The following is a 72,089-nucleotide window of genomic DNA, read 5'->3' on the forward strand; positions in this document are numbered from 1 at the left end:
CCTCCTGGCTGAGCTTGCACAGAGTGGAAGAGGCAGTGGGGCACAGCCAACTTGGGCCCACTCTACAGTCTTTTTTTCAAAAGTCTCTGGAGGAAATCCAGGCAACTTCAGGGGGTGACAAAGTAGCTGATAGGTGGACATCTACCTCAGAGAGCCTTGGACCTTTTATTGATCTGTCCCCATCTCAGGGCTGCAGGAAGTCGAACCTTATACACAGCTTGGTGGCCCCTCCCATGCACACCAAGCCCAGTAGACACAGCCATAATCAGTGAATAACGTGGTAGCTCCAGACAGGTAGCCCAAGGTCATTTACACAACATCTGACACCAACCTGCACCAGAATCCCATCGAAGTGGGCCCAGAATTAACACAACCAATGGTGGGCTTCAAACCTCACCAAAGCTTGACCCAACTAGCCACAAAACCAGCACGCCCAAAGGGGACTCCAGCAAGTACTAGAACTTGCTAGGAACAACTCCATCTCAGGGGGCAGCCCCTAAACAGTGACTCATACACAGTGAACAAGGTCTGTCCTTATAGTCAGCCAGCCTGAGGATTAACTCCACCCATGAATGGGCCAAAGCATTCAAGACTCAACTACAACAAGAAGGGGCACATAACCCATACAAGAAAAATTTCTGGAGTACCTAGATAAGGTGATCTAGAAGGCTGCACCTCTGAGACCCACAAGGTACCTTCATTAGAAAGCCCTCATAACAAACTTGGAAGTCACAGCAGATCTATCTAATACGCAGAGTTAAACATAAAAAGGCAGACAAAATTGGGAGACAAAGAAATATGCTCCAAATGAAAGAAAAAGAGAAATCCCCAAAACAATGGTTATAAAGGATGCTCAAGGACATTAGGGGAAGAATGGGTGATCTCATTAACAATAAAAGGAAAAATAATCTATCTTTAGGTTTATTATCATAGTTGCAGCAAAGTTTCACTGGTGCCTATTTAAGTCAAAACTTACCAAATTGTAACTTTAAATATGTGTGGTTTATTGTATGTCAATTAAATCTCAAGTTGTTTAATAAAACAGCCTATTATAGGACCACACATACTTGGCAGCCCAACACAGATTTGAAGTTTTCTTATATATTATTTCAACTGATGAGGAAGGGAATTTATTACAATTTTTTTGTTGTTGTTGCAAGTGGCAGAATCTCAATTCTTTCTGGATTAAAAAACAAAAATGAAGAGAGGATTATTGCCTGGTCTGGTATGAATATTACCTTACTTATAAGCTAGTAAGTTAGCCTGTTACTATTTCATGAATGCTGGCAGAGAACACAAAATTCCTGGATCTACTTATGGCATTACAAGCAGCATGAGTACCAGCATATTTACCTAGGTTCCCTTAACCCTGAGCCCTTCAGAGGTGACACAGTATGACTTAGATGAATGCCCTGCACACAGTAGGTTTTAATCACAGTTGAGGAACACTGAGCTTGGGAAATCCATCGGTTTTCTGGCAAGCAGTAAGAAAACCTTCTCTTTATCCTGTAGGCAGACATCACCTCATCCTTCAAGATTGTTTGCTATGAACGTAACTATGAGAAATGGCCCAATAAAAGTGGTCAGGGCCTTGTGTTCTTAGTACACTCAACATGATGTATACAAGTAAGAGGGACGAAGGAAGGACTGTCTCCCTCAACAATTATTAGGTAATTTAAATGATAAATTCCAGAGATAACTCCATAGCTTTAGGCACATCTGGATCAAATAGCTCACATGATGCGTTTATGCTTCTTTCCATCTCTCAGCAGTTTTTCCCATTGTGTTAGCATTACTGTCAGACAGAATTTTATGTGGTACAACTACCTCCTATCAGCCTAGCTTGGGTAACTTCCCTTTCCCTGATCTGGGACAAGAGGGTAGTCTGCTTTTAATTGGCCCAGCTCAGAGCACCTTTGCACAGCTGGGCAGGTTAGGTAGTATACAAAGTACCACATGTAAGGGAGCACCATTCATTCCAGATATCACACATCTGTATATGAACTACAACAATTTCTAATAGGTGGAAGTAAAGTGTCCTGAGGAAGGTGCTGTATGGGTAGCCCTGGCCAGGGATATGTGTCCATCCCCATGCTGGGAGGTGGAATCAATCCTACCCAAGCCACCCAGAGTGTTCCGCCACCCAGAGTGGTCCACCACTCCCATGACACTGAGAAGCATTTATTAGGAATGGGAATGGATGCTGGACAGACAAAACAACAGATACCTACTATAGGCCAGTACTGTTATCCCTACTTTCTAGTTGAGGACCCTGAGGTTCTGCAGTTAAGGAACCTTCCCAAGTCCCATAAAACACAGGAAGGGACAGACTCAAATCAAGGAGTACCTGATTCTAGAACACACCCAGTTTCCATTCAGTCATCCCAATTCCTGATCTTTAATGAAGCGAGTCTAAGCTTATTTATTTGGTATTCAAATCCCTCCAATAAATGCTTCCACTCTACCCACCTAAAAGGCCAGAGCACAAGAGCTCGACAATCTTTACTGCCCTCATTCATTCCTGTTAGGAACCTATGCTCCTTCAAATATTCTCATTTGAAATTACCATTCTCCAAAAAACTCAAAGCTGTATGCTTCCCTAAACTCCAAGCCCTGTCCACAAAACAAAGATTTTACATTGGTTTGAAATAACTCCAACTCAGCACTCAATTTTCCCAATGGGGCTTAACTGCTGAGAAGACAAAGATTATGTCTTTCCTTATAAGACACAGTAGACAACTTCTGTAGCATCTGGCCAGCCCCAAACTCATCTTCTCAAAGCTCTTTCCATGCCCAACAAGTGAGGGAGGAGCCCTAGAAGCCAGATTGAGTTGAGTGAGCCACCTGCCTGCACTTACCTGATTGGACTGGGAATGATCAGCTGACCTAAGCTGGCCCAATCAGATTTTTTCTCCGCAGATGTAGGCTTGAAGCTGGTCTGGCCACAGCCTCCTCATCATAGTGTGGGTTGGCTACATTGTCCCTGGGCTATGGGCAGCAATGAGAGCCAGTCTGCAGAAAGGAAGCAAATAAAAACTCTTTATGAGAAAGAACTGGAGAGTACAATTGGCCTCTTCCTGGAAGCTTTGTGGCCTCTTCCTGACTTCAATGTCAGGGCCTGCTAGCACTGCCTACCCTTGTTTTCCATGTGAACCCTCTGGACTAGTGTGAAGTAAGTCTGTCTTGTGCAAGCCAAAGAGCCAGGCTAACCTATCCGAGGCGGGTCTCACAGTAAGTAAGCATTTACTTTATTTTACACATGGTGGATACAACAATAAGGGAAGTGGTTTACATGCCATTACTCATTCCAGGGCATCCAGCCACTCCAGTTGCCAGGGTTATTTATGTTTGTACTTTAGAGATGGCAAAAGAGGTACTGGAGGAGGAAGGCCGGTGACAGGGTGGCAGGCGGCAGAGTCCCGTGATTTATGCTGACCTCAGGAAAGGCAGAGCAGCAGGATGGCAGAGGAGCAGGTTGTGGAAGCTGAGACAGATCTAAACTGAGCCAGTGGGAAGGGAAGTGAGAATTGCTCCCTGAGTCCTAGCCAGGCACACAGGGGCAATGATGAGGCCACTCACCAAGTCCAAGAAAAATGAAGGGGAAGGAGGAGATCTGGGGAGAAAGATAACTGCACAGGCTTGTCTCCCTTTCCTGGATTTCTGTAGCATAGACAGCCATAGAGACAAATTTTTAAAATCACCTGCTTTCCATCAGGGAGTCAGATTCTCCCTTTTATTACACCATCTCTTTTCTCAGACTCGATGACAGCCTGCCATTGGACTTTTAATCTGACAAAACTGATACTGAAGGAGAGGAATGTATTATTTGAGGCCTCAAGGTTATGTCAATCTTGCTGGTTCTCAGTAGCCCACATTCTGTGTTGGGCTCTGCATGGGTGAGGCCATCTGGTGAATCTGGACCAAGCCTAGGGATGTAGGGACTCTTTCTCTCCCCTATGGTTTTCTTCGTTTTTCCACTAAGGATTAAATATTGTTTTACTCACCAAGGTAGACATCTCAGAATAAAAAGTCCTGGGAGAACTGTATGACAGATCTATAACTGTATGTCACTAGCTAATTCAGAAAGGGGGATAGCAGGGGTCTGTTTTGGGGTGGTACAAAAAGGAAAGAGAACAGAAGACTCCGAGGGTAAATAGAAGGTTTAAGAGCTCTATGCCTTCATGAATACTGTTCCCTGTCTCTCATTCTCTAACCCCCCTCCTTTGCTTTCACATTCCTACTCTTGCTTCAAGACCCAACGCAAACAATGTCCCTTTTTTCTTGATATCTCCTTCATACTTATCCAGGAGCACAAGTTTCACCCTCCCTTTTCCAAACACTATTATGGCATTTATCAAAAGGGTTTCTGGCAGGACAACCAAGTTGTTAAGCACACAAATACTGGAATTAAAATCACCTGGGCCCAAATCCTGGTTTGGCCCCGTATCAGCTGTGTGACCAAGATCCTTACTTTCTTCATCTATAAAATAGGATAATACTACATGCCTCATAGGGTTTTGAGGATTTAATGTAATGTGCTTAAAAGGGTGTCAGGTGTCTAGTAAGCACTGTGTAAGGGTGAGTTATCATTAATATTATTCCCGTTTCTGGGCTACTGTCACCCCAACACGTGAAGCCTGGGTTGATTTTATCCTTGGCCTCCAAATGTGACACTGTTAACTGAATAAATCTTTGCACTTGATCAGTTGACTGATAGCCCCAATTACCTCTGCCCCAGGACTGAATTTCTGCTTGTCTCAGGAAGCCTCCCTTAAAGCACCAGGTCCCCAGCCTGTCTAATTCCTGCTGTCCAGGGTCTCCAAGTTCTACTCACGCCCTGCCTTGCAGTTACTCTTACTAAATTTCCAATTTCAGCCCAACCTCCCAGACCCAGGCCTGACTGAAGCTCCCATGCCTGTCTGTCAAGGACCACCTCTTCTGGCTGGCTGATCTTTTATGTGTCGCTCATTTTGGCACCAACCCTACAGCTAATAAATCCTACTCTAAAATAACCCCAGGAAGGCAAGGACAACACTTTCTTTTTAATTACACAAGAAACACGTGGAATAAATTCTTATTTCCCCCCTCCCCCACAAAAAAAGAAAAAAGAGAAGACAAAAACAAAACACAACCCTATAAAGATACAGAAAATACAAAGCAAAAGCTCCCCACATTCATTCATACTCCTCTCCCCAGAAACCAACATTGTCATCAGTTCACTGTCTCCTTTCAGACCTTCCTATACCCTTTAAGCATGTAAAGAAATTGTCACTTTATTTTGGTTCTTTTTCTATAAGTGGGATTGTTTAGGGGCTTCTTGGTTGCAGCTTGTTTTTTTCATATAGCAGTTAATCTCCCAAGCCGAAGAAGATTTTGTGGGATGGCTTACATAGTTCATTTTCCTGTTGAAGGACATTGACATTGTTTCCAAACTAGATAATGATTTCATTTTAGTACAGCTTCCATTATATGACATTATCATTTTTTTAAAAAATATATATTTTATTGATTTTTTACAGAGAGGAAGGGAAAGGGAGACAGATAGAGAGTTAGAAACATCGATGAGAGAGAAACATCAATCAGCAGCCTCCTGCACACTCCCTACTGGGATGTGCCCGCAACCAAGGTACATGCCCTTGACCGGAATTGAATCGGGGACCCTTCAGTCTGCAGGCCAATGCTCTATCCACTGAGCCAAACCGGTCAGAGCAATGACATTATCATTTTAAAAAGTATAAATTTAAATCAGAATAAGTAATAAAAAAACATTATTCTGGGTATTTATGAAATTTGGTATTCCAATTTTTTATTTTTATAGCTGTATACAACAATAATCATAAAAACTGCATTCCTAGATTTGTTTCTATATACTTAAGTAGCATTATAATAAAAATAATTTAAGAGAGGAAAAATGTACAGGATCTATCTATAATCTGCAATTCTTAATAGAGACAAGCTTTTTAACCTTGAACAAGTGTATTAGTTATATTGCTGTGTAATAAATTACCCCCAAGCCTAGTGGCTTAAAACAACAAACATTGCCATGGCCAGTGTTGCTCAGTGATTAGATTGTCAGCCCTCGCACTGAAGAGTCACAGTTTCAATTCCAGTTGCAGGTAGATCACAGGCCTGGGTCAAGCAAGTTCAGAAGGCAACCAATTGATGTGTCTGATATCAATGTTTCTCTGTTTCTCTCTCTCTCTCCCCCTCCTCCTTCCCTTCCACTCTGTATAAAAAATCAATGAAAAAAAATATCCTTGGGTGAGGATTAACAAAAAGAAATTTTTTAACACATTTATTATCACAGTTTCTATATCAGCTCAGCTCTGTTGTCACTGGGTCCTCTGGTTCAGGGTCACACAAGTGCAATCCAATTGTCAGCTAGGCCTGGGGTCTCTGCTGGCTATTGGCCAGAGGCATTAATTCCTTGTGGTGTTGGCCTTTATAGGGCTACCCCCATTGTGGTAGCTTACTTCACCCACACAGAAGACTCAGAGACAGACAGAAATACAGAAGTCTTAGTCTTTTTGTAACCTAATCTTGGAAATGACGTTCCATCACTTTGGCCATATTCTGTTCATTTAAAGTGAGTCAGTAGGTCCAGCTTTCACCTGAAGGAAGGGGAGCACACCGGGAAGAACAGCAGGAGGAGGTTTCATTGCAGCCATCCTAAATATACTTATTATAGTTCACTTGGCCTCTCTGTACTTCAGTTCTACTGTCTGTAAACATGTACAGACAATAGAACATATATTAAAAGAATTAAAATATGTAAAGTGCTTAGCACAGTATCTGGCAGAAGGTGAGCACTAAAGAAATATTAGCTAAGTATGGATACAAAAATAATGTAAATGTATATCATGGTCATTGTTCATGAAATACTAGCATTAAAAGACCCATAATTATTCAAAAAAAGTTAGAGCATGTGGAAATTACCCCAGAAACAAAAGTACTTTACAAAGATGAAAGTTCCTACCATAATTATCAGGGGGCTTCACAGCCACCTTCAAATTTCCCACAAGCTTTCCCCACATTAGAAATTCCCAAGTAGCAAGCTCCAATGACATCCTGAGTCATCTCTAAACCTAAACAGAAAAAGCCAACCACACTTTGCTCTGAAAATGCATACCATTAGCCTGATTGCAGAAGTTGCCCAATTTGTAAAAGCACACAATTTATAAGTTACAGAAAGAAGGGCAAGAGCTTATCTGCCTAGCTGGAGCCTTCCTCATTGTGCTCAGCAGTCTAGGTGAGATTTGGGGATCACCTGTGAGGGGTTTTAAAAAAACAATATTCACTAATATTTTAAGGAAAGAAAGGTTATCCAGTACACCCATAGTCTTTAAAGGGTTGTACAGAGTGGGAGACGGGTTAAGGAGAGGTGTCCTGCTTTGCACATGTCCTTTTTATGCAATTTGGGATGCAGTGGGTGGGGGAAGAAGGCCAACCTGTCATGCAACAGATGTGATAAATGAGTCACAAATCAGGAGCTAACAAAAGTCTGGACTCCCCCTCCCCCTTTCATTTCCTCGAGGCCTCAGAATCACCCATTAAACACAGCCCAGCAACTTTCCAGGGCAGATAAACCTCACAATAGTATGCATGGCCTCCTGATAGAGAGTGCTCTAGCTCACAGTGTCCAATGTGCAAAGGCCATCTTTCCCTGTATCAAAAGTTCCAAGGAAGGAGGAAGGAAGGACTGGAAAGGCCAGCCTGGCAGCCTGGAGGGGTCACTAATGTGGGTCAACCAGCAGCCTGTTCACTCCCATCCCACGTACCTTCAACAACTGCCAAAGGAGTGCAATATCATGAAGGAGGAAGCAAGAAGAAATTTCTCCATACCATGGGAGGCACCTGTCAGGGTAAGAGTGGATGGGTTAATTGTATTTTTGGAAAAATAAACCAAATCTCTCTGCAGATAATTGCTTTTCCTGTTCTTTGTTTCAACACCTCTGGAACCAAATTGCCTTTTGAACAACTAGTTCCTCACTGACTGGAACACTGAACGCTCATGTCAACATGAAAAGGTGGGGATCCCACTTCTCCAATGAGAGCTAGTGAGCCCTGGGCATGGAGGACACCTGCACTGAAAGGCCAGAGGTGGAAGGAAAGGGAAGGAATCTTGGTAATAAATTCCACTGGCTTGGGTGTTAAATTAAGAGTGGAAAATATTATATTTTCTCCAATAAAAGTGAAACTGTGGCTGATTCTTTTTTCTGTTGTCACTATTATGTTCTTTATGATATAAAAAGGCACAAATGGAATAAATAGAATATGATTTAATTTTTTCCTCTGAAGACCAGCTAAGGAAAGAATTTATGTAAAGTGTGCCCACAAAATTCAGTGCTTTATTTCAGGCTGTGCAACTGTTTTCTGACTGTGTTGAGTGTGCTAATCTTAACTCCTTAACTAGACTATAAGTAGGAGTCGGACATAACTGACAGGGGTATAGTCTAGTTAAGTAGTTAAGAAAAAGGACTCTGGAGCTTTTCCCAAATATTATCAGCTGTGTGATCCTGAACAAATTAATCTCCCTGTGTCTGAGTTTCAACTATAATAATGAAGATGAGAACAATAGTACCCATCATGTAGAGTTGTTGCAAAATCCTGGTATGTAGTGGGCACTCAGTAAATATTAGTTATTATTATTCCCCCTTCAAAATTCTGACTCACCATGTTATAGTGCTGTTCAAAAACCTACAGTGGTTACCCCTTGTTACTGAGGTACAGGTCTTATCAGATCAATTGAGACTCCATGCACCATCCCCAACGCCCAAGCTCAATGCTCTCCTAAATGCATTACCTCCCTGTGCTTTAGCTCCTGCTACAATGTCTTCACCCCCACCCCACCTATTTATCTGAAATCCTCTCCCATGAGTGGGTGGCTATCCTCATTGCTCCCTTACTAGAAGGTAAACTGAATGAGAACCATTCTCAGAGCCCAAACAAGGACTGTACATAACAAATACTCAGGAATCATTTACTGAATGATTGAATAACATCATATCTATTTTTTTTCAAGACTCAGATCATATTCACCAATCCCATGCATGTAGTCCTTCTAAGAAATTAAGATTAAAATTAATTTTTTCTCGAATATATACATATATATATATATATATATATATATATATATATATATAATGTTTTTAGGGATTTCAGAGAGGAAGGGAGAGGGAGAGAGGGACAGAAACATCAATGATGAGAATCATTGATCAGCTGCCTCTTGCAAGCCCCCCACTGGGATCGAGCCCTGACATTGAATGGAACCAAGACCTCGAATGGAACCAAGACCTCCTAGTTCATGCCACACAGGCCGGACACCTAACAGCATATTTCTTAAACTGATTTTATTCACTGATAATATTAATATTAAACACTAACAATATTTTTAAATAACTAACATTTAAGCAATGTTTATGATTAGCATATATCAAACTCTTAATTCTCACTATCCCACCTATGAGATAGGTACTTTTTTCATTCCACTTTTACAGATGAGGAAATTGAGGCACAGAAAATTAAAGAAATCAAGAGTCACAGAGATGGTAAGCAGAAAGCACCATTTTTCACCCAGTCTGTCTCTTGCTCCTTATCACTCACTGTCTCTTCTACAAAGAATATCTGAATCCCGTCCAGGTAGCCTCTTCCTCCAATTCTGGTGTCAGTGGCTCAAAGTATGAAAAGCAATTTAACCCGGAGCACCTTAAATTAACGTGTGGTTCACTCGGCAAGGTGCGTGCCTACACCTCGCATCAAAGCCTTTAACTTCAGCGGGAATCTCGGATGAGGACGCAGCGCGCTAAACTGGAGGGTCACCCATTGTCTTCCTGGGGCCTCACTACCCAACCCGTATTTCTGGCATTTCTAGGGGGTCTCGAAATCTCATTTAAGAGACTAGGAGCCCAGCGGGCCGCGCCACACGCCTTCCCCAGGCACCGGTGACTCAACCCGGGGAAGAGAACCCGCACGGTTTTTTCAGACCCGTCCAGGTCCCGCCCCGCCAGCACCCGCCCACGCCCCCTTGAAGTTGCCCTTCTGGTTGAGCCCTGACGCGTCGGCCCGGCTCCCCCGGGGGTGGCCCCACGGAGTGTGGCCTGACGACTTGGGCGACGCCTTCCCGAAGGGCGGATCCGCCCCAACCCGGAAAAGCTGCCCCCGCGCCGCGCGGAGCCGGGCGCGCTCAGGTCGAGGGCCGGGCTGCAGTCGGAGCGGGAAGCGCCCGCGCTAGGCGGTCCCCGCGCGGCCAGCTGGCGTCGGGAGGGGCCGGCCTCCGTCGCAGGGTGGCTCTGCCAGTCCCCGCGCGCCGGGCCGCCACACACGTGTCCAGGCGTCACGTCCGCGCGCGCCCCCGGGGCTTACGTCAGCGGCTGCTCGGAGCTGGGGCGCCGGGTTCTGCGCCGCGCTCGGGTTCGGGGCCCGCGACGCCGCCGGGAGGAGGGGCCTGGGGGCGCGGAGGGGTGTTCGGAACGCCCGGGGCCGCGGAGGTCGTCAGCGCGGTCCGGCTCCCGCCTGCCCAGCGCTCGCCGTCTCCGTTGCCGGGTCCCGGGCGGGCGCGGTGGCGTTGCTCCGGAGCCCACCTCCCGGGCGGCGCGCACCGCCTTGACCCCAGCGGCCCCGCGGTCGGCAGACACCCGCAGTTCCATGGTTGGTTCGGAGCGCGATGAGCCGCCCGTCCTCCACCGGCCCCAGCGCTAACAAACCCTGCAGCAAACAGCCGCCGCCGCCGCCCCAGCACGCTCCGTCCCCGGCTGCGCCCCCGGCTGCCGCCACCATCTCGGCAGCGGGCCCCGGCTCGTCCGCGGTGCCCGCCGCGGCGGCGGTGATCTCGGGCCCCGGCGGCGGCGGCGGCGCGGCTGGCCCGGTGTCCCCACAGCACCACGAGCTGACCTCGCTCTTCGAGTGCCCGGTCTGTTTTGACTATGTCCTGCCCCCCATCCTGCAGTGCCAGGCCGGGCACCTGGTGTGTAACCAATGCCGCCAGAAGTTGAGCTGCTGCCCGACGTGCAGGGGCGCCCTGACGCCCAGCATCAGGAACCTTGCTATGGAGAAGGTGGCCTCGGCAGTCCTGTTTCCCTGCAAGGTAAGGCCGGGTGCTACCTGCGCACCTCTGCCTGGCGATCTCCCAGAACTCCTGTGTCCTCCATCCCACTCGCCGGCGCTGAGAGGCAGGTGTCACCTCATTTATTTAAAATAAATGTTTACACTTTGTCCTCCTTTCTCCATACCCTACCTGCCCACTTTGGGAGTAGCTCTGGGCTGACGGTTGCTCGAGCACTGACCCTAGGCGAATTGGCACGCGATTGTTGTTAGAACACATCACAGCTCTCCCCATGCAGAGCCTGTGTGTTCTGCAGATGTGTACGGGTGGGCCGCACAGATAAAACTTGGATGGAGAAGCAGACTATCTGTGAAGGTTTGAAATGGGAGGAAGTGGGCGAACTACACGCACCCTTTACCAGCACTCAGTTTGGCAGGATTGGCACCGGATTTCTCCTGCACCCCGCACCTGCCATCTGGCTGCCCCTGACACGTGGGAACCCTCAGGAATATAGCTAAAAAGGGGGAGGGGACGACTACAGCCTGTTCTCTTTCATTCAGCAACAAAAAAATCCGTGCAAGCCAAGCCTTTCCCTTGTGTAGCCTCAGTACTGGAGAGTTTTGTGTGTTTTTGCTAAGTGGGGTGAAAACAAAAGTTAATCAGAAATTTAACAGGAAAGGCACACAGGAGCTGTCGTTACAGTTCTTTAAGTATAAATACACTCATGCAGTTGAATTTAGAATCGGAAATGTCAGTGTGTGTCAAGAAGGTTATATATACATACATGTAGGCATGTTTGCTTTTGTTTTCCAAAAATGGCTTCTGCAGCTAGCTGTTTTAAATTCATATTCTCACAGATTTTTCTATGGCTGAAACATAGTTCTCCCTTGCTGTATTTTAAGTGGCTATGTAGTATTGCGTTGTGTGGTCATATTATAACATCTATTTACCTACATCTGTCACTTAAAAATCATAAGGTGTAATTTCAGAGATATACCTGTCTGTATTACTTCATTACAACCTAGAGCTATACCATAAAGTTCTTTTTCTAAACTTAGAAATGGAAATAATGTCATTAATACTTTTGAGTTTTTGTGTAAAAGTAACTGCTCTGCCTCTAGAGCCAGTTAGGATGTCTTGCATTTCTCCTTGGTGCTGCTTATTTTTATAGGGCAAGAGCTTATTTTTAAATTAAAAATAATCCACCCGAGAATTGAAGCTTGGGACTCAAGTCAGTAAATGAGTGATTTAATTTGGTCTGTGCCCTACCACAGATAAGTTTAAAATAGCATATTCAAATAAGGGTTTGAATTCATGTTTGGACTGTGGTTTCTCTTTCAACCTTAACAAGTTACTCTATTTTCAACCACTCCTCATAATGCTTACAAATTTACCCAGTCTAATCAATAGTTGTTTCTCTTAATATATAGACAAACTATTTCTGTAATTTTCTTAGGATCACGAAGAAGGTGGTAGCCTAATGATCAAGAGAAGATTTGGTGATAGTGACACAAGAGTGGACATTTGATGTTGGAGATATATTGTGGGGGCTGGGTTACAGGGGGTGTGTGCCACAGGATTTCTGGGGAGTCATCTTCGCAGCCCTTCACTTCCCCCCAAACCTTCAGTGGGCAGAAGAAATGGCTTTAGGTTACTTACAGTTCACAAATGAGTATTTTATATCAGTCAATATTCCATAATTTATTTTCAAAAAGCAATCTTCTAAGAGAATTGTTTTGTTCCCAAGAGAAAGTGAAGGAAATAGTTATAACATGCTATCTGAACTGTGATGTTTCACTTTCGGGATCTAGGATTCTGGTTCCTATTGACACATATGTTCTTTCCAACATCTAACATGCTAGTGAAGTCTTTTTTGAAGAGTAGTTCTCTTGGGAATCAGTTACTCACCTTTCTCTACACATCATTGATTTTCCACATCCCTATTCTGTAAGAATGCAGTTGGGCAAAGCCAGCACTTTGCAAGCTGAAATTTAACAGGGTCAACCATTTCCCTACAGACCAGGAACCAAGCTTAGAGAGTAATAAAAGTGTCGTGTGTGTGTGTGTGTGTGTGTGTGTGGTGTGCGTGTTTGTGTGTGTGTGTGTGTGTGTGAGAGAGAGAGAGAGAGAGAGAGAGAGAGAGAGAGAGAGAGAGAGAGAGATATTAGAGAGATTTTATAATGCTGGAGTATCATGTCTTACCTTTGGTTGATCAGTAACCCAAGCTATTGACAGGGGAGTTCAGCCACTTAGTTTGACAAACGAAACCTGAATGTATAGAGTCCCAGCAAGCAACTAAGATATGTTAGTTGGGGAGGATGAGAGCAGGAAGGAGTAGTAAGGTCTATGTCAACTTCAACTGAATAGATCTGTGTACCTAGCCCTGTGGCTTGCACTTGCTGCTGGAAAACAAAGGGACTGCCTTGTCACTATCCCTATCTGCTCTTAGAATCTCTCATGGGGTGGCTTATGCGGTGGCTTATGCGAGAAAACCAACTTCGGGTGAAATACCAGAGCCCAGGTCTCAAGAGTTGCTGGAGTTGCCATTGTTTGAGAGCATTTCTGGGTCCTTAATTTCTTCTTGTGTTTATGAGGGGGTGGGACTGCTCAACTTCTAAGGCCCCATAGCGTCCAACATTCTGTGAAGTGAAGGGAGATTATGTGGAATGCTTATTGGGTTCCTTCTGTGTGCCAGCTACTTAGTTTGTGTGGGTCAGCTTTTATTAGTTTGCCTTTCTTCTTTTTCAGATGAGAAAACTCATGCCTATAGAGAGGTTAAGAGTTAGGTGACTTGTCAAGATCGCACAGCTAATAAGTGGACCAGCCCTTGAACCTTCATCCCAAAGGCACACATCCTTTGTACTACTCACTATGTAGGGATTTTGAATCTGAGCTTATCTCCAAGGCTCCAAATCATAACTCAAGGTTGACACCAGTAACAAAACCATCTGGTTGGATAAATGCACCAAGTGGGCCTCTGCTGGGAACATCTCCAAAAGACAACAGACATGCTCACTACAAAATTCATTGGCAAGAATTTTGTAGGGCATGGAGTAGGAATGTTGGAGGCAAAATAATCTACAAGCCTAATATTTGGGGGCATTTCATTACATTTCTGCACTGTTCATGCTTCAGTTGGCCCCAAAATGGATGTGTTGCCAAATAGCTTCCTTACATAGGTTTGGGGCCACTTAATTAAAGGCTAGAATGTTGCCAGTACCCTTGATAGAGAGCACCACATGCATTTCTAGCTCAGGTCTCCTTTTTAAAAAAGGATCTCTATCAGAGTATGTCTCTTTTCCACATGTGGTATTTTTAGTCCATTCTATGTCTTGTTCCATGCCTGAGAAGTTTGACATCCTGTTCCGCTATCTCAGACCCACCACCTCAGTGGAGCATGGGTGTAGGAGAAGTGAAGGTGACACCTTTGTGCCCCCACTCAACTTTTTTTTTTAAATATCCGCCAAGTATTTCTCTCCACACCTGTGGAAAATGCTAAAACTACTGCAGCCCACTTACACCATGATACATTTTCTTTCCATTTTTCCTTTTTCTTCTCTAAGAATTTCTAGTAGCATGTCTTTAAATAATTATTGAACTGGAAAGCCTCGGTCAGCAAATCTTTCCTGCACTCGGATTGTGAGGTGGTGTTTTTGTTACTTAAAAAAAAAGTAAAGTTAGATAACCCAGTTGAAAGTTAAACGCTCCAGTATGGACTCATCCAGTTCAATGGAGACAAGTTCTAAATACCAGGAGAGCATCATCAGGCCCATAGCCTTGGAGTTGGGAGACCTCGGACAGTGGAGCCGCTGGGGAGCTGGGGAGCACATGTCTCTCCGAAGGCCAACTTCTGCTCTGCGCTGGGTGATTGGCAGGGTTGGCAAAGTGTTTGCAGCCATGCCCGACCTTTGTTTTTTGTTTTTTTTTAAGAAAAGACAAAAATCTGCATCTTTTAGTGATAAAAATCGCACTTCTTTTTTTAACATTGACCAAACTCAAATTTAAGGATGGCACTTTCAGGCCAAACCAACCATGTCTGCAGACCAAATTCCAACTGCCAGTGGGCAGCTTCCTATCTGGTTCTCTTTTAGAGAGTGTTCATTGAACCTTATCGTCATGAACTTTGGAACTCGGATAGGTTTCCAACTAATGTGATTTTATAGTGCTTTTTTAAATCTTTATTTTGACAAGCGAATATTCCATTCTGGCCATTGGGAGACCTGCACTGTTGTGCTAGTGACTATGTTTGATTTTGTACCAGCCAGTTTATTTCTTTGCCCCTGAGTGTCTTCCTCTCAAAGAGAAGGGGTTGGCCTAAATGATTATATCAAGGATCTTTTTTCAGAACCCAGTAAGCTACCAGGGAAGAGAGCACTACCAGGAGATAGAAGTGGGTTCCCCTCCTGGCTTCGTATGACCTTGGTTCAGTCATGTACTTCGCTGTGCCTGTTTGTTCATTCATTATAAAGAATGAAGATAACCCCTAGCAGGTGGGTGCACTGAAATCAGATTAGAAGTGGTACAGAGGGCTTTTGCTTCACCATATCAAATAGAAGAGGACTGGTACTAGGGGTGTTGCTAGATGAGATTGATGATCATCTAGAAGTCTGAAGGGAGAAGCCAATTTGCAAAACCGTTTCAGAGATCTCCTCTTAACCTCAGAAATCCCCCTAAGACAAAATAATCTCTTTGGAAACTGCCCCTGCGGTCCTCTCTACCAGCTGCCGTTGACTGTGCTAGCAGTCCTGGAGCCCACATAGAGTCAGAGTGAGGCTCCAGATTGTAAAGCACGATGTTGAAAATACAGCTTTTAAGTGTAAAATTAAGATCAGAAGCACTAGAATGCAATGTAGGAGTACTGAAGTTTAATGCTGATTCCACACATAGTTGGCCAAAGATTTTTCCTAGGTTACCATAACTGGAACTGGAGTAAATCATTATGACTTGAAGTTAGTTTTTAGTACAACCAGAGTGGAGGCCAATCCACAGCAGGTCTGGCCTATGATGTCCCCAGCCCAAGTTGAATTAGATTATCCCAGTCTGAAGCCCCATGTATTGTGAAATGTCTTAAGAGCCAGACATGTACATCTGACAAAACTTGTAAACAGTGGCATTTCTCAATCACATCCTAAAGGTCCTCTTGCCCTGAAAGTGGCACATAGTGGGTACACATTTGCTAAAGTGAGTGGCAGCAGTCAGGCTGTTGGGTGAGTCGTGAGGGTGCAGTCAGATAAGGCATTAGAATGTGATTGCACTGTAGACATCCTGAAACGGAGACGAAGAAAGCTAAACACTTTTCCTGATCAGATGTGTCTTTATATTACACCTTGTAGTGTCTGTTCTAAGACTTCTGAGAGATGCTGAAGACTCTGCAACAGAATTTCATCAGCTTTGCCCCAGATGCTCATCTCCGTTCACTTCTTAAAAATTGTGAAACTGTTGTCCTCATTTCCATTTGGGTAAAGATTATATGTAATGATTTTTAGACTCTATAGTGTCTATGAGATAAGTTTTCATCCACAGACTTAATAGAAGGCACCCTTGGTGTTAAATGTGTGGGCCTGGGCCCTATTTTAAAACTTTGAGTCAACAAAGGCAGTGTCTTTGGGTCACTCCTCCCCCTAGGCTGCCTCTTACTCAGGTGGTTTTGAGATCAGGCCCTACCTACATGAGCCTCCTGGTCCAGATCCCACTGTGATGGATTGGTGACCCCTCAAGCCTCATTGACTTATTGGTAAAAGGGGGTGAGGATCAAACTCGGTAATAATTCGCACACAGTGCCCAGCACAGCCGCAGCACAGAGTAAACCCTTAGAGACATGCATAGTTAGAAGCTAATAGAAAGTGGCCAGTGTATGAGGTCAGGCGGAGGCATAAACTTTAAAAAGTAAAAAAGGAATCTTTTTTATTTTCTCCCATAGATTCTACCAAGCTTCTCTTCCCTACTCCTAATCATATAGGGTTTCCCTAGAGCTGAGTAAGTTGGCCTCAGCATTGGCTTTTTAGTGATGAATCTTTTTTTCATTTATTTAATGCTTTTAGAAGGAAAAGCCTGGTTAGATGAAGCAATGTTTTTTAATGTGTATATTTTTTTACACATAATAAAATACATTGTTAAAAGTTATTATTTTAAAATATAGAACATAGGAAGTAATCCTTATATAATAAAAGGCTAATATGCAAATTGTCCCCTGGGGAGTTTGACTGACAGGGAGTTCAACCGCTCACTATGACATGTACTGACCACCAGGGGCGGCTCGTAAGGAAGGAAGGCCCCGATCGGCCCTGATTGCTGGCCAGGCCTAGGGACCCTACCCTACCTGTGCATGAATTTTGTGCATTGGGCCTCTAGTATAAATTATAATCCCCTATACTACTCCCTGCCTAGAAATAACCACTATTATCATTTTGCATATGTCTTTGCCACTTTACATCAATGGAGTTTTTATTTAAAAAAAAAAAACAGGTAAGATGGAGAATCCACACACTATTTTATAACCTATTTTACATCTAACACATTGTGGCTTCTTCTCCACATTGATATTAAAGGTTGTGTCTAATGGCTGCGTCGCAGTGCAGTTTTATAGCAGTACCAGAGTTACTTAATCTCTTGTTTGTTATCGTATAAGTCATTGTTTTCTTACTGTGGTTTTTAAAAAAGCACTGCTATTACTGAATCTTTGTGTATAAGAAAATAATAATTTCCTAATTATATATTCCTAGAAGTTGAGGGGTAGGCCAAAGGGTATGTACAGAAATGAAAAACTTTGCTAGCAGAGCCAGATTGCCTTCTCACTCTCAATCATTGACCATGGCCCATTTTTCTCCAGCATCACCAACGTTGGGTATTAGCCTTTGGTTTTCTTAATGCAGCTGCCTGCTTTTTCTCTCTGATATAACCTAGGCCAGAGATGGCTCCTCCAGATTATCCATAATTTATCATCGTACCAACCCTTGCAACTCCCTGCAGACCCAAGCCCTCCCCTTCTTACAGCCTGTCTGCCTAGCCAGCTATCCCTCTCCTGCTAGGTCCTTATGAAACTGAGTCTAACAGAGCAGCAGGGCCCTTCTGAAGTGGTAGGAGTGCAGGAGTCTGGAGACTCCCTGCAGGAGGTGGTGTCAGGCCTGCATTTTTGCAGGATGAGCGGCAATCTGCCCACAAAGAAGGGAAGGATGGAAGATCTGATGAGGTTACTGGTAGTACGGCACAGAGCCTTTAACTGCAGCTCTTACCTGAAGGTGCTTTTGTTTTCTTGAACATAGACTCTGAAGGGACCTTACAGAACTGGTTCTCCAAGACAGTGTGTGGTTGCCTGCTAACTCTGGCTATGGTCAGATGAGAAGCATTCTTGGTCAAAAGTCAACTTTTGTTTAAAGTGTCTAAGATTAAAAATAGACCCCTGCCAGCCCAGGGTGTCTTTGTAAGGTTAAATGCACTCCCCCATTTCCCCAAAAGCAGGATGTTCTCAGATTACTGCAATAACATTACCTCAAAGTCTTCCACCAAGATACCTTTAGTGAGAAGGCTGTCTGCAGCATAGGGTTTGTTAACTTTCTCAGGCAAAAGAAGGACTTTTTAACACAATATGTTAATGAGAATTGCCTTCTCCAGAAAATAGTTTGTAAAGTTAAGTATCTTAGTCTCCTCACTGTTTGACAGTTCTGGTCCTTAGTGGTACTGTCTTCTGTTATTATCTGTGAAACCGTCACTGTGCTATTGGTTAGTAATTATCTTTTTGCACTATCTCATAGTGGAGGTGAGGAATTTACCATTCGATTTAAGTGAAAATTTGGTAAGACTCTTTACAGGAAGGATGCTAGACAGATGCAGGTTGAGTGTTATAATTAATTCACAAGAAGAGATTTCACTTTCTCCTACTGCCCAGGTCTGACCTCCTTCACTGTTAATAGTCAATAGATGAGTCATAGACATTTTTGTGGATGCACTCAGAGGTGACATGGTAGGCTTAATTCAAGGTCACACAGGACATTGGGTACTCAAGTTCTAATTATAATGACTCAACCAATAGTTGTAAACACCTTTTGAACAGGAGGAACATACAGCCATCAAAATTATGACAGCACCTTTTTTCTCAATCTATGTAAGATTACAAAAAATCATAAACACCCCCACTCTGAGTAGCTTATGTAAATAGAAAATGCCTTTATCAAAAATTACAAAACAAATATTTTCCCTACAGATCTCAAGTCTACTGAAATTTTGTTTTAATTCTTCCCACAGTAAAGATTTTAAAGTGAATTAACATGGTGGGAGAACAATTATCTTCTTAGAGATAAACCTAATATTAATTTTGTTCATTGATTTATTGATTTATTGCTTTCTACTCACCCATTATTTGTTGCCAACAAATTATGGGTGAGTAGAAAGCAATAAATCAATAAATCAATGAACAAAATTAATAGGCCCATAAATTAACTAGAAAGCCACCTGTGATCATATATTGGGGGCAGTAAACATTTTTAGTCACAGAGGAGCTAGCTTGAATTGCTAGACATTTTTTTAAAAAGTGGTAACATTTAAGTTTAACTGCTGGTTAAATTGTAAGTTTTACCTTGATTTGAGTCTATACTAGGTTCTGCTACAACTCTCATTTCACTAAGTCCAAAGAATGTTGAGAAGCGAGAGACCACAGCCAGTAAGTAGTCCCCTAGTTATCTGCTTATCACACATAAGTTACACTGCCAGGAATTCATCCTTTCAGTGGAATTCAGATAACTCTCATTCCATTTCTGAGTTCACCTCCCTAGTACTAAAAGGGGTTTAAAAAAGGGAGGTTAGGGTGAGGGTACGTTTCATTCCTGGAGCTCCTTTTTCTGATGTAGTGGGGAATAAAAAACCTTGGACCTTGGACCACTGCGGGTGTAGCTGGGAACTGCATGCCAGGGCAACAGACTTGTGCCCACAAACCTTCAGAAGGGCCAAAGGAGGAAGGAGAAGGCGTTGGCTTCTACGGGGGTCAAAGAAGTATTGTTTATTATAACCATTGATGCCTTCATTGCAAAATTTTATTGGTTCATTCAGATGAGTCCCAAAGAGCCTCTAGTAAAAGAAAAACTAAGTTGCATTTACACATAGATATGTAGTTTAAAATAGTTTTCTTTAAAAACTGCTATTATGATAAAACTTAATTCATTTGAGCAATTCTGCAAAAGGAATTTCTATCCATAAAGCAGTGGTTCTCAACCTTCCTAATGCCACAACCCTTTAATACAGTTCCTCATGTTGTGGTGACCCCCAATTTCATTGTTACAAATTGAACATAATTAAAGCATAGTGATTAATCACAAAACCAATATGTAATTATATATGTGTTTTCCGATGGTCTTAGGCGACCCCTGTGAAAGGGTCATTCGACCCCCAAAGGGGTCGCGACCCACAGGTTGAGAACCGCTGCTATAAAGGATTAATATGCTAACTCTGTCCCAGATTCTTTAACATTTGTTTATTCTTATGTGATTTCAAACTTATTATCAGTTGCAATAATAATGCCAAAAAAAAAAATTCCATATACCCTTTTTCCAGAATTACCAATTGTTTCCTTTTTGCCCCATTTGCTTTTTCATTTGTGCTCACTCTGTTCAAACATATATATTTTTTAACTACTCAAATGTAAATTGTAGGCATCCTGCCCCTTTGCCCCTAAATACCTCAGTGCATTTCTCCTAAAACATTTTCTTATATAAGTAAGGTAGTTACCAAAATCAGGAAATTTGACATATAGTGGATACTATTATCTAATCCACTGTATTCAAATTTCAGTTGTTGCTCCAACTCTGCCCTTTTGGGCAATTTTGTTTCCCCACTTCCATTGCATTTAGCTGTCACTGTGCATTTTGTGATCATTACAGCATACTTAGATTGAAGAAAAGCGGTTGGCTTTTGCTAACTCCAAGACAAGGTCATTTCTTGGATTTAATTCAGAAGTTTAAGAGCACGAACAACAAAATACCGATTGTGCTTTGTTTTCCTTGAGACATTCTTATTTGAGGTGTTGGCAGATGTTTTGCTAATAAAGTTTACTGTTTCCTAGGAGGGAAGTAGGTGGAGGCAGGGCGGTTGCCTCACAGTCCCCATGGAGGGGCATGCTTCCGCCCAAGCTCATGGCGTCACTCACCCCTGTAAAAGACGTGGATTGTTGGAGTTCAGCAAATTGTTCTTGAATTGCATGGACTCACATTTAATTAAATAGGTTAAATGTCCTAAACCAGTCACAGGATTCATGACCTTCACCAAGCACCTGGCTAAGAAGGGTTATTGTGTTTATATACTCATTTCATAAGCAAATATAACACAGCTGTGTCTATTAGATAAATAATAGGTGTCTAGTGTTTGACTGTGTTTCTGATGGATCTGGTCCTATCTTTATATACCTGGTATAAAAGCCTAAGTGACTGAACAACCAGTCGACCAGTTGTTATTATGTGCACTGACCACCAGGGTGCATATGCTCAATGCAGGAGCTGCCTCCTGGTGGTGAGTGAGCTCCCACAGCCAATCTCCCACAGTCTCTCCCCCTGGCCAGCCAGCTGCCCCCCACTCCCATCCCATAGGCTCCCATCGCCAGCCAAGGCCAAGGGACCCCACCCATGCATGAATTCGTGCACTGGTCCTCTAGTTTCTATGCCAAAACCCTGCCTAGATTCATTTAAATACACCCTTCAAACCCATGCTGAGAAAAAGAATTAGTTCTGTTTACTGCTTTCTGGAAAGACTTAAAAATGAGGCACCATGCCTTAACTGGTTTGGTTCAGTGGATAGAGCATTGGCCTGCAGACTAAAGGGTCCCAGGTTCAATTCCAGTCAAGGGCATGTACCTTGGTTGCAGGCACATCCCCAGTAGGGGGTGTGCAGGAGGCAACTGATCGATGTTTCTCTCTCATCGATGTTTCTAACTCTCGGTTCCTCTCTGTAAAAAATCAATAAAATATTAAAAAAAAAAAAAAAAAAAGAGGCACCAGCCCTATCTGGTCTGACTCAGCAGATAGAGCATTGGCCTGCAGACTGAAAGGTCCCGGGTTTGATTCCAGTCAAAGGGCACATGCCTGGGTTGTGGGCTCGATCCCTAGTTGGGGCATACAGGAGGCAGCTGATCAATGATTCTCATTGTTGATGATATATATATATATATATATATATATATATATATATATTTTTTTTTTTTTTTTTTTTTTTTTTTTAATGAGGTACCAAGCCACATATTGCCTTTTCTGACAGGACACATTTGCACAAGACTTTTGAGCCATGGTAATGCAAAAAGTTTCTAAAGAGAAATCAGAAATTATATTTCAACATTTGTTTCTTATTCTGCTGGGCCATCCTCCCCCGCCTTGCATTCTTCTTTGCTTTGAGCTTCTGTGTGTGGTTGTGCCTCCCTGCCCCACCCCCAAGAGGTTTACTTAAGCATATTCCCACCTCACCAGCAGCTATTTCCCTGTGGAGAAATCTTGTTTATGGCTGAGAACAAGTCCCAGGACCCACAGGCAGCCCTCTACAAACCAGCCCAGGTGCTTCTTGGGAACCAGAGAGTGCATCCAAGACAAAGGCGTCTGAAGGAAAGCAGGCCTCCTTTGAACCCACCCCAGTTGGTGGGGCAAGCTCTAGCCAGAGTGGGAAAAGTAAAACCTCGTGAAAGATGCCAGAGAAGGCTGGGCGGGCCTAATTACTGGTTCCTTATTTGTAGGTGTGCTGCCCCTTCCTTAGGGAGAGGCCTTTCGGGGCTCTTTTTCTGCTTTGCAAACCAAAGAAGTTAATTTTAGAACCTGCTTCTAAAAGCAGTGGATCTCTCCACTCTGGTTTTGCGCTTGTAGATTTGGGTGCTGAGGAATCAAGGCAAATGTAAATTAGTTTCTTTTTCTCATAGTCTTTGTTTGACTCCTAAGCTCAGGATGGAAGTGACCACAAATGACTACACAGCCTTGAGAGTCAGTCTGTAACACAGGTGGAACCAGCTCCCTGGCCTACCTCCACGCTTTGCAAACAATCAAGACCTACTTATGTATGGGGCTGGCATACCTGAGCTGTCCTGAGTGGTGCCTGTGGGCGGGGTAGTGACCAGCCTGACCTGCCTACCTGTGTGGGCCCCCCTCACAGCTCTGATTGTGGCTGCCCCGCCAGGTTTTGTCATTCATTTAAATCAGTGCCTCTCAACTGGGGCCATTTTGCCCCCCAGGAGACATTTGGCCATGCCTGGTGACAGTTCTGGTTGTCATAACTGATGGGGGCTGGGGGACAGTTGCTATTGGCATGTAGTGTGCAGAAGCCAGAGATACTGCTAAAACCCCACAAGGCGCAGAACAGCCCCGTCACAAAGAAGTATCGGTCTAAAAAGTTGATCGTGCTGCTATAGAAAAAACAAAAATAAACTGAGTAATCAGTCAAGTCCCTGCTTCTCATTTAGGTTTTATCCCCACTGTTTGCTCCACCATGCTGTGCTGGAACCACTCCATCCACAGTCCCTTTGTCTACTTACCACCTCCTCATCCTGTCCTCACATTTAGAGTTGCCCCTGGTCTTCCTCTGCACTGTTGTCTGTATTTCTGCTGTGTTGAGCTGTTTATTGTTGCAGGGGATGGCCCCTCTCCACAGGAAACATCCCAGGGCAGGATGGGCTCCAGGATAGAACCCTGGGAGCTTATCAGGAAAGCACAGCCCAGGGGCCAGTGCAGTTTGGGTTTGCTTCTCAGAGCACCCAGACAGTTTTCCACGCAGTTTCCAGAATTCACAGACCCCGAAGCCCTCCCTCTTATCCCTGGATTCGAGCCCCTAGTGTAGGTAGCAATAACACAGTAGTGTTTTCCAAAACAATGCTGAGAATGTTATAAGCATGAAATGTGACAGTGGAGTGTGTGTGTGTGTGTGTGTGTGTGTGTGTGTGTGTGTATGAGTGTTTAAAGTTTTTTAAAAAAATTTTATTTATTGATTGATTTGAGAGAGAGAGGATAAGAGGGGGTGGGGAGGAAAGGAGGAAGAGAGAGAACAACACTGATTTGTTGTTCCATTTATTTATGCATTCATTGGTTGATTATTTTATGTGCCCTAACCAGGCATCAAACCTGAAACCTTAGCGTATAGGGACAACACTCTAACCAACTGAGCTGTTATAGGCCACCTCTCATCAACACCAGAGAGGTGTTCTTAGGACAACCCCCTGAATCAGTGGGAGAGGGCTGACCCCAACTTCCATCCTTGTCTTTTCATATAAATGAATTTATACAAGAGATCTTGACTGTGTTGTGAAAGGCCAGTTTATTAAAGCATGCACCTTTTTTGAAAAAGCAGAGCAAGCAAACATACATCTGGCTTATGGAGCACAGATGGGCTCTCAGCTTATCTAAAGAGCAAGTTGAAGGTGTTATATACCTTCCTGTCAATAGGCTTCAAATTCCTCTGCTGAATATTTTGGTACAGATTAATTCTCAAGGTCCCTTTTTTACTTTGTTGTGGCCTTCCCAGAATTCAGGAAAAGTACCTGGCAACTTTACCTTAAGTCTTGAGACAGCTGGCTTCTCTGTTTGGGGAGTAAAACTGCCTTTTTTTCCTTTCCCCTTCCTCCTCCCTTTCTGCATTCTCTCATGAGGGAGGGTTTTAACCATTTGCCCTGTGTCCTTGGTTGGGGGAGATCATAGTTTGTTAGTTACAAGCTGGCTGTAAATTGCCCGCACTGTTTGGACTTGTTTTAACTTTCCTGTCTCAGTTTCCCTATTGCTCCTGCCCTGGAATCCTGTAACAGAGCTACCTGGCCAGGGCTCAAGTTTAGATTTTTTTTTTTTAGAATAATTTCTAATCCAAACATCATAAAAGTGGTACTAGGGATCATGAAGACGCCCCTCACCTGTGATGGAAAAGAGAAGGAAGAGTTTAGCATTGAAGTTTAGCTTGTTTAGAAAAAGCATGGAGTAAACACCTAACACTTTAAAAATTCTTAAGATGAACAGAATAAACTGGTGAATGTAATAGAATCAAGGGTATGGAAAGGGAGCGGACTTACATTCTCCGGGGGGAAGGGGGTATGGGGGCTGCGGGAAGAGACTGGACAAAAATCTTACACCTATGGACGAGGACAGTGAGGGGGCGAGGGCATGAGTGGGGGTGGGAACCGGGTGGAGGGGAGCTATGGGGGGAAAAAGGAACATCTGTAATAGTCTGAACAATAAAGATTTTTTTAAAAAAACTTAAGTTAATGGAAGGCAAGACCTTTCTTCATAAGGTCTTTGCACAAATGCTGAGTAAATGCCTTTTCTATTTGCATAATTTGGGGAGGTTCCCTGTTCTCTATATTTGGGTTGAAGGATAGTGTGTGACTTGTAAGGCAAACCAAATAATTCAGAATATAAATATTTCTACTTGAGTTACACAAGAAAAAGTTCTAAAATGACTGCTATGTGATGAATATTTGCTGCGCATTGAGTGGGTGGATGTGGAGTGGTTTGGGGCTTTTAGTTGAGGAAGATGTACAGATGGCATTTTTCTGTACACTCTGCCAAAGTTCTTCTGGCTCCTGGAATTAGTACTGGGCAGCTGTGGTAAACAGCCCATTCTGAAATGCTTTCAGATTCAAATATTTCAACCAGAGAATCTGCTAGGCTCTGGGTTAATTCTTATTATTTTTATTGTGCGTATGTGTTTTACACTCTGGGCAGAAATGCCTCACCCATCACTCACAGAACATCAGAAGATTCTCTATTCCTAGCTGCACCCTAGATTTAAAACACAGTTAATACGACTTGCTTATTAGGGCCTTATATTTGTTAGGAACACAAAATATTAACATATATGGGTAAGTAAACTTGTTTTTCTCCTCTGATTAAGTTTTTTACACCCATGCTTTTGAGATTAGTCCATGTGAAAAATATGAATAAGCAGTTCCTATGGGCAAAGTAAATAACAGTGAAATTTCTGACAATTTCTATTGAAGATTATCATCATCCACTTTAGGTCTGGGAGGAACGAGCTGCATTTCTTTCTCTAAGCCACTCTCTTTAATAGGGGCATGCGGCATGGCTTCATTGCTTCTGTATCCTCAGTGACTATAGCTTGGGGTCTTGTATGGAGAAGGTGCTAATGCCTGTTTGTTGCTAATGATAAATTCAGCTGTAAAATTTCAAAGTTGACCTACTTAAAGTTTATAAGGGGTTGAATCCCTAAGGCAGGGTAGGGAGAAGCAAAAACAGCTATGGGATTTTGTTTTGTTTTTTTAGCAGTTGGACACAGCATCTTGGAAAATGGCCTTGACCCTGCCCTCATTTGGTGTCTTGTTTCAAAAGGGGTTGGGGGATTCTTACCTGCCACTGCTGCTCGAGAGTGCTGAGACATACGTCTAGCTTCACCCAAAAAGTTATTCAGGCTTCCTCATCCTTTACAAGACAATTGCATAGTACTCTGGGCAAGTGTCTACTTGTGGGCTGGCTCCATCCGTTAGCTAGGAATGAACATTGTCATTTTTGTGAAGATTGGGAACAAATATCTGATTCCTTTCCATGTTGTCTTTTCCTGTGATAGGTGTGATTTATCCATCAGGAATGTCATCCTGACCTCAAGGGAGAAAAAGGTTTTGTTTGTACACTATTAAGGCAGTAGTTTAAGGGGTGGACTGACAAAGTCAGAAAACTCCTCTAGGACAACACCCACTCCAGGACCCACTTTAGTTCACCTTTCTCCTGGGCCTGTCGAGGACCTGACATACCTGGTCATAGGAGACGTGCAATTGAACTTGAGGAAGTGGTCTCAGGAAAGCTCAGAGGGCTTTGAGAGGAGTGTGGAGCCCTTCTCATTTTAACCTCCACTGGCTGGAACCAAACCGTCCAGCAGTCTCCCAAGTTAGTTAAGCAGCTGTCAGAAGTGATTTCCTCTCACCCAAGAGGTGTATTCAGAGCCCCTCAGGGGAAGATTTAAAAGATAAAGAAGGTGAGGTATTATTTTTATCAGGTGAGTGGTCTCTGGCCTTCTTCTGCCCCAGACTGATCACACCAGCAGGCAAAAGCATGGAGCCAAAGGGCAGTCTTCCCCACACCCTGCCTTCCAGTCACCAGTTTGATCCAGGATGAAGTGGAGACCAAAAAAATAGAGTAGTAGTATTTTCTAAATTGTTTAGGTGAAAACCAGTCTGGAGATAACATATTCCTTGTCCAACCCTACCCCTAAGCAATTTAAAATTCTTTTAAAATGTCTTGACATTCACAGAAAATAAGGTTTCCTAGGACTGCCTCAGCAATTTTGTTGGTGTTTATACTAAGAGTAGTTGAGCTCTAAGTTTTTGATGTTAGAGGGGGGTTGGAATGCAGCTCATTCCTGCTGCAGGATCTGCCCTGGTTTTGTGCAGGGTAGTACTGACAGTGAATAGGAACTGAGACTTTTACTCAAGTCTTCAACTCATTTCCAGCAAAAATAGTTGAAATAAGACTACAGGTTAATCCCCGGAAACCTGAGTGGGTACTCTTAGAGGCTTAAGCCGGTAGAATTTGTTTTTAATCTTTACTGTTGAAAGTACTACATATGTCCCCCGGTTCCCCCAATGGCCTCTCCCATCCTACCCCGCTTCCCGACCCAAGGCCTTCACCACCCTATTGCCTAATTCCATGGGTTATGCATATACCCATAAGAGTTCATTGGTTGATCTCTTCACCCTCCTCCCCCACCCTCCACTGTCCTCCCTCTTAGGTTTGATAGTCTGTTTGATGGTTCTGTGTCTCTGTATCTATTTTTGTTCATTAGTTTATATTGTTCATTATATTCCACAAATGAGTGAGATCATGTGATTCTTACATTTCTCTGACTGGCTGATTTTGCTTAGCATAATGCTCTCCAGGTCCATCAATGCTGTTGCAAATGGTAAGAGTTCTTTCTTTTGTACAGCTGTGTAGTATTCCATTGTGTAGCTCTAACACTGTTTTTTAATCCACATAGTCTGTTTCCAAATCTTAGCTATTGTAAATTGCACTGCTATCAACATAGGGGTGTATATATTCTTTCTGATGAGTGTTTCTATTTTCTTGGGATATATTCCTACAAGTGGGATCACTGGGTCAAATGGGAGTTCCATTTTTAATTTTTTGAGGAAACTACATAATGTTTTCCACAGAGGCTACACCAGTCTACATTCCCATCAGCAGTGTACCAGGGTTCCCTTTTCTCCACATCCTTGCCAACATTTGTCGTTTCTTGATTTGTTGATTATAGCCATTCTGACAAGTGTGAGGTGGTACTTCATTGTCATTTTTATTTGCATCTCTTGGATGATTAGTGACCTTGGGCATTTTTTCATATGTCTCTTGGCTTCCTGTATGTCCACTTTGGAAAAGTGTCTATATAGATCCTTTGCCCATTTTTTAATTGGATTGTTTATCTTTTTTTTGTTGAATTGTATGAGTTCCCTATAAATTTTGGAGATTAACCCCTTATCGGATGTATCATTGGCAAATATGTTCTCCCATGCAGTGGGCTTTCTTGTTTTTATGTTGATGGTTTCTTTTGCTGTGCAGAAGCTTTTTATTCTGATGTAGTCCCATTTATTTTCTCCTTAGTTTCCATTGTCCTAGGACAGTGGTCGGCAAACCACGGCTTGCGAGCCACATGCGGCTCTTTGGCCCCTTGAGTGTGGCTCTTCCACAAAATACCTCGTACAGGCGCGCACATACAGTGCAATTGAAACTTCGTGGCCCATGCGCAGAAGTCGGTTTTTGGCCTGGGTGAATCTATTTGAAAAAGTGGCGTGTCAGGCAACGCGGCGCAGTGGGGCCGTGGGATACGCAGCGCGAGGGAGGCGCACGCGATTCATGCAGGAATTGAGTGAGCCAGTCGGTCAGCAGTCTCATTGTGCAGTGGTTAGTGCTAGTCGCATCCGCAAATCGAGTGCGGGTAACAAAAGTACCTACACGAAGCATAAAGTTACCTGTATTTGTCCAACCAGCTGCAAATCCTACAGGTATTTTTGTCATCAATTTAAGAGTTGTAATTATTTTGTGTTGGTGGCTTTATTATTATAAAATGAAACATTTTTTTAGGTGCCCTGTTTGACATGGCTACAAAGAAGAAGCAAAGAAAAACGGAAGACAAAAACCGTGAATTTAAAGTTGAATGGACTGAGACTTTCACGTTTATTCAAAATTTAAATGGCCTTCCGACCTGTCTTATTTGTCGAAAAATTGGCGCATAACAAGAAATCAAATTTGGAGAGACACTTTACAACTAAACATGTGTCATTTAGTACTAAATATCCTGTCGGTGATGCAAGGAAGAAAGCAGTTGAGGAACTTCAGAAGAGTCAAGAAAAATCAAGTTCTGTATTTAATTACTGGATGCAATCTTCCAATAATGTTAATATTGCAAGTTTTGTGGTTAGTCAAGAGATTGCTAAGAGAGGAAAACCATATACAGACGGCAAATACATAAAAAGTTGTTTTATAAATAAATGCATCTGAAGAGCTGTTTCAGGATTTTAAGAACAAAGCAGATATTCTAAAAAAAAATTAAAGAGTTACCATTGTCTGCTAAAACAGTGAAAGATAGAACAGTCAAAATGTCTTCGAATATAACCAACCAGCAAGTCGAAGATCTTAAATTGGTTTCAGCTTTATCAATAGCAGTTGACGAGTATTGTGACATAAATGATACAGCGCAAGTTTCACTTTTTGTACGATTTATTTCATCTACAGGTCCTAAAGAAGAACTTTTAGGATTATTGCCACTCAAAGGTCACTCAAAGGTCAAACACGTGGAGAGGATATAGCAAATGCTGTAATTGAATGCATTGAAAAACATCATATTCCACTCGATAAAATTATCTCAATTTCAACAGACAGGTTGAAAAGTATGACCGGCGTAAGAAACAGGTTTGTTGCTATTTTGAAAGAAAAAATTAATCACGAGATACTTACTTACCATTGCATCATTCATCAAGAAGCGCTTTGTGTGCAGACATTTCCAAAAGAAATTTGCAAAGTTATGGAATTGGTGATTAAGATTATCAACTCCATTATAGCTAAAGGTCTTAATCATCGCCAGTTTAAAGAATTTTTAGTTGAAATGGAGAGTGAGTACACAGATCTCCTGCTGCATAACAAGGTACGTTGGTTATCAAGAGGAAACGTTTTAAAAAGTTTCGCTTCCTTATTAAGAGAAATTAAAGCATTTCTCCTTGAGAAGGGTGTTCACTATCCAGAACTAACGAACGATCAGTGGATCCAAAAATTTTATTTCATGGTAAGACGTTACGGCTCATCTAAATCAGCTTAATCGTAAACTACAGGGGAAAGGAAACACAGTTTTTTCGATGTTAGAAGAAGTTACTTCATTCGAAAACAAATTATTTATTTTTGCTCAAGATTTTGAAAGAGAAACTTTGATTCACTTTCCAAGCCTGTTGAAACATCGCCAAGAAAATAATTCTGATACTGACATTTGCTATTTCAAAACAACACTTTTAAATATGAGAGAAGCTTTTCTCAACAGGTTTCAGGAATTCAGAAATAGCAAAGTGACGTTAGACTTTGTTAAAAAAAAAAAACCTCTCAATGCTACTGTAACAGAATTAAATTTTTCTCCCTTTAATATTGACATTGGCAACTTTGAAATGCAATTGCTAGATTTAAAAAACAAAGAACTCTGGAGCTCGAAACTTGAACATCTTGTGCTGATATAGAAATATTGGAGAAAAATGTGAACTTAGCTCACAGCACAAGTGGTCGGCTTTGAAAGACCTGGAGAAGGAAGGTATGTTGATTTTTAACACCTGGAATAGTATTCCTGACTCATATAATCAACTGAAAAAACTAGCGTTGACTGTTCTTTCCTTATTCGGGTCTACATATTTATGTGAACAATCATTTTCAAGCATGAACCTTATCAAGAGTAAATTGAGAAGTCGTCTTATGGATGAGAACCTGGAATCATGCCTAAAATTAAAAACAACAACATACAAACCTGACTTACCCAAACTTTCCAAGGAGATGCAAGGCCATTGTTCACATTAGTGTTTGTCAGTCATTGTCATGATTTAATTTTATGGATATTGTAAGGTAAATTGTAAGGAATTTAATTTTACCAATAAATAATATCATTATTAAGTATGATATCAAGTTTTATTCAATGTACCTATAGCTTAACTAAGACTTAAAACTTTAAGTAAAGTTTATTAAGTTAATTTTAGGGAACGTTGTGGAGTGAAAGAAGATGTAGTGTCGAGGATTGAGAAAGGTATGTTGAGATGGTTTGAACATATAGAGAGGATGAACGAAAGGAGATAGAGGAAACAAGTATACAAGACGAGTGTGGATGGGAGATTTGGAAGGGGTCGACCTCAGCGAATGTATCTCAGTCAGATTGAGGACATTTTTAGCAAAGGCCAGCTTAGGAGTACCCTAATTAAGTTAATAACAATGTGCCTACCTATATAGTTTAAGTTTAAAAAATTTGGCTCTCAAAAGAAATTTCAGTCGTTGTACTGTTGATATTTGGCTCTGTTGACTAATGAGTTTGCCAACCACCGTCCTAGGAGATGTATCCGTAAACATTACTCTGAGAGATGTCTGAGATTTTACTGCCAATGGTTTCTTCTAGGATTTTTATGGTTTCATGTCTTACATTTACGCCTTTTATCCACTTTGAATTTATTTTTGTGTATGGTATAAGTTGGTGGTCTAGTTTCATTTTTTTGCATGTAACTGTCCAATTTTCCCAACACCATTTATTGAAGAGACTGTCTCTGCTCCAATGTATACTCTTGTGTGCTTTGTCGTACATTAATTGAGCATAATGGCTTGGGTCGATTTCTGGGTTCTCTGTTTTATTCCATTGGTCTATATGGCTGTTCTTGTGCCAGTACCCGGCAGTTTTTAGTACAATGGCTTTGTAATATAGCTTGATATCTGGTATTGTGATCCTTCCAACTTTGTTTTTCTCAAGATTGCTGCAGCTATTTGGGGTCTTTTTTGATTCCATATAAATTTTTAGAGTACTTGTTCTAGGTCTGTGAAATATGATGTTAGTATTTTAATAGGATTGCATTGAATCTATAGATTGCTTTGGGTAGTATGACCATTATAATGATGTTAATTCTACCAATCCATAAACATGGTATATTCTTCCACTTGTGTATATCTTCCTCTATCTCTTTTTTCAACATCCTGTAGTTTTCAAAGTAGAGGTCTTTTACCTCCTTGGTTAAGTTTATTCCTAAGTATCTTAATTTTTTGTTGCAATGGTAGATGGGATTATTTTTTTAGTTTCTCTTTCTGAGAGTTCATAAATGGTGTATAAAAATGACATGGATTTCTGGGTGTTAATTTTATATACTGCTACATTGCCCAATTCATTTGCTAAATTGAGTGGTTTTTTGATGGAGTCTTTTGGGTTTTCTTTGTACAATATAATGTCGTCTGCAAATAATGACAGCTTTAGTTCTTTTGTTTTCCTATTTGGATGCCTTTTATTTCTTCTTCTTGTCTGATCGCTATGGCTAGCACTTCCAGTCCTATGTTGAACAGGAGTGGTGAGAGTGGGCATTCCTGTCTTGTTTTGTTTCTAGGGGAATGGTTTTAGTTTTTGCCCATTGAGTATGATGTTGGGTTTAGGTATGTCCTATAAGGCTTTTCTTATGTTGAAGTATGATCCCTCTATTCCCACTTTGCTGAGTTTTTATCAAGTAAGGGTATTGGATTTTGTCGAATGCTTTTTCTGCAACAATTGATATGATCATGTGGTTTTTGTCTTGCTATCCGTTAATGTGCTGTATCACATTTATTGATTTGTGGATATGTACCAGCCATGCATTCCCTGAATAAATCCCACTTGGTCATGGTGTATGATCTTTTTAATCTATTGCTGGATCCGATTTGCTAGTAATTTGTTGTGGATTTTAGCATCTATGTTCATCAGAAATATTGGTCTGTAATTCTCTTTCTTTGTAGTGTCTTTTTCTGGTTTTGGGGTTAGGGTAATGCTGGCCTCAGAGAAAGAGCTTGGAAGTGTTCCTTCCTCTTGAATTTTTTGGAATAGTTTGAGGAGGATAGGTGTTAGTTCTTCCATGATTGTTTGGTAAACTCGCCTGTGAAGCCATCCAGACCAGGGCTTTTGTTTGCTGGGAGTTTTATTATTATTATTATTATCATTATAATTATCATTATCATTATCATTATTACTGCTTCAATTTCATCAGTAGTTATTGGTCTATTCAGGTTTTCTGATTCTTCCTGATTGAGTTTCGGAATATTGTATTTTTCTGAGACTATGTCCATTTGGTCAATCAAGGTTGTGCAGTTTGTTGGAATAGATTTGTGCCAACTCTATTTTTTATGATCCTTTGTATCTCTGTGGGGTCAGTTGTTTCTTCACCTCTTTCATTTCTGATTTTGTTTATTTGGGTTCTCTGTCTTTGTTTCTTGGTGAGTTTGGCTAGAGGTTCATCAGTCTTGTTTATCCTTTCAAAGAACCAGCTCTTGGTTTTATTGATCTTTTGTATTGTACTTTTGGTCTTTATGTCATTTATTTCCACTCTGATCTTTATTACTTCCTTTCTTCTACTTACTCTAGGCTTTTCTTGCTCTCTTTCTAATTCTTTGAGCTGTAGGGTTAGATAACTTATTACAAGTTTTTCTTGTTGTTTCTGTTGTTGTTTAAGGTAAGCCTGTAGTGCTATGAACTTCCATCTCAAGATTGCTTTCACTGTGTCCCATAGATTTTGGATTGTTGTTTTCATTGTCATTTGTTTCTGAGATGTTTTTTATTTCTTCTTTTATCTCTTTGGTAACCCATTCATTGTTTAATAGCATGCTATTTAGCCTCTATGTGTTTGATTGTTATTGAGTGTTTTTATTGCAGTTGATTTCCAATTTGATGACATTGTGATCTGAGAAGATACTTGATATGATTTCAATCTCCTTGAATTTATAGAGACTTTTTTGTGTACTAACATGTGGTCTGTCTTTGAAAATGTCCCACGTGCACTTGAGAAGAATGTATATTCCGTAACCTTGGGGTGAAATGTTCTGAAGGTGTCAATCGTCCTATCTGATCTAGTGAGTCATTTAGGATTTCTGTTTCCTTGTTGACCTTTTGTCTAGAAGATTTATCATGATGTCAATGGAGTATTAAAATCCCCTACTATGATTATATTGCTGTTGATCTTTCCCTTGATATCTTCCAGAAGTTTTTTTTTTTTTTTTTTAATGTATTTGGATGCTCCTGTATTAGGTGCATATATGTTTACCAGAGTTATATCCTTTAGTTGTATCGATCCCTTTAGTATTATGAAGTGGCCTTCATTATCTCTTGTTATTACCTTCACTCTGAGGTCTATTTTGTCAGAGATAAGTATTGCTATCCCAGCTTTTTTATTTTTCATTTTCATTTGCCTGAAGATTTTTTTTTTCATCCTTTCACTTTCAGTCTGTGTGTGTATTTGTTCTGATGTAGGTCTCTTGTAGACAGCATACATATGGGTCATGTTTTCTTATCCATTTGGCTACCCTGTGTCTTTTTATTGGAGCATTTAATCTATTTATGTTTAAGGTTATTATTGATAGGTACTTGTTTTTATTCTTTATGCCTGTGTTCCTCCTGATTTCCCCTTCAGTTTTGAATGATAGCCTTGCTGCATCCCATTCCCTTCTGGCCTGATGAGTTTCTGTTAAGAAACCAGGTAATAGTCTAATAGGAGATCTCTTGCAGGTAACTTTCTATCTCTCTCTTGCATCCTTTAAGATTCTTTTTTTTTTTTTTTGTCTTTTATGTTTGCCAATTTAATTATGTTGTGTTTTGGTGTCAGTCTTTTTTGGTTCGTCTTGACTGGGACTCTGTGAGCTTCTTGGACTTGCATGACTTTTTTCTTCCCTGAGTCAGGGAAGTTTTCTGTCATTATTTCTTTAGGTTTTCTATTCCTTGCTCAGCTTCCTCTCCTTCTGGCACTTCAATTATGTGGATGTTGTTTTGTTTCATGTTGTCCCACAGCTCCCTTAGGCTCTCCTCTTGCTTTTTAACTTTTTCACCCCTGGTTGGTGCTCTGCGTGGGTGTTTTTTTCTACCTTGTCTTCAAACTCTCCTATTCAGACCTCAGCTTCTTCAAGTTTACTGTGAAACCTTCCATGGTTTTCTTTATTGCAACTATGTCATTCTTCATTTCCTCTTGATTCTTATTCATGTTGGTGAAAATCTCATTCAGCTCCTTATAATTCTCATTTAGTTGCATGTATTTGTCATCCAGACGATTGAGCATCCTTATTACCATTATTCTGAATTCTCTCTCTGACAAATTATTTGCCTCCATTTCATTTAGTTCTTTTTCTGGTGATTCCTCCTTTTCTTTCCTTTGGGGATTGTTCTTTGTCTCCCCATTTTTGCTATCTCATTGTATTTGCTTCTGTGTCTTAGATGAAACTGCTATGCCACCCATACTTTTGAGGGGTGGTCCTATGTCAGGGGTGGGCAAACTTTTTGACTCGAGGGCCACAATGGGTTCTTAAACTGGAGCGGAGGGCCGGAACAAAAGCATGGATGGAGTGTTTGTGTGAACTAATATAAATTCAAAGTAAACATCATTACATAAAAGGGTACGGTCTTTTTTTTTTTAGTTTTATTCATTTCAAACGCGCCGGATCCGGCCCGCGGGCCATAGTTTGCCCACGGCTGTCCTATGTAGTAGGTGTTTTGTGGAACCCAGTGGTGCATTCTCTTAGATCTCCTGAGTTGGGTGTTCTAGGAAAGCTCCCTACTTGAGTTATTTGGTGTAGTTGGATCTTGAATGTTATTGTCCCATTCGTGGGTGGAGTTTCCTCACAGATTGTCTGACTATGTACCTCACACCCAACCTCGTCATGCGAGCTGTTGTGCATGTGCTCAGGGTCATGATGTGGGACTCACTTCGGGGTCCTGGAGCCCACTGCCAGAGTGGCGCAACACACTTCAGGGTCCTGTAGCTCATGGGAGGTGTAGCATGACACACATAGGGTCCCGGAGTCCATGGCCAGGGAGGCAGGGGTCCCGATGTCTGTGGCTGAGGTGGCGCAACTTTGGCTGGGTTGGGGCTCACTCGGCAACTCACTGCGGGGGTCCCGGAGACAGCGGCCAGGGTGGCATGATTCTAGTGGGGGTGGCATGACTCTAGCTGGGGTGGCGTGCACACTCTGCAGGGTCCAAGGTGTTATCCAAAGCAGTCTGGGTGTTAGTATGGCTGCACCCCTAGGTTTGGCTGCTCTCCCCTTCATAATGGTGTGGTTTCTGTGCCAGAGCCTTGCAGCTGGGGGAGTGCTTGTGGCTATAGCAGGGGCTCCCCGTCCAGGAGCCTGATCCGCCAGCCCCCAAGACTCCTGCCAGATCCAACTGTCCCTTCACTCACACACACACCACACATGTCCACACACTCCCCACTCACTCTCTCCCTCACTCTCGTCCTGCCGGCTGCCATGTGTGTTTTTTCCACCCCAGGAGAACTTTTGAAAAGCCCATGGCTCACTGTATTTCTTTCTGTCCTCACAGTATGCCACCACAGGCTGCTCCCTGACCCTTCACCACACAGAAAAGCCAGAGCATGAAGACATCTGTGAATACCGACCCTACTCCTGCCCCTGTCCTGGTGCTTCCTGCAAGTGGCAGGGGTCCCTGGAGGCCGTGATGTCCCATCTCATGCACGCCCACAAGAGCATTACCACCCTTCAGGGAGAAGACATTGTCTTTCTAGCTACAGACATTAACCTGCCGGGGGCTGTCGACTGGGTGATGATGCAGTCGTGTTTTGGCCATCACTTCATGCTGGTGCTAGAGAAACAAGAGAAGTACGAAGGCCACCAGCAGTTCTTTGCCATCGTGCTGCTCATCGGCACTCGCAAGCAGGCCGAGAACTTTGCCTACAGACTGGAGCTGAATGGAAACCGGCGGAGGCTGACCTGGGAGGCCACGCCCCGATCCATCCATGACGGCGTGGCTGCGGCCATCATGAACAGCGATTGCCTAGTTTTTGACACAGCCATAGCACATCTTTTTGCAGATAATGGGAACCTTGGAATCAATGTGACTATTTCAACATGTTGTCCATGATGCAGCGAAATTATTTGGGCATAGTGCTCTATGGTTAATAAAGGATTTTATGGATGTTTTATTCACTATGTCTTCACAAGTCAAGGTCCCCAGTTACCTTGTGTTCTGTTTGAACATCAGCCCAATGGAGTTCATTAAACTGGGGTGAATGCTTTTGGCCTGTTGGTTCTATACCTTGATTATTAAATTTTACTTCCTAAATAGCCCTTGACCGGTTGCTCAGGACTCCTGCAGACAGACCAGTGGGTTAAGAACTGGAGGCTTCTTCCTGCCCCCTCCCTAAGTGGTCCCTCCAAATTGACAAAGCACAGTGACTGTCAGAAGATTGCTTTCATCTTGTGTTTAGGGATAGGGGTTGTTTTAGTGCATTTTAAACAGTTTTTCTGTTTCTCAAACTGGAAGGCTAATCAGTATGCATAGTCACCTGGAGTACTCCTGTTAGACATGCAGATTTGAGAGCCTATGAATTTAACAATCCCATCAGGTGATACTTTTCAGCAGTGAAGTTTGAGAATTACTGGGTTAAGTTGTGGGGAAAGGGTCCAGATTTTAAAGGTGCTTTACAGTTGCCCTCAACTGACACTGTTTGTCTTTCTACTATCTCATCCCCCAAAGCCCATCCCTCAAATTAAAACTAGAACTACAGGTCCCCAGGAACACATTCCCAAGACTTGGTCTTTCTCTTGTGTTTGGGGTGGATTACCTAGAAGAGTGAGTCCTGTGTCCACTGATAGTCGTCACATAATTAGGTTTTGCTCATCACCAGTACAGGAGAGCTGTTTACATGAGGCTTCCCTTGGAGGCCCTTCTTGATCATAAATGGTGGGAAAGACTAGGTCAATAGAGTGGGAAAAGCTTTATAACCAATGTTATATGCTTGCTACTTAAAGGTATGTGTTGGGGTTTTTTTGTTTTGTTTTTTGCCACATTCACTTTAGTTTTTTAATAAATATTTTTCAAAACTGAATGTTGTACTTCATTTTCCAAATTGAATAACGGGCATTTATTGTGTGCCTCCTGTGAGCGGGGCAGTGGTGCTGCACCATCACCTGGGCCTGGAGCTCTCACCGTCTCCACAGGAGGAAACAGCCATTTGCCCAAGATCATAGCTTGAGTCAGTGGCCACATTAGGGTCCAAACTCATTTCCTTGAACATGGACTGTTGGTGGTGTTACAGGACTCCTCTGTGGAGCTGTTATTTGTCAGTGCCAGTGCTTGTGTAAAAAAGAGTATTATTTCTCATGCTTTACAGAATCGGAAGGAGCAGGCATAGCTAAAGCTGATGTACTGGGCTGGGTTTGAGCTAGGGTGATCCACTCCCTCAATCCCAACCCTAAACTCTTAAAAGAATTCATAATATTAGCCCTGAGTGCTCCATGAGGATTGAAGACTGCTCCAATGGCATTAGAGTAGTATCAGGTGGGAGTGGTGGCTTTAGAGTTGTTCTTTTTTTTAGGTGAGATCCAGAGTTGAGTTTTCAACCAGGGTAGAGTTCTGGCAGTTAAGGAATTGCCAAAGTGACTTATCTTTCAGGATAGTCTTCAAGTACAAGTGAAAAACAGTGCCCTGAACCAGAAAGGGTGCTTAGAATATGTTTGGGAAATAATAGCTCTTGTCACCAAGTCAGTCACATTTCAAGCCAATATCTGGAAGGATCTGTGGAGGTGAGACTAGGATCCAGGAGCAGGTGGATTTTGACCCTTGGGAGCAAAGCTGATCCAGGTCTGGCTGTCCAGTGCAGGCATGGCACCCAGGCACTGTGTTTTGTGCATAAACTAGCCAAGTTCATCATCATCATGTTTGGATCTAACCACTCTTATTATATATGATGGAAGAAATCAAGACTGGATTAGTCAATAAGTACCAAAGGGTAAAGCTATAATCAAAAGTGGAATCAAGTTATCCCAAAGCATAAAATGTTAGATCTTTAGCCCACCGAGGTGAAGTCATGGACCAGCAGCCATACAGTGTACCGGTGGCAGCACTGAGTCAAAAATTCAGACTTTCTGACTCCAAATTCAAACATGGTTCTTATGTAACAAATGAAAATAAATTTTTAGGCAACAAAACTCTGAACTTTTACTTCCAGGGTTATTTAGCTCCCTTAATCTCTGTCACTGGAAATCTGTAAACTGAACTTTTACTCTGACTTTTTTTGAAACTAGGCATTTTCTGTCAGAAAAAAACCAACCTGGTTTAGGAGGAAGTGAAAACAGCAAAATAGATTATGTAAACTAAATGTCTCTTTATATAGTTCCAATTTCAAATGCAGTTTAAAGCACAGCAATAAGAAGAGATGGGAGATATCTGTAATACTATCAACAATAAAATAAATAATAAAATAAAGCATAGCAATAGACACTTGTCAAACTCATCACATTACATTTTCTTAAAACAAATTATTTTTATTCCTGCCCAGTTCTACTAAAGGGGAATATAAGACAGTTTGGGGAGGCTAGCAATCTGAATCTGTGCCAGGAACCAGTATTCTGCTGCACATTCTTGCTAGTATATTGAGCCCCATCCCTCTTATCTGTAATGCTTGTACAGAGGCCATAAACCATGAACTATACACAAACCCCGGAGGGGGTTATTACCTCTGGTGCCAGGCCAGGCCTTTGGGTGTAATCTCACTTCCCCCATTCCAACCCATGAGGGGGGGTGGGGGAGGGGGGCTGCAAGGCCTGTGAAAGGTCTGGAAGCTTGATTCATATTTGGGGGACAAAGGTACTAAAGAGTATAAAAGGAAGGCTTCATCCATATTCTCTCACTCAGTCTTTGGAGATCTAACTCCCCTGAGCCACCATACTAGTACATCCGCAAATAAGGGGTTGCTTCTGGAATCTCTGCATATTCATCATGTATTTTCCAGTCACCTGGTAAATTCTGTAACACTACATTCTAATTTGATAGAAATTTAGCTGATCGAGCACACTGGTAGATTCAGTTTGTGCCTTACGATGCCTGAGCCATTCAAAGGAAAAAATTACTCAAAATACCTTGGAAAAAGTAGTCATTAATTCTGGGTGACAGGAACCTATGTATCTACACGAATAAAAGAGAAACATACAAATTAGACATCACTCCATCACTCTGCCACTCCGCTACACCCACCAGCCAATTAGCGACTATGCAAATTAACCCAACAAGGATAGAGGTTAATTTGCATACTCAGGCTCCGAGCGAAGACTGAAGACCACTGAAGATGGCGACAGCCACAGAGCTGGAGTGAGCAGGAGGCTTGGGTTGCTTCCGGCAATAGAGGAAGCCAAGCTTCCCGTGGGCCCTGGACTCTGCTCAGGGAGTGGCTGGGGGCCTGGGTTGCCAGGGGCAACCCAGGCTTCCAGTCCACCCTGTGCTCCGCTAGAGGAGCTGGAGGAAAAAAAAGGAGCGTCTGGGAGCAGCTGGAGGGGAGAAGCCAAGCCTCGCTGCTGTGGGCAGACCAAAGGCCTGGGTCCCAGGTGCCGGAGGAAAACCAGTGCTGGCAGCCAGGGGACGGAAGGCTTATTGCACAAATCTTCATGCAACGGACCACTAGTATATTAGTATTTGCATTGTTCTCTATTTTTAAAAAGTCTTTAAAAACAACCAACTTTGAGATCAGGGTTCCCAACCTTTCTGTGAAGAGGACCTAGCCTTGGTTTCTCTGAATCCTTATAATTTAAGGGAGTAAGTGAACTGTCCCATGTAAATTATGGGAAACCAGGGGAGAGGTCTCTGAGGCATCACTGTCCAGAACTCTAATAAGTAGAACCTAAAACTACCAACAGATTCAAACCAATGGCTCAGTCTGTCTCAGCAGCAGAATCATGCAAATTCCTCACAATATCACCCCCACAGAAATTGTCCTTGTACCTAACTGCAGTTTTGGGGACTTGCCAAGTGTGACCTTAAGTTTATCAGCTGACCACTCTGGTTTCAAGTTTCCTAACTGACAACATTTGAAGGTTTATTTTCTATTTTTTTTTTACTATAGTACTAATATCTGTAAGACAGTTGAGCTATTTAAAAAGTTCAGTTATGGCCTGGCCAGCATGGCTCAGTGGTTGACCGTCGACCTGTGAACCAGGAGGTCACAGTTCAATTCCTGGTCAGGGCACATGCCCAGGTTGCAGGCTTGATCCCCAGTGTGGGGCGTGCAGGAGTCAGACAACCAATGATTCTCTCTCATCATTGATGTTTCTCTCTCTCTCCCTCTCTTCTCCTCTCTGAAATTAATAAAAAATAAATACTGTTTTTTAAGTTTATGTATGTAAATCCTTCCTTGTATGAGGTGGTTCTAGGATAATTGTGACCTAGTATGTGTGAGTGTGTCAGCAGGTGAGTCCAGCTCTCCAGTTGCCTCTCAGCTTCCCATGGTTAGAGTTAAGGATGGTGCCTGGGCATAGAGACAGTTTTGTTTTGTAGTTCTGGCTTGAGAAAACTGTGGCCTTGACCCTTCCTGACTCAATCTTTACTTGAAGTAAGGTTATAATTTCATTGACCTGTGCTGGCCAGGAAGAAAGGGAGTCAAGAGTTCTTAAAGGGCCAGCCTGAGTGCCTCAGTTGGTTGAGCTTCGTCCTGTGCACTGAAACATTGCTGGTTTGATTCCCCATTAGGGCACATACCTGGGTTTCAGGTTTGAGCCCAGGTCAGGACATGTACAGAAGGAAACTGATCAATCTTTCTCTCTCACACTGATGTTTCTTTCTCTCTCTCTCTCTCTCTCTCTCTCTCTCTCTCTCTCTCTCTCTCTCTCTCTCTCCCCCTTCCTCTCTCAAGGCATGTCCTTAGGTGAAGATTTAAAAAGAATAGGAAACCTAGGTTCGTCTATCAGTTTGTCCACCCACAGCATGAGCACCCTGTGCATCTATAGCACTTCAGTCACCAGGTCCCTAGTGACTGAAATCACAGCAGGGCAAGGTGACCTGCATCCTGGCTGGGAAGTACATCCAGTACCAATTAGTGGACATCTCCCAATGGCCCATGGGATGATATGGGAGCCTTGGACAACCCAAGGCCACCCCACCTGGGATTGTCAATGGGGATCAGTACTGTGGGGATTAGATGCCCTTAGGGGAGGCTGTGGAACAAAGTATGCTGTGGGAGTTCCTGAAAGGCCTGAGCCAAGCCCGCCCAGACAACGACACTCTATCATATTTCCCCAGCCCCTAGTCTCGTGGGCCACGAAGGACCTGTGACCTGCTCCCTGTTATTCCCAACCTTCAGACCTTGGAGCCCCAACCGAAACTCAAGCCTCTCCTCCTCCTTCCTCTAACGGTAGACCCTCTCCTCATTCAGAGGCAACATTCCTTACTCAGTAGTCTCAGAAACTGTCTTAAGCAACAGTCCAAGTGCTGGCTGTCTCAGCCTGACTCTGGAGCTGCCCACTGCCTGGCACTGGCTGATGTCACCTTTGTTGGCTCCACTAGCCAGGGCTCTGCCAAAAGCCCCGAAACCCCCGATCCAGGAGCACCCTAGAGACAAATATTCCATTCCATTGGCAAAAAAAAAAAAAAAAAAAAAAGGAAATCTAGCTCTCTCTATTGTTATACCATCTGTTTCTGCTACTGATTTGAAGCTTAAAAGTTTGTATTTGTGAATACTTTTAATTTGTCTTGGAATTCCTAAATGACAGGGCAGGGGAAAATGTTAGACCCTGTTGACACCAACACCTGCTACCATACCACTATTTTACAGAATGAAGAATGAATGAATGAATGAATTGTTAACATAAGAAAACATTCAAGCCTATAAAGAATTTTGTGAGTTTATTTGAGCCAAACTATTGACAATTGCTGGGAAGTAGAAGCACTATCTCAATACATTTAACGGATTGAGATAGTACTCTGGAGAATGGCAGTTTTTTACCTTGTTTTATACATTACAATCAAAAAAGGAGATGTAAATGGGTTACATGGACTCCATTGGTGTTAGATTAGGGAGGTGGGAGAAAACGAAGCAGGGAAACCTCTGGGATTGGATAAAAAAGTAAAATGATAGACACCTATTTCTTCTACTTAGGTGGGTGCAGGATAGTTAACAGTCAACAATAATAATAATGAGGGGATTTGTGGTCTCCACAGAGTGGTGCCTGTGGTTTGAAATTCCAATATGTTATGGTAGATGCAAAAAGACAATAGGCTCAGTTAAGGTAAAGATTGACCTGTGTCAGGGAAGATACTGGCCTAGGACATGACTACCCACCATAACTGCTTTTAGTTAAAGTTTAATTTCAGACCATCCTTTGTGGTTACTTTAGGTCTTTGAGTTTGCAAGACTGCCATGCAGGCCTTCCCTAGCTAGTGGGTTTGCGTGTGGTCCATTTTTGTCCACAGAATTTAAGAATTAATACACCCTACAAAGGGAAAGCCACTGGCCCCAAACCTCACAACTGGTTAGAATTTTTTGTGTTGATAATATGGTGTCTTCTGTAATGAATAAAGGGAAAATATTATACAACTATTAAAAACTACAAACTGACATTTTATGATAATTAAGGCAAATGAAAGAAATTTGCTCCCAGTCTTGACTGCACCAACTCCCCAGCTCTCCTGCCACCATGCTGGGAGAACTCCTAACTGCTTGTCTTTCTTCTTGCCCTGCTCCCATCCATTCTACACATAGGTAATCAATCTAAAGGCTCTTTTTAAGTGAAAATGTATCGTGCAAGAGCTCTTAATAATATTTTCTTCTGCAGTGCCCTGTTCTTTTCCTTCACAGCACTCTACACAATTGCGATTGTATATTTTATTTGTTCAGTGTCTAGCTCTGCTGGACAAACTCCAGGATAATAGAGATGATGAAGTTTTTGTTTGTCCCTGTAACCCTGGTACCTGCGCACTCAGTTAATATCTGATTGAATAAATTACTGCCATTGGTTAGTCTCATAATAGCCCTGAAGTCAACAACTTAAAGAGTTTTTATAGCAAAAATCACTGGGGAATTTGCTGCAGGTAGGCAGGGAACAGAGATGGGGAGATACTCTAATAATCCAGAGAAGGGAGGAAACAAAGGGTTTCTCTGCCTGGGGTTGCTCTCTAGGTGCTGGCAGAAATGCTGGCTTGAATGCTCTCTGCCCTGAAATTCCTTACATCATAGTGTCACCTGACATTCAAATCAAAAGCAGACTCTGCTCTGTGTTTGCTGATGCTCACATGGGGCACAAGTCAAGGTTCCTTTGAACTGCAGTGAGCTGTATTATAAGAGATCAGCTTGCAAAGTCCATCAAGATAACAGCAGGTGACATCTGTTGGGTAACTATTGTTACAAAGTGCTTTGTCTGTATTAACCCATTTAATCCTCCCCATCACCCAATTAGATATGGGCTCTTTAGCCTCAATTTGGAGTAGAGAAAATTAAGGCTCAGAGAGATTAAGTAACTTGCCTAAACTCACGCAGCTGGTAAGCAATCAAACTGGAATATGGACATACTGCAGAGTGCATACCCTTTCACCACGTTACATGATGCATCATTATTGGTGTTTGGCTTTCACATGTTTTGATCACAGAAATGCTATTTACTTGTAACAAATAAGGATGAACAGGATATAGGGATGCAGGATGCTTGGTGGATATAGGACAGAGCTATGCTTTCAAACTGCTTTTACCACCTTCACAAAATGTTAGAAGGGGACAGAAACCTAGAGATCATCCAGACCCTCACTACTCAGTGTGGTCCATGGACCAGCAGCATCACCTGGGAGCTTGTTAGAATGTAGCCTCTCAGGCCACACCCCTACTGACTCAGAATTTGCATTTTAACACAATCCCAGGTGATCTGGATACAGTTTGAGAAGCTCTGGTGTAGACCAGGAGTTCTCAACCCACTTGCCCCCTTAGAAATGCCTGGGGAGTTTTAAAGCTACCAGAAGTTTGAATCCCTGGCAGTAGGGCTGAGCTTGTATTCTTTTTAAAGCTCTCCAGGAGAGTCCAATGTGCAGTTGAAGTTGAGAACCACTGATCTAGTTGTGGACGGGAAAAAAAGGCCACATGCTAACCTGACAAGCTCAGGGAAGGCCTGCATGGCAGTCTTGCAAACTCAAAGATCTAAAGTAAACACAAAGGATGATCTGAAATTAAAACTTTAACTAAAAGCAGTTATGGTGGGTAGTCATGTCTTAAGCCATTATTTTCCCTCACAAGGTCAATTTTTACCTTAACTGAGCCTATTGGCTTTTTGCATCGAAGATAATATGCCTATGAAACATCAGAGTAACTTGTAACTTCCCTTATTTTTTCCTGACCCTTGAGCACAATCAAATGCGCCTGGATGGCAGGACAGGAGACCATAAATTCCTTCATTGTTATTGTTATCATGTTGATTGTTGAATGTTAACTATCCTGTACCACCTAAGTAATGTGTCTATCATATTATTTTTTATCCAATCCCAGAGGCTTCCCACTTTGATTTCTCCCACCTCCCTAATCTATCACCAATGGATTTCATGTAATCCACTTATGTCTCCTCCTTTGATTGTATATATAAAACAAGGTGAAAACTGCCAAACTCCGGAGCATTATCCCAATCCAAAGAGATTCTGCTTCCCGGCAATTGTCAACAGTTTGACTCAAATAAACTCACAAAAATTCTTTACAGGTGTGAATGTTTTTACATTAACATAGTCCAACCCGCTGCCTTATTTGTATAAACACAAATGCAGTGACTTACCAAGTGTAGTGAAAAGAGTGTGGCCTTTAGAAATTAAACAGGTCAAGACTGGATCCTGATTCTGCCACTTATTGGCAGTGAGGCTATAGGCAAATCACTATTCTCAGTGGGCCTATTTTCACATTTATAAAAGGGAGATAATCACACCCACTTATGGTAAATGGGAACATAGGCCCCTTCCCATGCTCCCAACTCCCCCTCCCACCCTGTGGGAATCTAGTGAAAGTCATCTGTAATCAGGCTGTGAAACCTTGGGAACTTGGCCACAAGAAAGGCCAAAGAGAAACTGCTTCTAGGTGGGAGCCTGGATTGTAAACTGCTAGTGTTTTTATCTTACACAGGCCCGTCCCCGCCCCCTGCATGCCCTGTTCTCTGTTCTCTGTACTCTGTAAAACCTTGTGTTAGGAAAGTCAGGGTGGCAGTGAAACAATAGCACCAGCTGGATAGGACTTAGTGGTTCAACGTCACTAGTGGCAGTCTATGCAGAAATAAACTTCACCAGTTTGGCCTCCACCAGTGTGCATTTAAGGCCTCAAAAACCCATGTCTTTCACAGCCAATCCTCTGGGTTATTGCTTTGGGAATTCAAGAATAATATGTTGAGGTTTTCTGGGACCGCAGCACTTTGCATAACAGAGGGTCACTGTAAGAATTTCATATAGAAAAAAAACAGAGGCAGAACATTTGCACACAGTCAGACCCTGGTAAGTGGCAGCTATTCTGACTTGTCCAACTCAGATCAGTTGGGGCAACAGATGGCTGTTGGAGGAGTAAAGTCTGATGCATCACAATACCAATCCCAGTATGTTCTACATGTGTAGAGCCAATGAGTTGACATAGCTTTTGTTAAAATGCTAATGAAAAGATGTGGGGAGAAAAATGGCAGCTGAACAGGCAACAATGTCATGTACCTCCTCCTAGGGCCAGGCCAGAAAAGCAACAAAATTGGAGAACATCTACCCTGAATTAAAAAAATTAGACAGAGCTAAGGAGACAATTTTCAATAAGGAAGGGCAGAAGATGCCTAGAGAATGCCACTTGCCAGCCATAACCACTGTGCCCCTGCAGTGAATGGCACGGTACCTCCCAATGGGCCCCCAGAGGTCTGCAGGGAGCGCAGGCCAGCAGAGTGAGCTCCCACACCACGTCTCCTCACCAGCCCACTGCATCCTAGGATCTGCCTCCAAGACCCTGCAATGAGTGCAAGCCAAGGGGAACCCTGTGCCCCACCCCCACCCTGGACCCCCAAAGCGTGCTGCTAGCCAAGAGTCACCCAGAGCCCACTCCACCCCCAGCCCTGGGACCTGCTGTCGGGGTGACCTGGAGCAACACAAAGCATGTCCCAGTCTGGGTCACAGGGGAGCTCTGACTGTGTGACCCAGTGCAACCCAGGCCTGCTCCACTCTAGACCCCAGGGCAGTCCTGCTGGAGCCATCCAGGGCAACCCAACACGCATGTCACCCCAGGCAACAGGGGAGCATGGACTGAGCACCAGAGCAACCTGCTCCCACCCCACACTGAGGACAGGCTAACTAGAGCAACTCAGCATGTGTCTCACTCTGGGCTACAAAAAAGTGAGGACTGTGCGACCCAGAGCAACCCACATCTACTCCACCCCAGCCCAGGGTCTTGCTCCTGGGGCAACCTGGAGTAACCGAGCACATGCCCCACTCAGGCCACAGAGGATCTCTGACTGCAACCCAGAGCAACCTGCACCCATTTTTCCCTGGCCCCTGCAGGGCCTACCTGGAGCAAACAAGTACATGCCTCACTCTGGGCCATAGGGAAGTGCTGCTGGGGATACCCAAAGCAAGCCAGTGTGCCCAAGAAGGGGCCACAGGACCATGCTAGACATGCACTGCCAGATGGTGCTGGGGCCACACAGCAAATTGCATGCAAGAGGGCTCTGGGTCCTCACAGGGACTCGCACTTAAGAGGAACTGTGCATGCACTCCCACCACCCCAAGAATCTGAAGCAAACAACTGAGGGACCAGATCCATGGGAGAAGGGAATACAATTTAGAGTAGATACAATAAAGGCATGAGACTCAAGGCAGACCCAGCCTCTGGGCTAATGATTTCCAGACCCTTGCCCTAATAGGGTCTTCAACTTTTCAAACCCTAAGCAGGGTGGCCAGGGCCAGAAAGAGACAGCAAAATGGGGAGACAAAGAAACAACCACCCAAGGAAAGAAAAGGAGGCATCATCAGAAAATGAACTAAATGAAACAGGCATGCAATATGTCAGAAAAACAAGATGAATAAACCAGATGAATGAGAAAATCAACAACTTATGTAAGAATCAGGAGGCGTTCAAAACTGATATAGCTACAATAAAAAACACAATGAAAGGTTTCAACAATAGAATAGAAGAAGCAGAGGACCAAATTTGTGATTTAGAAGATAGGCTAGCAAAACACACCCAATCTAAACAGCAATTGGAGAAAAAAATCATAAAGCAGAAAGAGAGCCTAAGGGAGTTTTGAGACAACATGAAACGAAGTAACATGTGTATAATAGGGGTGCCAAAAGGACAAGAAGAGGAGCAAGGATTAGAAAAACTACTTGAAAAAATAATGACAGAAAACTTCCTGATTTAGAGAAAGAAAAAAGTCACACAAGCACAGAGAGTCCCAATCAAGATGAACCCAAAATAATCCACACCAAAACGTACTTACAATGGCAAATGTAAATGACAAAGACAGAATCTTAAAGGCTGCAAGAGAGAGTCAGAAAGTTATGTACAAAGGATCTCCCATTACATTATCAAATGATTTTTCAACAGAAACATAACAGGTCATAAGGGAACGGAATGAAGTATACAAAATGATGCAAAGCAAGGGACTGAATCCAAGAAAACTCTATCCAGCAAGACTATCATTCACTATCGAAGAGGAAATCAGGAGCTTCACAAATAAAACAAGGCTAAGGGAGTTTATCACTACTAAACCAGCAATGCAAAAAATGCTAAAGAGACTGTTGTAAAAAGAAGAAATAGAAAGGGAAGAAGGAACACAGGCATAAAGAATAAAAATGGCTACAAGCAAGTACCTATTGATACTAACTTTAAATGTAAATGGACTAAATGCTCCAATTAAATGACATAGAGTGGCTGAATTGATAAGAAAACATGACCCATATATATATGTGCTGTCTACAAGAGACCCACCTCAGAACAAGGAACTCACACAGACTGAAAGTGAAGAGATGGAAAAATATTTTTCAGGCAAATGAAAATGAAATAAAAGCTGGGGTAAGCAATACTTACATCTGACAAAATAGCCCTCAAAGTGAAGGCCATAACAAGAGACAAGGAAGGCCATTTCATAATAATAAAGGGGTCTATACAACAAGAGGATACAACTCTGGTAAACATATATGCACCCAATGCAGGAGCACCCAAATACATAAAAAAAAAACTTCTGGAAGACATCAAGGGAGGAGAGATCAATAGCAATACAGTCATAGTAGGGGACTTTAATACTCCACTGACCACTGTATAAATCCTCTAAACAAAGATTTGGCAAAGAAACAGCAATCCTAAGTGACTCACTAGATCAGATAGACTTAATTGACATCTTCAGAACATTCCACCCCAAAGCCACAGAATATACGTTCTTCTCAAGTGCACATGGGACATTTTCGAAGATAGACCACATATTGGGACACAGGCAAGGTCTCTTCAAATTCAAGAAGATTGAAATCATATCAAGCATCTTCTCAATTCACAATGGCATAATATTAGAAATAAACTACAATAAAAACAATCAAAAAAGTAAAACACTTGGAGGCTAAATAGAATGCTATTAAACAATGATTGTGTTACCAAAGAGATCAAAGAAGAAATAAAAAACATCCTGGAAACAAATGACAATGAAAACACAACAATCCAAAATTTATGAGACACAGTGAAAGCACTCCTAAGAGGGAAGTTCATAGCATTACAGATCTACCTCAAAAAACAAGAAAAAATATGGTAATAAATTATCTAACTCTACAAGTTAAAGAATTAGAAAGAGAACAACAAGAAGAGCCCAGAGTGAGCAGAAGAAAGGAAATAAAGATCAGAGTGGAAATAAATGACATATAGACCAAAAGAAAAACACAGTACAAAAGATCAATGAAATCAAAAGCTGGTTCTTTGAATGGATAAACAAGATTGATGAACCTCTACCATGCTCTCAAGAAGCAGAGAGAGAGGACCCAAATAAGCAAAATCAGAAATGAAAGAGGGAAAATACAACAGACCTGAGAGAAATACAAAGGATTGTTAAAAAAATACTATGAACAACTCTATTCCAACAAACTGGCCAACTAAGAAGAAATGGACATATTCCTAGAAAAATATGACCTTCCTAAACTCAATCAGGAAGCATTAAAAAATTTGAATAGGCTGATAACTATGGAGGATTTTGAAACAGTCTTCAAGAAACGTCCAGCAAACAAAAGCCTTGGGCCAGACATCTTCACAGGGGAGTTTTACCAAACATTTAAAGAACTATAACCTATCCTCTTCAGACTATTTCAAAAAATTGGAGAGGAAGGCACACTTTCAAGCTCTTCTATGAAGCCAGCATTACCCTAATCCCAAAACCAGATAAAGACACTACAAAGAGAATTACAGACCAATATCTCTAATGAACATAAATGCCAAAATCCTCAACAAAATCTTAGCAAATCGGATCCAACAGTACATCAGAAAGATCATACACCACGACCAAGTAGGATTTATCCCAGGGATGCAAGGATGGTACAATATCCGCAAATCAATAAACGTGATACATCACATAAACAAATTGAAAGAAAAAAACCACATACTCATATTAATTGATGCAGAAAAAGCGTTTGACAAAATTCACCACCCATTTTTGATAAAAACTCTTAGCAAGGTGGGAATTGAAGGATCATACCTCAACATAATAAAAGCCATATATGACAAACCCACAGCCAACATCAAACTCATTGGACAAAAACTAACACCATTTGCCCTAAGAACAGGAACAAGACAGGGATGCCCACTCTCACCACTCCAGTTCAACATAGTACTGGAAGTATTAGCCATTGCAATTAGACAAGAAGAAGAAATAAAAGGCATCTAAATTGGAAAAGAAGAAGTAAAACTGTCCTTATCTGCAGATGACATGATATTATACTTAAAAAACCCTAAAGACTCCATCAATAAACTATTAGACTTAATAAAAGAATTCAGCAATGTAAGAGGATACAAAATTAACGCCAAGAAATCTATGGCATTTCTATACACCAATAGTGAATGTGCAGAAAGAGAGACTAAAAAAGCAATCCCATTTACCATCGCACCAAAAAAATTAAGCTACCTAGGAATAAACTTAACTAAAGAGGTAAAAGACCTCTACTCAGAAAACTACAGGACATTGAAAAAAGAGATAGCGGAAGACATAAAGAGATGGAAGAACATACCGTGTTCTTGGATTGGTAGAATCAATATCATTAAAATGTCCATACTGCCCAAAGCAATCTATAAATTCAATGCACTTCCCATTAAAATACCAATGGCATATTTCACAGACCTAGAACGTACTCTCCAAAAATTCATCTGGAATAAAAAAAGACCCCGAATAGCTGCAGTGATCCTGAGAAAGAACAAAGTAGGTGGGATCTCAATACCAGATATCAAGCTGTATTACAAAGCCACTGTTCTAAAAACTGCCTGGAACTGACACAAGAACAGACGTATTGATAAATGGAATAGAATAGAGAGCCCAGAAATCAGCCCCAACCAATACGCTCAATTAATATTTGACAAAGGAGGCAAGAACATACAATGGAGTCAAGATAGTCTCTTCAATAAATGGTGTTGGGAAAATTGGTCAGATACATGGAAGAAAATGAAACTAGACCACCAACTTACACCATACACAAAAATAAACTCAAAATGGATAAAGGACTTAAATATACGACGGGAAACTATACAAATACTAGAAGAATCCAAAGGCAACAAAATCTCAGACATATTTCGAAGCAATTTCTTCACCGATACAGCTCCTAGGGCATTGGAAACTAAAGAGAAAATAAACAAATGGGACTACATCAAAATAAAAAGCTTCTGCACAGCAAAAGAAACCAGCAACAAAACAACAAGAAAACCCACTGCGTGGGAAAACATATTTGCCAAAGTCATATCTGATAAGGGCCTAAACTCCAAAATTTATAGGGAACTCATACAACTTAACAAAGGGAAGATAAACAATCCAATCAAAAAATGGGCAAAGGATCTAAATAGACACCTTTCAAAAGAGGACATTCAGAAAGCCAAGAGACATATGAAAACATGCTCAAAGTCACTAATCATCTGAGAGATGCAAATCAAAACAACAATGAGGTACCATCTCACACCTGTCAGACTGGCTATCATCAACAAATCAACAAACGACAAGTGCTGGAGAGGATGTGGAGAAAAAGAAACACTTGTGCACTGCTGGTGGGAATGCAGACTGGTGCAGCCACTATGGAAGACAGTATGGAGTTTCCTCAAAAAATTAAAAATGGAACTCCCATTTGACCCTGTGATCCCACTTCTAGGAATATATCCCAAGAAACCAGAAACACTAATCAGAAAGGATATATGCACCCCTATGTTCATAGCAGCACAATTCACCATTGCTAAGATCTGGAAACAGCCTAAGTGCCCATCAGTAGATGAATGGATTAGAAAACTGTGGTACATCTACACGATGGAATACTATGCTGCTGTAAAAAAGAAGGAACTCTTACCATTTGCAACAGCATGGATGGAACTGGAGAGCATTATGCTAAGTGAAATAAGCCAGTCAATGAAGGAAAAATACCACATGATCTAACTCATTTCTGGATAATAAAGACCATTATAAACTTACGAACAAAAAGAGATACAGAGGCAGAGCTGCGTCGAACAGACTGTCAAACTACAGCAGGAAGGCCAGGGAGGGTGGGAGGCCAGGAGGGGGGTGGGTAAGAGATCAATCAAAGGACTTGTATGCATGCATATAAGCATAACCAATGGACATAAGACACTGGGGGGTAGGGGAGGTCAGGGGATTGTCAAGGGTGGGGGGAAAAAAAGGAGACATATGTAATACTCTTTGTAATACTTTAAGCAATTAAAAAAAAGAAAGAAAAGAAAACTGTGGTACATCTACACAATGGAATACTATGCTGCGGTAAAAAAGAAGGAACTCTTGCCTTTTGCAACAGCTTGGATGGGCTGGAGAGCATTATGCTAAGTGAAATAAGCCAGTCAGAGAAAGATAAATGCCACGTGATCTCACTCATTTGTGGAATATAGAGAACAACATAGACTGATGAACAGGGACAGATCCAAAGACAGAGAAACAGCGATCAGACTATTAATCCCCAGAGGGAAAGTAGGGGAGGGTGGGGGTAAGGAGAAGAGATCAACCAAAGGACTTATATGCATGCATATAAACCAAACCAATGGACATGGACAACAGGAGGATGAGAGCATGAGTGGGGGCAGGGGGGGGGGAGGATGGGGGCTAATGGGGGGGGGGATGAGGACACATTTGTAATTCCTTAACTAATAAAGAATTTAAAGATTAAAAAAATTAAAAATTTTTAAAAAGTAAAAAAAAAGAAAGTTATAAAATTTATAGGGAGAAATGTTTGAAGGAAGTTATATAAATGACACAGGCCAATAAGCCATAATAAGTAGAACAGGGAAACTGAGATAGTAAGACATCAGTCCACAACCATCTTGTAAGTCTTATCTTCCTAAACCAAGGACAAATTAAACTAAGAGAATAAACCTCATTTTAGTATATTAGACTACACCCTCTAAACCAGCGGTTCTCAACTTGTGGGTCGCGACCCCTTTGGGGGTCGAACAACGCTTTCACAGGGGTCACCTAAGACGATCCTGCATATCAGATATTTACATTATGATTCATAACAGTAGCAACATTACAGTTATGAAGTAGCAACGAAAATAATTTTATGGTTGGGTCACAACATGAGGAACTGTATTTAAAGGGCCAGAAGGTTGAGAACCACTGCAAACTAATGTCTCTTCGCTTTTCACCAGACGATTTGTCATAACTCTTATTATTCTAGTTTCTGCCCCAGTAATACTAAAATGTACAAAACAATTTGTTTCCACCAGGTTACAAGGCCTACTTATACTCAGGAATACCACCCATAGATACCAACACAATCTCCTTTTGTGCCCAGGCCTCATCATCCCAGATAAAGGACAATAGGCCATGTACAGGTGTAGAAACTCACCAGGGCAGAAAGCTCCAGATGCCTAGCAAGGGGCAAAACTGGAAAAAACAAGAACTTCGCTCCCAGAGGAACCTACCCTCCTATTAGCCTTCCTAGAGAAAAATTAGCCCCTCTCACTTATCAACCAAATAACCAATAGATTATATATCCAGGCAACATTCCCCCACCTGTCGCAGACTATCCCATCCGAACAGTGCAAGATAAATTCAAACTCATTACTGACCTCTGGCTCCAGGGCGATTTACAGGATTTCTCCCCAGATCACATCTATTTATTTACCTTCATAGTGCTTCTGAATGTCCCTAAAATGGTCCCCCTACTAGCCCTAGGGCCTAGACTATCTTTTAGCCAAAGAGGGAGGGGTTTGTTTAGTTGCTAACACCTCCTGCTGTTTTTATTTAACTCTACAGGTCAAATAGAGAAAAAAACACACAACACATTCTACGGAATGCTCAATGGCTCAAGGAGATCAGTCAGGACAGCATAGAGCAGTCCATATTGTCCAGCCTACAAGAAGCTCTGCCCAAATTAACCTGGCTTTACCCCTTTTGGGCCCCCTAACACTATTTCTCCTACTCCTCCTCTTCGGGCCCTGCATTTTCAGGATAGTTACCAAATTTGTACAAACAAGGTTACAAATTCTAGTTAACCAGACAGTAGGACAGTTTGTCCTTACCCACGTATAGGGACCCTACTGGCCTATACCCCAGGAAATAATCTAAATTTACTACTTAGGCATCTACGTCACCCCTTCTCATGCAGGAAGCAGCAAAAGAGAAATGACAACCTCATCCTCTTTCTTTTCCTTTGTATATACCCTTTAAGATGGGAATGAAAGGGTTTAAGAGGATAAAACGGAGCAGAGGAAACTTATTGTGCTTAGCAGATATCTTGCAGAAAGCTTGCAGCCTTGAGCTTGGCACAGCATAGATAACCACTGGACATCTGGCTCCAGGAGGAACCAAGGACAGGACCCTCCAGTCAAGCTCTGTGTGTCTGCAATAGTCAGCAGAAACAGCCTGCAGCCAGCAGAAGCTAATAAAAACCCCAGCCCACTCTGAACCTTTCAGGTACCATCTCACACCTGTCAGATGGCTATCATCAACAAATCAACAAACAACAAGTGCTGGCGAGGATGTGGAGAAAAAGGAACCACCTGCACTGCTGGTGGGAATGCAGACTGGTGCAGCCATTGTGGAAAACACTATGGAGTTTCCTCAAAAAGTTAAAAATGGAAATCCCATTTGACCCAGTGATCCCACTTCTAGGAATATATCTCAAGAAATTAGAAACACCATCAGAAAGGATGTATGCACTCCTATATTCATAGCAGCACAATTTACCATAGCTAGATTTAGAAACAGCCTAAGTGCCCATCAGCAGACGAGTGGATAAAATAACTGTGGTACATCTACACAATGGAACACTACGCTGCCATAAAAAAGAAAGAACTCTTATCATTCGCAGCAGCATGGATGGGCATGGAGAGCATTATTCTAAGCAAAATAAGCCAGTCAGAGAAAGATAAATATCACATGATCTCACTCATTTGTGTAATATAATGAACAACATAAATTGATGAACAAAAATAGATCCAGAGGCAGAGAAGCATGGAACAGACCATAAAACTTCAGAGGGAAGGCAGGGGATGAGGGGGAGGGGAAGTAAGAGGTTAACCAATGCATGCATATAAGCACAACCAATGGACACAGACACTAGGGGGGCATGTGCTGGGTGGTGGGGGTGGCCAGAGAGAGGTCAATGGGGGAAAAAGGAGACATATGTAATACTTAAAACAATAAAGAATTAAAAAAAAAAAAAGATGTGGGGAAACAGCGGTTGAAAGCAAACTCCACCGGGAAGGAAGTCAAAGGGGCCTTCTATCCAATTGCTCTCCCCTACCCCCAAGCCCATGCCCCTAGACCCCTCTGCTCCCCCTTCCCCCCAAGCCTATGCCCCTTAGACCCCCTCTACTTCACTTTGCTCCAGCTTGGTACCCTGACTGTAGAACCAGCTTGTACCAATGGTTGAAAGTGTATAATCATGGTGTTCGTATTTTTAAAACATACAAACAAAAAATACTTTCTATACTGCATTTTGACCTGTGTTTACTAGAACATCAAAATTAACACAGGCAGAAATAGCCCCTTTGGATAAATGCCTTTACTATGACTGACACACTGTAAGAAAACACAAAATGTGACTTTGCATATTTACTTTCGAGAGTCCAGGGCTTAAAAGGGGAAAGAAAGGTTTTCTCACTCTCCTTTTAGCTGATTTTTAAAACTATTTTTGTGCTAAAATATACTTAACATAAAATGACCATTTTAACCATTTTTAAGTGTGCAGTTCATTGGTATTAAGTACATTTACATAGTTGTGCATCTGTTTAACAGTTTTATTCTTTTTTAAAAAAAATATATATTTTATTGACTTTTTACAGAGAGGAAGGGAGAGGGATAGAGAGTTAGAAACATCGATGAGAGAGAAACATCGATCAGCCGCCTCCTGCACACCCCCTACTGGGGATGTTGCCTGCAACCAAGGTACATGCCCTTGACCGGAATCGAACCTGGGACTCTTCAGTCCCCAGGCCAAGGCTCTATCCACTGAACCAAACTGGCTAGGGCAACAGTTTTATTCTTATACTTCCTTTCTTTTCTTCTTGCACATGCCCACATGTATGTGCATGCATTATCTTCATGATTTTGTGGTTCAGAAATGTTTCACATTTAAATTTAGAGACTATCTAAAATTTAGAAACAATCTGACAAGGGGTCCCAAGGCAACATGTATTTTCCTCTCACTAGGGGGAAATTTATTTGGTGAATGATAATTATGTGTTAGGTGCCTCCACACTTTATTCATAACAAGCCTGAAACCGAGGGAGGAGGTGTTACATTCTTAACAGATGAGGAAACTGGAGGCTTGGGGAGGAGAGTAGCATGTGCACAGCCCTGAGAGAGGAAGGATGCAGCTTCACACCATGTCCGCAGAACTCCCAAGGCAATGCTTTTTTTCTCCAAGAAAAAAATTTCTTATAGAATATATGAGTTATTATTACAAAAAATTAATGCAGGAAAATGTAAAGAAAAAAGTAAAAATCATGTACAAACTCCTCTCACAGAAGCAGTCACTGATAGATTGTGAGGTCTCGTCCAATGCCTTCCACATGCCAGCACGTTTGCTTTCACGTGTCCCTTTGAAACTGGAATAGCAGAGAGGGTGGCAGAGAGATGGGACAGAGAAGTTCTATGGCTTTTTTCTGTATATGTATGTGTTGTTTGAACCTTTAACAACAAACTGTGTTTACATATTAGTTATATTGTAAAAGGATAGAAAATAATTGGAAGTAAAACACAGAAAAAGAATGCATTGATCAAAATGGGAAAATTGTCAACTCTGGTAACACTGAAAAAGGAGAATGCAAGACACAAAGATTGACTCATAACCAAGAAGTCTTTCGGGTAGAGGATAAAGCTCAAGCCAACAGGTGCGCTTCTAATGTGAAGATGGGTACATCGGGCTTTCAAAGTGTGATGCCATTAACCTCCTTACTAGCTAGTCAGCTCCTGGTACTGGGGTTTCATTCTGTGCCTGCCAAACAACTTCCTGAATGCAACTCAGCTTCCCGTGTAGTTTGCTTACAGGGTGAGAATGTTCTGGGTAAACTATTATAAATGTCGTAACTATTTGACCGTGTGGGCCTTTCTGCTAATTGAGCTAGTTGCCAAATATTTCTTCAGTCAGTCAGCATCACCAAATTATGTCAATAAGGACACTGTCAATTTGAACTTTCAAATTCTTAAGTTTGGACTCTGGGTTATGTCAAAGGTCAAGTTAATGCATTTCATGGAATATGTTCTAGGATGGGGAGTGACAGGACTGCAGCAGACCCCCTGGTCCTACACATCCAATATGTACCAGAAAATGCCCTCATTAACACCATCCTTAACACTCCTCATGTTGTTTGGGGCAGGACCAATCTTGGGCCATTTAACAGCAGTGCAATGTAGTGGTGGGGCAGCAGATTCTGAGGAGGCAGACCCAGCCACAGACACTGCGGGGGGAAGGGGGGGGGGGACAGGAAACCCCATCCAGCACACAGAGGATGGTAGGTGGCTCAAACAGTAACAGAAGATGCTACCAGTTTCCACAACCATTCAGCCTCGGTTAGTGCAGGTGGGAATGAGGCTCCATAAGGCCTGAGAAGAGTCAAAGGGAATCCTTTGTAAGTGATAGTAAGTGATAGGCAGGGATCCAGGCAGCTGTTGACCTCAGGTGAGTTCATCCACAGGCACCGATACTAGGTACCTGGTCACTAAATGAAATCTTCATTCATTCATTCATTCATTCATTCAACAAATATTTACCACATACCTCTTGAAAGACACCCCTCCATTAGACTCTCACACACCTTGCTGGGTAAGTTGTGGATACACAGCCTGACTGCTCTTGACCTGGGCCATTTCTCAGGGTTGTGTTGTCAGTAAGGAACCTTGAGAGGTGAGATAAAGTCTCCCATGAGAACAAATGGCAGGCTTACTTACTACTTCCTAAAAAAGTCATGGATTCCCCAGATTCAGTGTTCCTCACCTCCACCTGCAGTTTCCATCTGACCCAAATCAGGTCTCCCACGTGGGAACCAGAAGCAAGGGAACCTGACACAAACATGCTGAGCTCACTGCCTGCTGTCCTTTGTTTCCAACCCTGGAGTCTCATGTCTCCTACCAGCACCCACGGGATAGTAACGGCTAACTCACAGCTTGTGAGTGGGGTAGAATACAATTCCTGACCTGGCAGCACCTAGTGTGTATCAGGTTATATACTAGGTCTTGAGGATAAAGCAGTGCATGAAAACAGGCAAGTGGAGGATGCAAATAATAGACAAAAAATATCAGAGTAAGAGGTGCTCTGCAGAGACCATAAATGGGGTGATGTTCTAGAGGTGACCAGGTGGCCACTTTAGGTTGAGTGGCCAGAGAAGGCTGAGGAATGCAAATCAATGTAAAATCCACCTGGAGGTAAGAAGAGAATGGCAGTGCAGAAGGCCTGAGGCAGAAGCAGCCCTCATGGCCAGAGTCCAGAGCACATGGGGAAATGGTTTGAGGGGAGGTCATGAAGGAGCTAGATTCTTGCCCTATGAGGCCAGGGATCTGGGTTTCTTCTGTGGTGCAATGGGAAGCCACTGGACTGGAGAACTTTAAGAAGGATCTTAAATAATCTGATTTAGATTTTTAAAACTAGCTCTAGCTGTTCAGTAAAGAAAAATGATGGTAGTGGACAAGTATGGCAACATTTAGGAAGCTATTGCATGAGTCCAAGTGGAAGATGAGTAAGGTGTGACAAAGGATGGGTAGAGGTAGAGCTAAAGAGATGTGGGCAGATTTGGGCTAGTGTTTAAAGATACACTTGATAGGAATTGCTAAAGGATTGGATGGGGAGGTAGGGTGGGATGGTGATTACGGGACTAAGAAAAAGGGAAAAACCAAAGGTGCTCACTCCTAGGCTTTTACCCTGAGTATCTAGGTAAGTTGCATTTTAGAGATGAAAGAGACTGGAGAATCAGCCAGTTTAGGGGAGAAATCCAGAGAGACACAAGGTTGAAGGCAGCAACCAAATGATTGTTTTATGAGTCTGGAGTTCAGAGGAGAGGCCAACCTGGAGTGTCATTAGGGGGCCATCACCATATGTGTGGTATTCGGGCTGTGGGAAACCATGAGAAGACCTGGAGGGATAATGAGGACAGAGAAGAGGGTGGGGACAGGACCATGTCCCAGGACTGTCAACATTTTAGAGGCCACATGAGGAACTAGAACCAGGGAATTAGACTTTTATGAATGGCTGTCAAGGGGGATGGGAGGAATCCTAGAGGTTGTGGTGTCATGGATCCTCAGGGAAAAGGTCAGGTTCAAGTAGAACAGGGCAATAGGCTGTTGACTGCTGCTAAGACTAAAGAAGTCACGGTGAGTTGACGGGAGCTACTCAGTGGAGGGGAGGGGACAGACCTAGAGCACAGAAGGGTAGGGAGAGGACAGATCAGGGAGTGAGGAGACATGGTGGGAGTCACAGACAACACTTTCAAGGAGTCATGCTGAGAAGGGGCAGAGAAACGAAGCAGTTGCTTTGGTGTAATAGTGGGGTCAGTGACAGGTTATTTAAAGTTGGAGCTATGAGCATGGTATTTTACAAATAGGAATGATCCAGAAGAGAGGGGAAATGGATGATGCTGGGAAAAGACGCAATGATGGCAGGGGGGAAAAATCCTCATAAAGACAAGAGCAGAGAGAGAGAGAGAGAGAGAGAGAGAGAGAGAGCCGACCAGAGCTTTCAGGGCAGATTATGTACTTGTGCTGGCTGGTGTTGCTCAGTGGTTAGAGTGTCAGTCCTTGGACGGAAGGTCACTGGTTTGATTCCCAGTCAAGGGCACATACCTGGGTTGCAGGTTCGATCCCTGGCACCAGTGGGGGGAGGCAACCAGAAACCAATTTCTCACATCAATGTTTCTCTCTCTTTCTTTCTCTTCCTTCCTCCCTCCCTTCCTCCCTTCATCCCTTCCACTCTTTCTAAAAATCAATGGAAAAAATATCCTCGGGTAAGGATTAACAACAACAAAAAAGTCAAATTTTAAAAATAATATTAAGTAAATGTTAATATAGGTGGGGCAAAAGTAGGTTTACAGTTGTGAGTATGTGAAACAGTTTATTCTTATATTATTATTTATTAACTAGAGGCCCAGTGCATGAAATTCGTGCCTCAGTCCTGGAAGGTCGCCCAGAAGGTTGTCTGGAAGGTCAGCCATTCAGTTGATTTGCATATTATGCTTTTATTATTATAGATTACTGTATTATTTTCCATATAAACAACTGCAAACTTGCTTTTGCCCCACCCAGTACACAGAAGAGGCAAAATTTCTGATGGTGGCCTGCAAGGACAATGCTTTTGGAAGCCCTACTCAGCAATGAAGGACCCAGGCTATGAAGACAGTCACCTGGACCAAATTCAGGCCTTCCTGATTGCCACTGGCTTTTTGAACTTACAGCCTCAGTGTCCTCATCTGGACAACAGGAACCAACACCTTAGGGTTCTGGTCATGAGACAGTGAGAGCAGGGAGGCCAGGGTTAGGCACAAACTGGGCGGACCAAAGAGAGGGACTGGAGAGGAGCCTGGTCCAGGCCTGGCCTCCTCCCTGACCCCAACCCCATGGTGCCTTTAACTTTCTCTCTCTGACAGGTGTAACATAAATATTCACCACACTCAGCATTTTCTCCAGTAATCGCCCCAACACCTTGCCAGCACTGCTCCCATGTCTCAGCATCATTTCCGTCTGCTGGAGGAGCTGGTTCCTGCAGGTGGCCTGCCCTGACAGACATGAAAAAACATCCCACTGCCAGTTGATTATATAAGTTCTGCTTTTTTATATTTTTTTCACTTCCCTATGGGGCTCTAAGGGCACTTTTGGAGTAGGTAACATAAACTTTAATAGATACACACACAGTGAACATGGTTGTAAGAGTCCTCATCCCTCTGTGTTGGCTGTGTGGTGAATCAAACAGCTTCTAGTTTAAACAAAAAGACCCAATGCAGGGGGATTGGGGGAAGAGAAGAGGGAGGAAAGGGGATAAATGGTGAAGGGCGGAGACTTGACTTGGGGTGGTAAACACACAACATAGTGTACAGATGATGTGTTATAGAATTGTACACCTGAAACCTATATGATTTTATTAACCAACTAGAGGCCCAGTGCATGGATTCATACACTGGTGGGATCCCTCGGCCTGGCCTGTGAGGATTGGACTGAAACTGGCTCTCCAACATCTCCCAAGGGGTCCCAGATTGTGAAAGGGTGACATACCCTGGAATCGGGCTCCCTCCTCTCTGGTTCCAGGTGCATCACCCGAGAACCGCAGTTGCCAAGTCACTGCATCTCGGCAGCTTCTGTATTGAGTGTCTGCCCCTTGGTGGTCAGTGTGTGTCATAGCTACCGACTGGACAGTCAGTCGAACAGTCGGACGGTCACTTAGACTTTTAGATGGATAGATAGATAGATAGATAGATAGATAGATAGATAGATAGATAGATAATCACCCCCAATAAATTCAATAAAAATAAAATAAAATAAATTTGAGGGCGTCGGGGGAGGCTCAGTCATTCTCACGGGTTCCTCGGCTATTCCCCAACAGAGTCCTCAGTACATATGACTGGGCCTGGGCCTGTGCTGGCACCCAGGATATGAAGTGGAGATGGCCTCTGTGTCTCCTGCTGAGTTCTGACAGCTTCTGTGGGAGGCCAGCTGTGGACAGCACCAGCACATTCCGGTAGCAGAGACCAGGGCCCAGAGACCTGCCTTTGTGCCCTCTGGCTGCTGTCTGCTGTGTTGGGCTGTTTTGCTTGCAGGGAATGGAGATCAGTGAAGTCCTCCAATGACTGGCATTTGTTGTAACAATCACAACAGCAGCAGCCACACCTGCTCTGGGAGGGCACTGGCTGCCCATCCTCCCCACCCTTCCACACCTGCTCTGGGCCTGGCTTGTGTTTTGTATCCACCTAACTGCCTTGCCTTTTGGCCTCCAGTTGGACTGGTCTTTGGGAGGCATGAACAAGAGATCAGAGCAAAGAGAGAGAGGGCTTGGAAGTATGTTTGCCCTCCACTCCTGCCCTCCACTCCTTCAGGCCTAGGCACAGTAAAGGCTTACTGCAGTGCTAGCCCCGGGTGCTCCACTATTCCCTGTCAGAGTCCCTGCAGCTTACCCACACCACTGTACATTCTCCTCAATCACCCAGTGGAGTGTCCTGCCCAGGCCCAGGCTGCTGCTGGTGTTTTTAATATATCCCAGGCTCTTCTCTGCATTTGTACCCATTAAGTCATTCTGTCATCACATCCACTCTATGAGGTAAACAGCAGTGTTAGACAGTTTACAAATGAGGAAACTGAGGCACAGAGCGGTCAATCACTAGCCCAAGTTCACACCCTTGTAAGTGGCAGGGCCAGCATTTAAACTTAGGCAGTGGAGCTCCTGACACTCGTCTGCATTGGAGCAGGTAAGAGGAGAGGGAAGTGTGTGTGGCTATTTCTGCTCCTGGGAGCACAGATCCAGCCATATACTTAGACTTCTGAAGTCTGGGATGCAGTTCAGAAACAGAAAGATACTCCAGGTCCCTCTGAGGTTGTCTCATGGCTCTTGGATCCGTGGCATCACTGTGACTCAGACACATCCTCTCTACCTGTCTTGTACCAACACGTGCTTCTATCTACTCTTCTCTCATTCTCATTGCTTCTTCCCAGTGCCTTTACCTTGTACCCTACACTAGCTGCTGCTGATTCAATGCCTCCAAGAGAAGGTCTGCTTGACTGGGCCAACCACCAGTCATTCTTCCCCACTCTAGTCACTAGCATGTCCTTGATTCAGGAGCTACCTGGTTGCCACAAGGAGATGGCGGTCAGTGGAAAGACATCAACAGCCCCAGTGCAAGACTGCTTCATGGCAAAGAAAACAAAAACATACACAAGCAGAAGGTTGCACAGCCTGCTTTGAGGCAGCAATACAGGCATTCTCATGGGGGTGAAGGGTAGACATTCTCACTCCTCCCAACTGCCTCAGAGACCCTGGCTGCATGCTGGTTGTCCCCAAGAGCAAGAAATGGATGCAAATAACTCCCACACTACCTGAGCCTAGTGAGACCAGACTTAGTGTCCCAGGAGCATCTGCAGCAGACTCAGGCCTCAGGCCTGTCCCAAGTTCATCTCTACAGATGCCCACCCCTCCTCAGCAGCTACAGTCAGGGTTGGAGGGCTACTTCGTACAGAAGGACAGAACCAGGCCAGAAACAATGTGAAGGCACACAGGGCCCCTTCTCTGACCTCTCAGGGGGTGGCAAGTACCCAGATTTTGAGACTCCTCTATGCACATTCCTTAGGCACCCTCCACTCCAGTCTCTCTGAACTTCCCAGCTTCCAAACATACCATGATCATGGGGAAGCAGCCAATTCCATTCTAATTTCCAAAAACTCTTAGAAAAATGATGGGTAAGACAAACAAACAAACAAAACCACCTTCAAATTTTAAATGAATCAAGAGGAAGGCACCTGAAGAATATGTGGGGTGCAATGACACAACTTCTCAAACAATTCTCTCAGGACATGCACACTGAGAGCTGCCTTTGGAGCCCTTAACACATGTGCTGAAGTGCTTCCTGCTCCAACCTCATGGGAGGCTCTTCTCTATCTTACCTCCTGACGCTGGGGCACATTTATATAGATATCCTCCAGGGTTCCTTTCTTTGTCTTTTTGGGGTAAGTTAGATTTTCCTGAACAGTCCAAGATTAAAGGCAAGATGAGATATTAATATTTATTTTCCCGTGTGAGTCATAGCTTGGATCACCAAACACAGAGTTCGGTCAATGTTTTTAGTGGTGATGACACTATGGAGACAAGATTATAGAGTTCTGCTGTGATGTTTAATTAAACTTTTCTTCTGATCAAGGGCACTGTCACTGTTGGTGACAATGTCAATTACCCATCACCCAGAAAGTCTGCTTCTGGGAATTTATCCTAAGGAATGAATAAAGAATATGGGGGTAAGATTTAGTTACAAGGATAGTCACCACTGCTATAAAAAGCAAAAATTTAGAAATGATATAAATTCCCAATAGAGGGGCATTAAAGACAGTACTATCATACAATGGAATACTATGTGTCACATTCCCATATGTGTGTGTGTGTTATATTATGTTCTGACATAAGCTGAAAGAATCTACAGTATTTCCCAGGTTTGTGAGGATGGGAGTATTTTAGATGTTTCTTTGCTTCATTTTATAAATTATGAGTATGAACCACTTTTGTAATCTATATTATATAAAATCCTAAGCGACTACTCAACCAGTCAACTGGTCACTGTGCTGCGCACTGATCACCAGGGAGCAGATGCTCAAGGCAGAAGCGGCTCCCTGGTGGTCAGTGCGCTCCCAAAGCCAACCTCCTGCGACTGGCCAACCTCCTATGGTCCCTCCCCCAGCTGGCCAAACTCCCACGGTCCCTCCTCCTGCTGGCTGGCCCCTACGACCCCAAAGGGGGGTCGGCCAGCCAACCTCCTGTGGTCCCTTCCCCCAGCCAGCCCACCTCCCATAGTCCCTCCCCCCCTGCTGGCCAACCTCCATGGCCCCTCTCCCTGGACGGCCCCAATCACCCCAATCTGAACCTCCTATGGCCCCTCCCCAGCAGCCAGCCAGCCAACTTCCCGCAGCCCCCTGTCCTGCCAGCTGGCCCCAATCAGGTCTAGGCGAGACACCCTAATGGGCCCCAATTGCTGGCCAGGCCAAGGGATCCCACCCATGGACAAATTCGTGCACCGGGCCTCTAGTATCTATAATAATAAAAGTGTAATATGCAAACCGACCAAATGACCAAACAGCAGAACGACTGTCTGAATGACTGTCCAGAAGACCACACTATGACATGCACTGGCACCAGGCTAGCCAAGGCAGGTGCGATGCGATTGGTTGGGGAGTCCAGCCATTGCCCCGCAATTGCCCCCACAGAGGGAGGCCCAGGCCACCCTCTTTAGGATGATTGATCAGGGGGGGCCTCCATGATCGATCACCCCAAAGAAGGAGGCCAAGGCTATCCAGCCGGTATCGCTGCAGTGGGTGGGCATGGCCTCCCTCTGCTGGGTGATTGATCACCCCAAAGAGGGAGGCCCAGGCTACCCGGCTGGTGGCACTGCAGTGGGGGGGGGGCTCCCTCTGCACTTCGATCAATCACATAGCCCCAGCAAGGTGGGCAGAGCCTCCCTTTGCTGGCAGCTGGAAGGACTCAATCAGCCCTGATCGCTGGTCAGGCTTAGAGACCCTATCTGCGCATAAATTTCATGCACCGAGCCTCTAGTAGAAAAAACAATTACAGAATAGTCCCACTGAGGGGATTTCCATTGCTCATGCCCAAGATGGTCATAATTTCCCCCTATTTTTAGCTTCAGCTAATGGAGCAGGTTAGTCTTGTAGACATTCGTCCAGCTTAAGTAGGACATGCCACACACTACAAACTTCTGGGGACACATGGAGAAGGTGAGGTATGGTCCCTGCCCTTGAGGATCTTGAAGTGGGACACACACACCTCAATGGGAACTCATCAGCAATCTCACGGAAGCCTAGGATTTGAAGCACATCTGAGCCTCCCCAAAATAGTAAAGTGCTTTGGAAGGCTGTACTACACTGACAGAGGCTCCAAAATACCTTCCATCAGAGGAAAATCTAAGTGTTCTCATGAGAACTGGCATATAATGCACAGCTGTGAGGAAGTGATATGGGCTCTCTCTATAGCCAGCACGTGTAGGTGGAATCTGAGTAATGCTGCAGCTATTCTTCCAAAGCACCCTCTGATATAGTAATAATATTTCCCTCCTACAGAAGTATACTACAGACACTATATTAAGAAAGACATTTTACTTTCCTTGATACTAGACATTTGAAATCTTCTGGTCAGATTTTCAAGTGTGCTGATTTTATTTTAATTGCAATTGCATGTTGTCCCCTAATGTTCATCTATATTATTTCACCCTGTTGTAATAGGATGAGAATAGAGTGGAGGCAGGTCCCTCCTTACCCCTCAACTTCTCTGAAGAGGAAAAATAAATGTATTATATATGTGATAAAACTTTTAAAAGTACACAAATGGCCACTTAAATCACAAAACATAAGCCATGGGACCTGGCCAATGTTGCTAAGTGGTTAGAGTGCTGGCCAGCGCATGAAAGGGTTGAGGGTTGACTTTCTAGTCAATGGCATATCCCTGGGTTGCAGGTTCACCCCCAACCCCCTTCTGACTAGGGCGGGAGGCAATCAATTGATGTGTGTCTCTCATCTCTCTCTCTCTCTCTCTCTCTCTCTCTCTCTCTCTCTCTCTCTCTCTCTCTTCTCTCTCCCTCTCTCTCTCCCTCTCTCTCTCTTTCTCCCCCCTCCCTCCTTCCCTTCCACTCTTTCTAAAAATCAATGGAAAAAATAAACTGATTATCAAAAATAGACCCAGAGTCATAGAAGCATGAACAGACTGTTGAACCTCAGAGGGAAGGCAGGAGAGGGTGGGGGCGAAGAGATCAACCAAAGAACTTGTATGCATATATGCATAACCACTGGACACAGGCAAAAGGGTGATGAGGGCCTAGTGGCGGGGAGGGAGAAGGACATAAGTGGGCTGGAAGAGGTTAATGGGGGAAAAGGAGAACCTATGTAATACTTTCAACAATAAAGATTAAAAGAAAAAATATTTAAGAAAAAATAATAATGGAGAAAACTAAGACGGCGGCATAGATAAACACCGGGAAATTGCTGCCTCCTACAACAATTGAAAAATCTTCTAGGAACACAAAACGGACATCATCCAGAACTACAGGGGGGCTGGCTGAGTGTAAATTCTACAACTAGAAGGAAAGAAAAGCACACTGAGAGCCAGAGGAGCTGCAGAAGTAAAGTGCAGAGGTACGGGGGCTCACGCGCGCGGAAAGGGACTGGCACCTGAGGACGCGGCTGTCTTTTCGAATCCGGAGGGAGTCACAAGCTCCTGACGGCTCTGAACTCCGGTTCCAGGAAGTCTCTGGGGACCCAGGACTCATACGGGGAGAAACTGGACTGTCTGGCAGCGGGCGAACTTGAGGGCGGCTTTCCCTCAGAGGTGCTTGCAGCCATTACCGGGACACTGAGACGCGCAACTCCTTAGGGCAGGGCTAAGGATCCGCCATAGCTGCTTGCTCCGCCCTTTGATTCCTTGAGACACCACCCCACCCAGGCTGCGGCAGAGGCTTTTGCATATGAATGCCCTGGCCCTTTGCAACCTGATAATTACCTAACTGCAGCGGGGCCAGACAGACCCAGAACTTCCAAGAGAAGGCCCAAGGCCCCACAGCGGCTTGCATTGCTTCACAGCTGAGCCTCATCAGGGCACCTCCAAACTCCAAAAAAGGAAGGGGAATCTGCAGTTCTCTTCGTAGCTCCTGCTGTGTAACCTCAGGCAGAGGCTAAATTAGCACCTCCTTAGATCCAAGAGCCACTGTACCCAGCGGTCAGAAGGGGACCATCCAGATCACAACTCCTCAGATCCATAAGGGACACACTCAGGGTGCAGACTCAGTGAGCACCAAAGCCCCACTGAAGCAAGTCTTGCCCCAGAAGGGTGTCTTCAGCACAGAAGTTCTCCCACTGCAGACACAGCTGATTCTCACTGCCAATTGGCCTGGAGGTCAATTCCTCCCAGTGATCCTACAACAACCAAGGCATAACTACAACAAGACTGTGCACAAAGCCCACAAGGGGGTGCACCAAGAGTGTCCACCTCAGGTAACTGGGGAGGCTGAGACACTGGGCCCTACAGGACACCTAGCACACAAAGCCACTCTATCAACACAGGGAAGCAGCCAAATGCGGAGACAAAGAAACAGGTCACAAATGGCAGAAATGGAGGAAAGCAAATGACTGGATATAGAGTTCAAGGCCACGTTTATAAGGTTGTTCAAGAATTTTATGGAAACCGCCAATAAATTTAGTGAGTCCCTCAATAAGTATAGTGAGACCCTGGAGGACATGAAAAAGGACCAACTAGCCGAAACCGGTTTGGCTCAGTGGATAGAGCGTCGGCCTGCGGACTGAAGGGTCCCAGGTTCGATTCCGGTCAAGGGCATGTACCTGGGTTGTGGGCACATCCCCAGTGGGAGATGTGCAGGAGGCAGCTGATCAATGTTTCTCTCTCATCGATGTTTCTAACTTTCTATCTCTCTCTCCCTTCCTCTCTATAAAAAATCAATAAAATATATATTTAAAAAATAAATAAATAAATAAATAAATAAGAAAAAGGATCAACTAGAAATTAAGCATACACTGACTGAAATAAAGAATAATTTACAGAGATCCAACAGCAGACAAGAGGATCCCAAGAATCAAGTCAAAGATTTGAAATACAAAGAAACAAAAAATACCCAACCGAAAAAGAAAAAAGAAAAGAGATTCCAAAAATATGAAGATAGTGTAAGGAGCCTCTGGGACAGCTTCAAGCGTACCAACATCCGAATTATAGGGGTACCAGAAGGAGAGAGAGGGCAAGATATTGAAAACCTATTTGAAGAAATAATGACAGAAAACTTCCCCTACCTGGTGAAAGAAATAGACTTACAAGTCCAGGAAGCGCAGAGAACCCCAAACAAAAGGAATCCAAAGAGGACCACACCAAGACACATCATAATTAAAATGCCAAGAGCAAAAGACAAAGAGAGAATCTTAAAAGCAGCAAGAGAAAGACAGTCAGTTACTTACAAGGGAGTACCCATACGACTGTCAGCTGATTTCTCAACAGAAACCATGCAGGCTAGAAGAGAGTGGCAAGAAATATTCAAAGTGATGAATAGCAAGAACCTGCAACCAAGATTACTTTATCCAGCAAAGCTATCATTCAGAATAGAAGGTCAGATAAAGAGCTTCACAGATAAGAAAAAGCTAAAGGAGTTCATCACCACCAAACCAGCATTATATGAAATGCTGAAAGGTATTCTTTAAGAAGAGGAAGAAGAAAAAGGAACTCTTACCATTTGCCACAGCATGGATGGAACTGGAGAGCGGATAAATACCACATGATCTCACTCATTTGTGGAATATAATGAACAACATAAACTGATGAACAAGGACTGATCCAGAGACGGAGAGGCATTGATTGGACTGTCGGGCCTTGGAGGGAAGGTAGGGGAGGGTGGGGGTAAGGGGGAAAGATCAACCAAAGGACTTACATGCAAGCATATAGGCCTAACCAATGGACATGGACAACGGGGGGGTCAGGGCATGAAGGGGGGGGGGGGGTAGAGGGTAACGTGGGGACAAGGACACATATGTAATATCTTAATCAATAAAAAATATATTTAAAAAAAGAAAAAAAAAGAAAAAATAATAATATTAAATGTAAAGTGTAATTGAAAAAAAACTTTTAAATAAAAATGTAAAAAACATTTTAAAAATATATCCTCAGGTGAGGATTATCAAAAATTAATTAATTAATTAAACATAAGCCATGGCTCTTTTTTTCTATAACAATATAAAATTTGTGAATTTATAGTCAGCATAATAGTAAGAGGTAAGATTTAGTGTACATTTACCAAGTGCAAGGCATAATGCTATGTGCATTGCATATATTAACTCATTTAATCCTCACAAAAATCCTAAGAGGGAAGAACTATTAGTTTGGTCTGAGCTTATGCAGTGCCTCACAGTTCAAAAGGGGATAGACATAAAACATCATAGCAAAACAAAGCAAAGGGGCCATGCTCTGCAAATAGGAACAGTGAAATGAAGTACAGAAGGCAGAGTCTGCACTCTATAGTGCTGCCATATCAGTTGTTGGTGTCTGCATGATGTACTTTCAGATTACTCTCCAAATTAAGCCATCTTTATATATAGAGAGAGATTTCAGAGAGAAAGGGAGAGGGAGAGAGAGAGAGATAGAAACATTGATGATGAGAATGAATCATTGATCAGCTGCCTTTGTACGCCCCCTACTAGGAATTGAGCCTGCAACCTGGTCATGTGCCCTGACCTGGAATAGAACTGTAACTTCCTGGTTTATAGGTTGATGCTCAGACACTGAGCCACACCAGCCAGCCAGGTCATCTTTAAAAATAAAAAGCTTTATTGAGATGTAATTCACATATGCAATCCACCCACTTGAAGGATGCAATTCAATGTTTATTATTAGTATGTTCACAGAGATGTGCAACAACACAACAAATTTTAGATCATTTTCATCACCCCTAAAGGAAACCACATGCCCATTAGCAGTCACTACTCATTTCCCCAAACTCCACTGATCCTATGCAACTGCTAATCTACTGTCTCTGTGGATTTGTCTATTTTGCCCACTTTACATTTTATAAAAATGGAATCACATAATACATGGTCCTTCATAACTGGCTTTACCTCAGCATGCTTTCAAAGTTCATCCACATTGTAGCATGCTTCATTTCTCTTTTTTTAATTGATTTTTTAGAGAGAGAGAGGGAGGGAGGGAGGGAGGGAGATGTCAATTTTTTGTTTTACTTTTTTTTTTTCAAATAGGTTTTAATTGATTTTTTTTTAGAGAAAGAGAGAGGAATAGAGAGATGGAAACATCGATGAGAGAGAAACATCATCGATCAGCTGCCTCCTGCACGCCCCCTTCTGGGGAGCAAGCCCAAAACCTGGGCATGTGCCCTGACTAGAAATCAAACCCATGGCCTCTTGATTCCTGGGTTGATGCTCAACTGCTGAGCCACACCAACTGGACATGTTGTTCCACTTATTTATGCATTCATTGGTTGCTTCTTGTATGTGCCCTGACCAGAGATTGAACTCACAACCTTGGCATATTGGGATGATGTTGTAACCAATTGAGCTACCTGGCCAGGGCTGCTTTACTCCTTATTTCCAAATAATATTTCATTGTATAAATATATCACATTTTAATTATCCATTTTTCAGGTTATAAACATTTGGGTTAGATTCACTTTTTTACTATTGTGAACAATGCTGATATGGACATTCATGCACAAGTTTTTGTGTGGACATATGTTTTCATTTCTCTTGGTCATAATCCTAGGATGGAATTGCTGGTTCATAGGTGACTCCATGCTTAAATATCAAGAACCTGCCTGACTGTTTTTCAAAGTGGCTGCACCATTTTACATTCTCACCAGCAGTACCTGAGACTTCTAATTTCTCCACATTCTTGCCAAAACACATGTCTCAGTGAGTGTGAAGCAGCATCTCCTGTGGTTTGGTTTTGTTTGTATCTGATAGCTAACGATGTTGAAAGTAGAAAACCACTGCTTTTTGGTAATACAGTAGCCACACAAGCCAAATTAAGACAATCTAGTCTTACTTTTATTAACAGTCTAAACATATCAGATAAAATATGAGAAACAATCAGAAGAGATGGAGTTGAAGGTTCTGAAAACAGCAAGTCATTATCAAAGCTCCTGTTCTTGGTGCTGGGAAAAGGGTGGACAGACACACAGAGACAATCTCTGCTCTCATGGAGCTTAATATTCTGTTAGGGGACATGACTAAGCAATGAAATTACATAATGAAAT

The 72,089-nt window shown here is 43.0% G+C and overlaps 1 protein-coding gene and 1 long non-coding RNA gene across 2 annotated transcripts; one reads left to right on the top strand and one right to left on the bottom strand.

Moving 5' to 3' along the window:
* Nucleotides 1-984: 984 nt before the first annotated feature.
* Nucleotides 985-10,291, bottom strand: LOC308516475. The gene is made up of 4 exons (XR_013995745.1): nt 9,706-10,291; nt 7,779-7,854; nt 2,859-3,012; nt 985-1,180 (listed from the first exon to the last, which is right to left on the bottom strand). It is a non-coding gene; the product is annotated as an uncharacterized lncRNA (long non-coding RNA).
* On the top strand, nt 10,203-39,398 carry SIAH2 (siah E3 ubiquitin protein ligase 2). The gene is made up of 2 exons (XM_081087432.1): nt 10,203-11,083; nt 36,527-39,398. The coding sequence occupies exons 1-2, from the start codon at nt 10,664-10,666 to the stop codon at nt 37,082-37,084; spliced, it is 978 nt and encodes a 325-aa protein (XP_080943558.1). The 5' UTR covers nt 10,203-10,663; the 3' UTR covers nt 37,085-39,398.
* The last annotated feature ends 32,691 nt before the right edge of the window (nt 39,399-72,089 follow it).

The sequence above is a fragment of the Myotis nattereri genome (genome assembly GCF_964212035.1).
Source record: "Myotis nattereri genome assembly, chromosome: 3".
Taxonomy (NCBI): domain Eukaryota; kingdom Metazoa; phylum Chordata; class Mammalia; order Chiroptera; family Vespertilionidae; genus Myotis; species Myotis nattereri.

Coding starts and splice junctions, on each gene's coding strand:
- SIAH2 (XM_081087432.1), top strand. CDS start 10,664: ATGAGCCGCCCGTCCTCCACCGGCCCCAGCGCTAACAAACCCTGCAGC. Junction 11,084..36,526: donor CAGTCCTGTTTCCCTGCAAG/GTAAGGCCGGGT, acceptor CTGTCCTCACAG/TATGCCACCACAGGCTGCTC.